Here is a 72,089-nt window from a genome sequence, read left to right as displayed (position 1 = left end):
ATACTCACCATGCTTCTTATCAAATTTCTTGGGGTGTCTACTTTCCAAAAAGGGGTCATTTGGGGGGGGGGGGCTGGTTGGTGCTATCCTGACATTTCAGGGCCTCCGAAACTGTGATAGGTAGTCAGGAAGTGTAATGAGGAAATAAAGCCCTTTAAAAGCCTGAAGGTGCTTTTTGGATTTTGGAGTCCTGTACTTGGCTAGACTGCCAAAACGTCTCTCACATGTGGTACCCCCATACTCAGGAGAAGTAGCAGAATGTGTTTTGGGGAGTAATTCCACATATACCCATGGCATCTGTGAACAATAAATCATTTAAGTGACAATTTTGTGTAAAAAAAAAAATTTTTTTGGTTTGTTTTTTTCCAAAAACTTGTGGTAAAAAAATACATTCTTCTATTGATTCAACATTCCTCTCAGCAAATTTCTTGGGGTGTCTACTTTTCAAAATAGGGGTCGTTTTGGGGGGTGGGGCTGTTTTATGCCCAGCATTAGAAGTTTATGCCACACATCATTCACTCTTCTAACCACCTGAAGACCAAGCCTGTTCTGACACTTTTTGTTCACATGAAAAAAAGTATTTTTTGCTAGTAAATTAATTTAAACCCCAAACATTATATATTTTTTAAAGCAAACACCCTAGTGAATAAAATGGTGGGTACTACAATTTTGTATGGCACATAGTACTCGCGCAGCAGTTTTTCAAACTTATTTTTTTTAAAAATACACTTTTTTACTTTTAATGCACAAAAACACAATATATTGGCCAATTATTTGGTAAAATATAAAAGATGGTATGCCGAGTAAATAGATACCAAACATGACATGTTTTAAAACTGCGCATGCCCTGTGCAATGGCGACAAACTGCATATGTTTTTAATATCCATAGGCAATGTTTAAAAGCCTTTACAAACTACAATTTTAGATTTACAGAGGAGGTCTAATGTTAGAATTACTGCCCTTGATCTGACATTTGTGGCGATACCTCACATACATGGTGCAACTGCTGTTTCCATACGGGCACAGGGTCAACGCTCATGAACTCAGGTGTGTGCATGCGCGGGGAGCGAGGGTACTTTTTATTTTTAAAGTTATTTTGGTTTTTTAAATTATTTTTACGCTGTCCTTTTAATTTTTTTTTAATCCCTTTTAATGCTATCACAGGGAATGCAAATATCCCCTATAACTTCAATGGGCATTGTCATATATTCTTTTTTGAGAAATCTGGGGTCTATCAGACTCTACATCTCTCCTCTGCTGTTTATATCCTGCAAAACTGAAGTGATGAAATGCTTGTAGCTTCAAAATTCTTAGGCTATAGAGATGATTGGCAACACTCTGGTCTCTAATCAGCTCTTTGGTCAGCTGGTAGAAACACCGGCTGCATTCTCAGGTTCCCCCTATGGCTCGGGACTGCCCGAGAAGGCCGTGGAAGGCAGCGGGGGAGGGGGGGCATAGTCGCCTGCTGCTTGTAAAAGAAATCCTGCAGTTAATTAGCACTAGGATTGCTTTTACATGAAAGCTGATCGCCAGCTGAAAAAAATGATACCAGGATGATGTGTGCAGCTGTAGGCATCATCCTGGTATAACCACTCAAAGTCCAGTGATGTATCAGTACGTCGCTGGTCCTTGTTGGGTATATATGCTATGTTCTTTTGGGGTTTTTTTTATGCAGCCTGTGGACTGAATGAAAAAAAGAAGAAGAAATCTCTGCCAGAAAGTGTGTTGTATGCCCACCATTAGAACATACCACCCTGTATCCACCCACTTCTAATGGTGGGCACACATTAGGTCACACGGTGCCACAAGTGCCAGTTCCAAGATTGTACAAATGTCTAAATAGTGGCACGCTTGAATAAAAATTGTCCACGTATAAGTGGTACCCCATATGAAAAAAGGATGACACCAAGTCCCAAACTATCTTGACACTGCTACCCATGTAGTCTGGGCATCCGGGGGGCTCCACATGACTATCTTTTCCCTCGTAAAACCGAAACGTATAAGTATAGCCTGTTGCCCTCTCACAGGTCTTCTACATCTTGACCCCATTTGGCACGCTTGCAGGGGAGAAATTGTTTGAATGCAAGGCGGCCAGAAAAATTAATGAGGGACTCATCAATGCAGATGTTTTTCTGGGGAGTATAGACATCTTCAAATTTTTGATTAAGGTGATTTGCGAGGGGCTGAATTTTGTGGAGCCGCTCAAATTCAGGGTCACCCCGAGGATGACAGAGTGTATTGTTTTGAAATGCATTAAACACATTATACTCTCATATCTATGCCTGGCCATGGCAGCAGAGAACACGGCATATGATGAATGGGGTCTGCGGACCAATACAACCGCAATTCATTTCTTTTAGTAATGCCAATGTTGAGGGTTAGGTCCCCCAAAAAAGTCAATTTGGAAACCGTAATGGGTTTCCATGAGAATGGTCTGGCAAGGCTTGAATTTGGGTTGCTGGCGATAAATTGTTGTGTATATATCCACAATCAACGCATACAGATCTTCTGTGAAAAACAGCTCCAAAAATCAAGTGAAATTTTCTATTTCCACCTGAATTCCGGGTTGGGCAGTGAATGGGGGAAGTAAAAGTGCTGCAAAATTTGTGGACTGCCAATCGGGATTTGCAAGCACATCCGGAAGGATATTAAGGGCTCTACGGGCCTATGTGCAAATTCTTAGTGGCTGCGGGACAATACTTGTGCTCACCACAGCACCAGTTTGTACTGCATTTATGGGACTCACCACGTTGCCAAGTCATACTGCAGTGCTGGTATTATTATTATTATACAGGATGTATATGGCACCAACAGTTTGCTCAGCACTTTACAGTATAATGGGAGACAATACAGCAACAATAGAGTTCAATACAAGAGGGTTAGGAGGGCCTGATCCTGGGAGCTTACAATCTAGAGGCAGCATATGAGAGTCATCAAAATTTACCGGCAAGCGCTAACAGAGATCAGGCCTGATTCTGCGAACACTGTGGTTTTGTGTGTAATATATCAAGTGACAGTGACCTACTGACACTACACTTGCTGGCTGAGAAGGGGGGGTAAGCGTAGGGGCTAAACGCAGGTGCTGGCAGGTGCCGGGGCTGGTCCCGTTAATGCTGTGTTTTGGGGGATGCTATACTAATGTGAACGCTGGTATAGTGCTGATCTGATCAAAGATATTGAACCGTTCAGACACTATACTAGCAATGGAGATTTATTGTGTATGAGCGTGTTGCTGGCAATCAAGGGGTTAAATGTGATTACTGGTGTACTGATGGGCAATCTGTCGCCATCTTTGAGGGGCGTGAAAACCACTGGAGCACAAATCATGTATATATTTTGCGCACTTGTGCTGCCCTGTAGCAGTATTTCTGCTATAGGGTGGTCAGGAAGCAGCTACAGAAGTGGTTTGTGTTACGGCACTGCGTTACTTTAACTGACAATTGCGCGTTCATGCAACACTGCACCCAAATTAAATTTATGTCCTTTTTTCCCACAAATTGAGCTTTCTTTCGGTGGTATTTTATCACCTGTGCTATAAAAAAAAAGACTAACAATTTTGAGAAAAAAAACAAAATTTTTTACTTTTTGCTATAAAACATGTCAAGTAAAAAAATTTAAAAATCAAATTTTGACATAAATTTCAGCCAAAATGTATTCTGCGACATGTCTTTGTTAAAAAAAAAATCAAAATACGTGTAAATTAATTGGTTTATGTGAAAGTTATAGCGTTTATAAATGGCGGGAAAGATACTGGGATTTTTTTTGTTATAATAATAATTGCGGCAATCAGCGACTTATGGCAGTGATTTATGACAGTGATTAGCGACTTATGGAGGGACTGCGGGACTGTGGCGGACATTTTTACACTGGGGGGAACTGACTTGGGGTCACTGACATCCCCAGTGGCACCAATACAGTGATCAGTAAAAAAAAAACACTGACACTGTACTAATGGCACTGGGGAGGAAGGGATTAACTTTTTTATTCAATGAAAGGGTTAACTGTGTGAGGGGAGTGTTTTACTAGTGGGTGGGGGGGGGTGTATTTCATGGGAACATGCTGTCCCGGAAAGCTAATCTCTGCTCTCCGTGACAGTGTGTTAGGAGCTGACAGGGAGCAAGGTGCAGTGTAAACACTGCAGCCGTGCTAACTGTCAGTGAGTGCCGCTAATCGCCGAGAGCCAGCGGGTAATGAGCCGCCAGGATCCGGTGATAGACACCTGCTGCAGTGATCGGCCTCGCACCTCGCGCACACCCCCTACTTGTTTTGCTGGATGCCATTTTTTTACGTATATACACTGCAGCAGGTAGGCAAGTGGTTAAACTGGTAACCTGTAAAGGCTTTTCAAGCGTCACCAATGAAGATTTTTAGGTACAGAAGTTTGATACCATTCCACAGACGTATACAATTTTAAAGTGTGACATATTAGGTGTCTATTTAATATTTTACCAAAAACATGTGCATTATATTATCTTTGTGTGCATTAAAATTCATTAAAATGTATTTTTTTCCCCAAAAAATTGCATTTGAAAAACCACTAGTCAAATACCGTGTAGCATAAAAAATTGAAACCCCCACCATTTTATTCTCTAGGACCTCTGCTTAAAAAATATACAATGTTTTGTGGTTCTAAGTAATTATCTAGCAAAATAATGATGATCTTTACATGTATGAGAGAAATGTCAGAATTGGTTTCAGTGACGAGTGGTTATTCAACAATTCAAGCAGTAAAAAGTGGGACTTTTCAGATGACAACAAGAAAACATAACTTTTGTAATAAAATCAATTTTATTATACAAAATAAACTACAAAATAAGGATGCTGGTTTAAAATAGTGAAACATAAGCAGTACAAATAGTACACGTGTCTGTATACACATTCAAGGCGCCTTCAGCATGTTTACCGAGCGTTAACCTGAGTTTCCACGTTTCTCTCATTGCTTCATTAGCACCTCAATCCAGCCAATGGGGGAGGAGCAGAATGTGAAACATAGGAGGAGACAGGGAAGTATACTAATACTGTCAAAATATTCCAAAAATATTAATGGAATATCAGTGCCAAAATGCCCCCATTGGCTGGATTGGGGCGCTTGCTAGGAGTTTCTTTCCTTTGGAGGACGGGGTGGTGCTGGAGATGCCCATGAGTTTAGGCAGAGGGGTATGTGATCCTTGATAGAGAGCACGCCACAATTCTAGTAATAAGGATGGTGAGAACATTGTGTACGGATAATCTCATGTAATGATGTTCTTTCCTGTGCCGTGTTCTTTGGAATATTGTGGTTTCCTGATGAAGGAACGAGTTAAACATGTTGAAACCACCACTCAGAGTAACACTCACTACACATATTGAAGGCACCATGAATCTGTATACAAAGAACTACTTTTTTTTTTCTTTTTAAGAACTGCTTTGGGTGACACGCGTCATGTGATGCGGTTTGCCGAGATTGCAGCACGATTATCATGTGACAATCATGGCAGAACCGCACCACATTTTCAGGTGCTATTAAAATAAGTAGCACCTGAACACGCAGTTCCGTGATTTGTGATTTTTGCAGAGTGTTTTAAAATCATGGGCCGTATTGCAGTAATTCTGCTCGTGATTATGGCAGAATGGCGGCTTTCATGTAAAAGCAATCCTAGTGCAAAAACACTCACCTTTCTGGGTGGACACCCTATGGCGTCCTTTCGGGCATGCGCAGTTTGCCCACCTGCAGAGCCGCGCAGCGGCGTGATCTGTTACCAGCCATGTACCTCGGACACGGCCGATGACAGATCTGAGTACCGGCACCGTTGCCAGTACCATGTGACCTGCTGTCACCAATCACAGCAGGTCACATGACAGTTGTATACAATGGATGGCTTTATTCATGCCATCCATTGTATACTAGTCTGTCTAGCTATGAATGGTCACAGCTAGAGATGAGCGAATCGAACATGACGAAGTGGAATTTGTTTCGAAGATCAGGAAAAATTTGATTCGCGCCGAATCCGAAAATTAGCAAACTTCGGATGCACGAATCGAATTTTCCCAAAAATGGCGGCGACATGTGTGGCGACGGAGCGGGGATCTCTGGGAAGGCGCGCAGACAAGGCGCGCTGATCCATAATGCATTCATTCATGACATGTGATCGCATTAGCCAATCAGCAGCCAGCCAGCCAGCACTGTGTAATGGTGGAGCTATAAATTGTGGCCATCTTAGAATTCTCCATTAGCCTCCAGTCAGTCAAGAGAGACAGACCTCTGTGTATTAGGGAAAGGGTTAGGGCCACAGAGACTTTAGGGCCACAGAATCGTTACTGAGGGACACAGAATCGTTACTGAGGGACACAGAATCGTTACTCAGGGACACAGAATCGTTACTCGGGGACACACAATCATTACTCAGGGACACAGATTCGTTATTGAGGGACACAGAATAGTTACTCAGGGACAGACACAGAATTGTTACTCAGGGACAGACACAGAATTGTTAGTCAGGGACACAGAATTGTTACTCAGGGACACAGAATTGTTACTCGGGGACACAGAATTGTTACTCAGGGAAAGACACATAATTGTTACTCAGTGACACAGAATTGTTACTCAGGGACACAGAATCGTTACTCAGGGACACATAATCGTTACTCAGGGACACAGAATTGTTACTCAGGGACACATAATCGTTACTCAGGGACAGACACAGAATTGTTACTCAGGGACAGACACAGAATTGTTACTCAGGGACACAGAATTGTTACTCAGGGACACAGAATCGTTACTCAGGGACACAGAATCGTTACTCAGGGAGAGACACAGAATTGTTACTCAGGGACACAGAATTGTTACTCAGGGACACATAATCGTTACTCAGGGACACAGAATTGTTACTCAGGGACACATAATCGTTACTCAGGTACAGACACAGAATTGTTACTCAGGGACACAGAATTGTTACTCAGGGACACATAATCGTTACTCAGGTACAGACACAGAATTGTTACTCAGGGACACAGAATTGTTACTCAGGGACACAGAATCGTTACTCAGGGACACAGAATTGTTACTCAGGGACACATAATTGTTACTCAGGGACAGACACATAATTGTTACTCAGGGACAAAGAATTGTTACTCAGGGACACATAATTGTTACTGAGGGACACATAATCGTTACTCAGGGACACAGAATTGTTACTGAGGGACACAGAATCGTTACTCAGGGACACAGAATCGTTACTGAGGGACACAGAATCATTACTCAGGGACACAGAATTGTTACTCAGGGACACAGAATTGTTACTCAGGGACACAGAATTGCTACTGAGGGACACAGAATCGTTACTGAGGGAAACAGAATTGTTACTGAGGGACACAGAATCGTTACTGAGGGACACAGAATTGTTACTCAGGGGCACAGAATTGTTACTCAGGGACACATAATTGTTACTCAGGGACACATAATTGTTACTCAGGGACACATAATCGTTACTCATGGACAGACACAGAATTGTTACTCAGGGACACAGAATTGTTACTCAGGGACACAGAATTGTTACTGAGGGACACAGAATTGTTACTCAGGGACACAGAATCGTTACTCAGGGACACAGAATTGTTACTCAGGGACACATAATTGTTACTCAGGGACACAGAATCGTTACTCAGGGACAGACACAGAATTGTTACTCAGGGATACAGAATTGTTACTCAGGGACACAGAATTGTTACTCAGGGACACATAATTGTTACTGAGGGACACAGAATCGTTACTGGGGGACACAGAATTGTTACTCAGGGACACAGAATTGTTACTCAAGGACACAGAATTGTTACTCAGGGACACAGAATCGTTACTCAGGGACACATAATTGTTACTCAGGGACGCAGAATTGTTACTCAGGGACACAGAATCGTTACTCAGGGACACAGAATCGTTACTCAGGGACACAGAATTGTTACTGAGGGACACAGAATCGTTACTGAGGGACACAGAATTGTTACTGAGGGACACATAATCGTTACTGAGGGACACAGAATTGTTGCTCAGGGACACAGAATTGTTACTCAGGGACACAGAATTGTTACTCAGGGACACATAATTGTTACTCAGGGACACAGCATCGTTACTCAGGGACAGACACAGAAATTGTTACTCAGGGATACATAATTGTTACTCAGGGACACAGAATTGTTACTTAGGGACACAGAATTGTTACTGAGGGACACAGAATCGTTACTGAGGGACACAGAATTGTTACTCAGGGACACAGAATTGTTACTCAGGGACACAGAATCGTTACTCAGGGACACAGAATTGTTACTCAGGGACACAGAATTGTTACTCAGGGACACAGAATCGTTACTAAGGGACACATAATCGTTACTCAGGGACACAGAATTGTTACTGAGGGACACAGAATCGTTACTGAGGGACACAGAATTGTTACTGAGGGACACAGAATCGTTACTGAGGGACACAGAATTGTTGCTCAGGGACACAGAATTGTTGCTCAGGGACACAGAATTGTTACTCAGGGACACAGAATTGTTACTCAGGGACACAAAATCGTTACTCAGGGACAGAAACAGAATTGTTACTCAGGGACACATAATTGTTACTCAGGGACACTGAATTGTTACTCAGGGACACATAATTGTTACTCAGGGACACAGAATCGTTACTGAGGGACACAGAATCGTTACTCAGGGACACAGAATTGTTACTCAGGGACACAGAATTGATACTCAGGGACACAGAATCGTTACTCAGGGACAAAGAATCGTTGAATTAAAGAGTATGTCAGACAACACGCAGAGGAGTGGCAGAGGAGGCAATGTTTCAGGAGCGAGCAGACGTGGCAGCAGAGGAAGGGGTCGAGGCAGCACTAGTCGCAGCCAGAGGCCAGTGCTCCCGGTGTCATCCAGCGGTCGTGTCTCCACCGACAACCCTGCCGTCATCGATTGGTTGGCTCGGTCGTCTTCCTCTTCCCAGGTCACCTCTGACACCTACAGCCAACGGTCGGTGGGTACGTCAGACACAACCGTTAGTTGGCATGGCCCGGGAGCAAGCCCACTGAAATCACGTGTCCTCGACCTGCCCCTGTCCTTTGGTGTTCCCTCACCAAGCGAAGTATCGCATGCTGTGGGCTCAGCCCCACTGTACAGTGAGGAAGAGCTAACAGAGGGCGGTCAGGAACGGGGGGAGACATCCGCCTCTTCAGCAGCCAGGCGAAGAAGTACTGGCGAGGAGAGTGGCTCGGTAGCCGGTCTAGAGACAGGTCTGTCTCCTGACCCACACGCAGCCGAGGGGGCTAGTAGTGACGCGGAGACCCTAATTGATGATGATGAGGCTGATCGCACTTGGCAGCCTCGTCGTCATCAGGCTATTGCTTCCGCATCATCAGGAGAAGAGGGTGCCAGCTTGGCAGCGAGCAAAACAGTCGGTGGGTTGCCCAGGAGGCAGCAGGGTCGCAGCAGTGTCAGTGGAGGCAAACGGCCACGGAGTAGAGCACCAGCTCCACTGCAGCCTACCACCACGGCCAGTAGTGGTGCCGGTGTGCACGGAGGAAGTAGCAGTCAGCCAGTGAGGAGTAGCGGGGGCAAAGTTTCCTACTCGGTGGTGTGGCAATTTTTCGTCAAGCCGCCCGAGGAAGTAAACGTAGCCGTATGTCGACTATGTGGCCAGAAAGTCAAGCGTGGCCAGGGGGCCCATGTTGGGACTACAGCGTTGCGTCAGCATATGCAGCGTCGCCATTCGGTGGCCTGGGAAAACCGTGATAAAGATACGGCAGTTCTGCCTGCCCCAGCCCCCGCTCCATCACCCGCTCCGTTACTTGCTCCATCACCCGACGTCAATCGCCCTCTTTCAGCCAGTCAAGGCTCCAACACCTCTGCTGAGGGGAGTTGTCGCTCGTTGGCATCTTCCGCTCGTTCAGATGCTCCTTCTCCTGCTACTCCTCTTCACGGATTCCGTCAGCAGTCTTTCTTGGAATCCGTTTCCAAGAGACAACAGTTTGCGAGCACGCACCCGACGGTGCAGAAGCTGAACGTCCTCCTGTCCAAGTTGCTGGTGCTGCAGTCCCTCCCTTTCCAAGTGGTGGACTCAGCACCTTTCCAAGAAATGATGGCTTGTGCCGAGCCGCGGTGGAGAGTGCCAAGCCGTCATTTCTTCGCCAAAAAGGCAGTGCCAGCCCTGCATTCACATGTAGAAGAGATGGTGGGCCAGTCTTTGAGCATGTCGGTCTCTGCCAAAGTGCACGGCAGCGCCGACGTGTGGAGCTGTAACTACGGTCAGGGACAGTACATGTCATTTACGGCCCACTGGGTGAACGTGGTGCCGGCACAGCCGCACCAGCAACTTGGACAGGTCACGCCGCTTTTGCCTCCACATTTGCACGTCCTTGGTCCAGCAAAGATGTCCGCCTCTACCACCTCTTCTTCCGCCGTGTCCTCAGCCGCCACCCCCGTGCCAAGTCCCATTACCCGACCGGCATATTACATGTGCAGGGCGCAATGGTGTCACGCTGTGCTGCACCTGGTATGCCTTGGCGAACGTAGTCACACAGGGGAGGAACTTCTGAGTGTAATGAACAGAGAAATCGACAGATGGCTGTCTCAGCGCAAACTGAAAATCGGAACCATGTTGACCGACAACGGAAAGAACATGGTGTCTGTTCTGCGTCAAGGAAGGTTGTGCCATGCGCCATGCATGGCTCACGTGTTCAATCTGGTTGTCAAGCGTTTCCTAAAATCCACCATCCCACTGCAAGACATCCTTAAAATGTCACGTAAACTTTGCATGCATTTCAGCCATTCCTACACCGCAAAGCACACCCTCCTTGAGCTGCAGCGGCAGAACGGAATTCCACAGCATCGCCTGATCTGCGACGTTGCAACAAGGTGAAATTCAACCCTACATATGTTAGACCGCCTTTACGAACAGCGAAAGGCCATCACCGATTTCCTGATGTTACAAGCGGATAAAGGTACTCCCCTGTGTAACTTAGATGTCAGCCATTGGCAGCTCATGCGTGACACCTGCCGCTTGCTCAGGCCCTTTGAGGAGGCCACGCTATTCGTGAGTCGGCAGGACTATGGGATGAACGACGTCATTCCTCTGTTGCACGTCCTGGAACAAATGCTGTTAACAATGGCTGGTCAGGGTGCGGTAGACGTGGCGCACAGATCTCAACGCCACATGACCCCTGTGGGGGCAGGACAGGAAGAAGAGGAGGAGGTAGAGGAGGACATTGGTGCTCAGGAATTATTGAGTGAAATGGGTGGTTTTTCCACTCAGCGGACAGGAGTGGAGGAGCAGGAGCATCTGGTAGAGGAGGAGGAGGAGGAGACAGAGGACCCAGATGCACCGTGGCAGTATGCTGTGGAGATGGAGGCAGGGAGGCCCTCGCATTCCTTGGCACAAATGGCCCATAGCATGCTCGGTTGCTTGCGTAGCGACAGCCAAATAATAACCATCAGACAGAGGGATGACTTTTGGCTGTCCACCTTGTTGGACCCTCGCTACCGTTCAAAAATGATGGCCTTTTTCACACCTGCTGAGAGGGAGGACAAAATAAAGTACTATAAAAACCACCTATGTAGTCAGTTGGTCTCTGTCTTTCTGCGCCAACGTCCATCCTCAGACACTGTGGGCCCTGTGCGCTCGCATTCCGCTGCCATGGCAGCAGGGGAGGGGTGGGGTGGTAGGAGCAGTGGCAGCTCCACCAGCAGCGGCTGCCTCAGTCTGCAGTCGATGATGAGTAGCTTTCTTCACCAGCGCAGTGAGGAAACTACTAACCAGCCGCAGCAGCAGCAGCATCAGATGGACCTGGAGCAGGACCTCAAACAACAGGCTTGGGCCTACTTGGACAGCACCCTGCCAACCGAGGTAGACAATCCCCTTGACTACTGGGCAACGAAACTTGACCTTTGGCCCCAACTAACTGAATTTGCCCTTGAAAGGCTGTCATGCCCGGCCAGTAGCGTGGCATCGGAGCGCGTGTTTAGTGCGGCAGGAGGTATTGTAACTCCGCGGAGGACACTACTGTCCACCCAAAGTGTGGAGAGACTCACATTTGTGAAAATGAATCAGGCGTGGATTAGTCTGGATTTCAAACCACCAGTTCCTGACACAACTGACTAAATCCGCCATGAATCATGCCCCAAACATGTTATTAGGGACAAATAGGCCGCTGTCTTTACAACTTTATAATTCCATGCAGTATATAGCCCTATCGGCCACTTTCTGGCATCCAGTGCCACGGGCCCCTGTACCGCCTTCTCATACTGCTGCCAGATCCATCCTCTGCCATGTGCGTCTTTGTCGTCTGCTCACGCTGCTGGGTTCCAGTTTTGAACCTAGGCCTGTGTATGGCTTCCGAATACTGCTGCCTCCACCGCCACCCTGCGCCATGTGCCTCTGTCGTCTGCTCACGCTGCTGACGGCTTCCGTTTTTTAACCGAGGCCTGTGTTTGGCTTCCGAATACTGCTGCATCCACCGCCACCCTGCGCCATGTGTCTCTGTCATCTGCTCACGCTGCTGACGGCTTCCGCTTTTTAACCGAGGCCTGTGTTTGGCTTCCGAATACTGCTGCCTCCACCGCCACCCTGCGCCATGTGCCACTTTCATGTCTCCTTACACTGTTGGTGGGTTCCATTTTGTGATAGGGTGCTGTATGGCCTTCCATTGCTGCTGCCTCCACCGCCACCCTGCGCCATGTGCCTCTGTCGTCTGCGCACGCTGCTGACGGCTTCCGCTTTTTAACCGAGGCCTGTGTTTGGCTTCCGAATACTGCTGCCTCCACCGCCACCCTGCGCCATGTGCCACTTTCAGGTCTCCTTACACTGTTGGTGGGTTCCATTTTGTGATAGGGTGCTGTATGGCCTTCCATTGCTGCTGCCTCCACCGCCACCCTGCGCCATGTGCCTCTGTCGTCTGCTCACGCTGCTGACGGCTTCCGCTTTTTAACCAAGGCCTGTGTTTGGCTTCCGAATACTGCTGCATCCACCGCCACCCTGCGCCATGTGTCTCTGTCGTCTGCTCACGCTGCTGACGGCTTCCGCTTTTTAACCGAGGCCTGTGTTTGGCTTCCGAATACTGCTGCCTCCACCGCCACCCTGCGCCATGTGCCACTTTCAGGTCTCCTTACACTGTTGGTGGGTTCCATTTTGTGATAGGGTGCTGTATGGCCTTCCATTGCTGCTGCCTCCACCGCCACCCTGCGCCATGTGCCTCTGTCGTCTGCTCACGCTGCTGACGGCTTCCGCTTTTTAACCGAGGCCTGTGTATGTCTTCCGAATACTGCTGCCTCCACCGCCACCCTGCGCCATGTGCCACTTTCAGGTCTCCTTACACTGTTGGTGGGTTCCATTTTGTGATAGGGTGCTGTATGGCCTTCCATTGCTGCTGCCTCCACCGCCACCCTGCGCCATGTGCCTCTGTCGTCTGCTCACGCTGCTGACGGCTTCCGCTTTTTAACCAAGGCCTGTGTTTGGCTTCCGAATACAGCTGCATCCACCGCCACTCTGCGCCATGCGTCTCTGTTGTCTGCTCACGCTGCTGACGGCTTCCGCTTTTTAACCGAGGCCTGTGTTTGGCTTCCGAATACTGCTGCCTCCACCGCCACCCTGCGCCATGTGCCACTTTCAGGTCTCCTTACACTGTTGGTGGGTTCCATTTTGTGATAGGGTGCTGTATGGCCTTCCATTGCTGCTTCCTCCACCGCCACCCTGCGCCATGTGCCTCTGTCGTCTGCTCACGCTGCTGACGGCTTCCGCTTTTTAACCGAGGCCTGTGTTTGGCTTCCGAATACTGCTGCATCCACCGCCACCCTGCGCCATGTGTCTCTGTCGTCTGCTCACGCTGCTGACGGCTTCCGCTTTTTAACCGAGGCCTGTGTTTGGCTTCCGAATACTGCTGCCTCCACCGCCACCCTGCGCCATGTGCCACTTTCAGGTCTCCTTACACTGTTGGTGGGTTCCATTTTGTGATAGGGTGCTGTATGGCCTTCCATTGCTGCTGCCTCCACCGCCACCCTGCGCCATGTGCCTCTGTCATCTGCTCACGCTGCTGGCGGCTTCCGCTTTTTAACCAAGGCCAGTGTTTGGCTTCCGAATACTGCTGCATCCACCGCCACCCTGCGCCATGTGTCTCTGTTGTCTGCTCACGCTGCTGACGGCTTCCGCTTTTTAACATAGGCCTCTGTATGGCCTTCAATTTTAGCTGCTTACGCTCCGCCACTCTGCCATGGGCCCCTGTACTGCCTCCTCATGCTGCTGCCAGGCCCGTAATCTGCCATGGGCCCCCGTACCGACTCCTCATGCTGCTGCCAGGCCCGTAATCTGTCATGGGCCCCTGTACCGCCTCCTCATGCTGCTGCCAGGTCCAGAGTGTGTCATGGGTCCCTGTACGGCCTCCCATTGCTGCTGTCTCCATCGCCACACTCTGCCATGTGCCACTTTCAGGTCTCCTCACACTGCTGCTGGGTTCCATTTTGTCATAGGGTGCTGTATGGCCTTCCATTGCTGCTGCCTCCACCGCCACACTGTGGCTCCACACTCTGGTTTTGGCCCCGTTACTGCCCAAATGAGTGAAGTGTGCGGTGATTCTAAGATCGACGGCACTCATCTGCATGTCATACTGACTGACAGTATTATTTCTCTTCCCCAGCAGACTCCAAGGGCATTTAAATTAAAGGTACAGTGTTCTGCACTAATATAAAGGCTCTCTGAAGCCTAGAAACACCCTTTTTATAAGTTAAATTTGCAGCGAATATATTTGACTCAAATCAAATTTATTCCGCGAATTCGGCGAATTAGCCGAATCAAATTTTTGAATAATTCGCTCATCTCTAATTATAGCCAAGCTTCACTTTTTCCGTACCAAGGAGCAACTTGTACAAGCTGCCCGTAATGCAGAATCTCTACAGTTCCAAGGTCATACCTACCAACTATTCCAGGATCAATGTTCCACAACCATCGCCAAGCGCAGGGCTATGAAACCTCACCTACAAGTACTTCAACAACACGCAATACAATATAGGTGGAGTTTCCCTTTTGCGGTGCGATTCCGACACCAGTCCCGAGATTACACCTGCAAGACGCCTGAGGACCTTATAGACACTCTGCGGACCCTGCAACTACATCCCCCAGCGACGCCTTCAGAGAGCGCAAAGCGGAGGTCCACATCCAGCTCGCCACGGAAGTCCTTCCCCACGTGTGCAACTGAAGATCAATCCAACTTCCACAAGAGAGGGCGTTTTTCGTCTCCGGGCCTACCCTCACAAGACACCATGGACTGAACTATGTCCCATGTTTATCCCCTTTTTTTTCCCCCCTTATTTTTATCGCACACACCACGCGATATACTCTTTTGGTTGTCACTACGGTTAGCACCGTTAGTATTCTCTCTCCCTCTACATGTTAAATCTTGGTTGCCCCACAACATGGGGACTGTTCTGCAACCCCCCCTCCTGGGTTTCATAATAGTTTACATCTGGGAGCCAAGGCTTTGACAGCATGTGATGCCATACCCCTACACCCATGAGGTTTCACTAGCACTGCTAGTGCCGTCTGAGTCTGGGATTCCCTGATTTTATTGGATGTTTTTCTTTTTAATATACCTGTTTTTTCTGCCTTGCCACCATTTGGTAATCACATTGCTGTCATCCTTACGGTCCGCGTACCTGCACACTCCACCTTAGCCCCTGTGTTATTGGTTATTTAATAACACTTGGGCTACTATTGCTCCTTAGCCCACCCTGACTCAGGGTGTCCTTGGGAGCCCACCTTTTAGGCCTTAAATGGCCTCTTACACCCTTTCTTTCCTGTTACCTCTCTCCTACCTCTCTCCTACCGTACCCCTCTTCCCCCCCTCCAACATGACTCCATGACCTTGCTTAACATACTCCGCAACAATCTTATCCTCCGCAGTGATCGTCAGGCTCCACCCTGGGCGGTGGTGCCATGCTATCCAATCCACTATGCGCTTTATCCATGGGCTCGTTAAATGTCCTTACCCTGAATGTCCAGGGCCTCAATATCCCGCAGAAACGTAATAAGGCTTTCCGAACCTTTGCTACACTTAAAGCCCACGTGGTCTGTCTTCAGGAAACACACTTCACTTCCAACTCCACTCCAAAGTTTTTTGGTCCTCGATATCCTCAGGTCTACACAGCCTCTGCCACTGCCAAATGAAGGGGAGTACTGATCGCCTTCCAACGAACAACACCTTTCATACCATGCACCGAAATCAAAGACCCAGAAGGTCGTTACCTCCTGTTAGTAGGGCAACTCCTTGATGTAGATGTCACCATTGTTGCATACTACGCCCCACACCAAGACCCTTTACCATTCCTTTCACACATACTCTCGGTTATAGACCATCATAAACGCGGAACTTTAATTGTTAGCGGAGACTCTAATAATGTAATATATCCCTTTCTCGACAAATCTCCTCAACTATCTCCTATCCCTGCTTCTAAACAAACCTTCCAATCCATACTACAACGTTATTCTTTGATAGACTCATGGCGAGAACTTAACCCGACCAAACGCCAATACACCTTCTATTCTCACCCCCACGGTCATTCTCTAGGATAGATCATATTTTTGTCACCACTGCCTCTTCCCCTCGGTTTTTGACCTCTGAAATAATTCCCATTCCCTGGTCTGACCATTGCGCCGTGTTCACATCAATGGCCTCATTGGCCCCATCCCCCACTGAATCCTCTTGGATCATTAATGATAACCTACTTGTAAACCCAGCTCACTGTCTAGAAATAGAAGCAGCCCTTAAAGACTACTTCTCTCTCAATCAATCACCTGATATTTCCCCTCTCCTGCTATGGGAAGCGCACAAACCGGTATTGCAAGGGTTTTGCATTAGCAAAGCATCCTTCTTAAATAAAACCAAAAGGCAGCAACGTCTTCTACTGGAGCAAACTTATGATTGTTCTCACCAAGCCTTCCAGGCGGCTCCTACGCCTGCCAATCGTGAAACCCTGGAGCGATCTAGATTAGCCCTAGATCTCTTTCTCACAGACCAAGCGTAACTCTCACTCCGTAGATCTAGGCACAAATACTATACTAGGGCAAATAAACCCAACACATTCCTGGCTCTTTCACTTCGCAGGCTCGACCAGCTCACTAAACCTATCAGGATACGTACCTCCTCTGGCAACCTCACTAGTAACCTGGAACACATCGTACGGACGTTCCATAAACACTTGTCACAACTTTACTCCTCTTCCACACCTTTCGACCCCACACAAGCTGATACCCTTTTAACTTCCATTTCTTTCCCGAAACTCTCAGAGTGCCAGTTAGCGGCACTTGAAAGACCCATCTCCCAAGCCGAAACCTTAGACGCTATTAAAAGTCTAAAGCTACGTAAGCGCTCAGGGCCAGATGGCTTCTCAGCCACTTACTATAAAACATTTGCTCATCTCCTTACACCTATGCTCACTAATGCTTTTAACGCTTTACTATCTGGCCAAACCTTCAACCATGAAACAGTGCAAGCGAACATTTCAATGATCCCAAAGCCAAATTCTGATGACACGCAGTGGTCCAACTATAGGCCAATCTCTCTCCTTAACATTGACATCAAACTGCTAGCAAAAGTCCTTTCTTCACGTCTTAACCTGTATATTGGCTCTCTAATTCATAATGACCAAGTGGGCTTTATCCCAACTAGACAAGCGGGAAATAACATCAGACGTGCATCTCTTTTGGCAAACTTAGCAAGATCCCGTAATATTCCTGCATATTTCCTGTCCCTAGATATCCGGAAAGCATTTGATACAGTCTCATGGCCATACCTCAATTATATTTTGCATCGGTGGGGTTTTGGCCCACATTTCTTAACCTGGATCTTCTCGCTGTATCGAGAGCCTTCGGCCAGAATTAGGTATCTGGGGCACAGGTCAGCTCAGTTCCCGATCTCCAGAGGCACGAGACAGGGCTTCCCTCTGTCCCCCTTGCCCTTTGCTCTGGCTAGAGAGCCCCTAGCCCTCTTAATTAGAGCTAATCCGGATGTCAGGGGACTCAAAATAGGGGGCACACACCATAAGCTATGTCTCTTTGTGGATGACGTCTTGCTCTTTCTCACGTCACCGTTGACTTCTTCACCCTCCCTACTCCGGCTTCTCGAGGCGTTTGGCGCGCTTTCTGGTCTAATAATAAACCCAAATAAATCTACAGCACTCAACATTTCCCTCCCCCCTAAAGAGTTGACGCATCTGAAACAGATTTTACCATTCCCTTGGTCACAATGTCATATCCCTTTCTTGGGAATCAAACTGACCCCTAAGTTATCAGACCTTTACGCAGCTAATTATCTTCCGATGCTAAACCATCTCTCTGCCCTTATGTCCAAATGGTCGTCCCTCCCCCTCGCATGGCTAGGCAGAATAGCAGTTATCAAGATGTCAATCCTCCCAAAAATTCTATATCTGTTGTGGGAACTCGCTTCAACGTGGTAGAGCTTTGAAACGCAAACAGCTACTCGCTTTCTTTTTCAAGGGCCTTTTTAGCCCACTTTTATTTAAATTGACAGTTCAATAACATAAGAGGTTCCCACGCAGGGGTATCCACCATCACACAAAACAAAATTCAGCCTCCTGGCTTATACTCAGCTTAATGTCTGCCTCCTGCAGACTTCTTCAAGACACGGCTCTTGCACACCGCTGGCCACTAGCATACAGCTAGTCTCTAGCAGCCCCTTACTGCTTTTGGCCTCCACCTCTCCTAGGTGAAGCCCACCTGACTTCCAGGCAGTGACCTCCTGTCTTCCCAGTGGAGCCCTGCTGACTCCTATCTGCCGGGGTGGAGCCCTGCTGACTCCTATCTGCCGGGGTGGAGCTCAGAACCCTGGTCCTGACTCTCTCTAAAGTCCTGCACACACCTGTGCAATCAGTCTCCTGGCCTATCCCAAAACCTGGTCCCAGGATTGGAGATTTCATCCCTCCCAGATCTCTTTGAAATCTCCAGGCTCCAGATCCCAAAACAGACCTTACAAACACAGGAGGAAAGTGAAAAGCCACTTTCCTCCATATCAAACACTTACCCTGGAGCCCCTCAACCTGCCTTGTTGAGAATCCAGGGTTACAGATCGCCACACTGTCACACTGTGTAGAGTCCTTCCAGTCCCAGTCCTCCCTCATTACCTCCGCACACTGCATCATCGCATCTTTTCCTATGTATGGGGCAATACCCTCCCTCGTATACCCCGCTCCACCCTATACCGCCCTAAGCTCGCTGGAGGTCTAGGCCTACCCGACATCAGCAAATATTATCAAGCAGCGCATTTAGCCCAATTACCTAAGTATCATGCAACCTTTGAAATCCCTCAATGGGTTGCGCTTGAATTAATAGAATGCAATCCCCTATCCACCGCTAACCTACTCTGGTTGAGGCCGATAGACCGCCGCTCTATAACCAACCCCATCACTTCTCATTTTTTATCCTTATGGGATAAATTGAAAACCCGTTACCTCCTCCAATCACTACATAATCCTATGCTCTCGTTTCTACGAAACCCAGCTCTCGTTTCTACGAAACCCTTTTCCCCCGGCGTGGCAGACACCCCTATTATTCAAAGCCTGGTCCTCCGCTAATTTGCTCCGTACGCATCACTTCCTACAGAGGAATAAGTTTAAATCCTTTGCCTCGCTGCGGGAAACGCATAGCCTCCCGGCCTCTGAGATATTCAGATACTTGCAGCTACAACACTTTTACGCCCCATACGCTACAATAACCAATCGGCCAGACACCATGTCTCTCTTTGAACGAGCGTGCTGCAAAGACCCTCATAGACGTGGGCTTATCTCCTGCTTATACTCACTCTTCGCAGCTTTGACCACCACGTCCCCCCCTCTTTATACCCATAAATGGGAAGTGGATCTAGGTAAGAAACTCGACCCGTCTGATTGGGACCATATTTGGGCCAACACAAAATTGTCTTCGCAGAACGTTGTAGCATTAGAAATGAATTATAAAGTTTTAACCCGCTGGTACTTGGTCCCAGCAAAAATCGCAAAATTTACCCCTGATTACTCGCCAAACTGTTTCAGAGGCTGTGCAGATCTGGGAACACATTACCATATATGGTGGGACTGTCCTGTAGCCCGAACCTTTTGGGATGAAATTTTTACCATGATATCTACATTTAGCACTATCACTATACAGCCAGACCCAACAACAGCCCTACTCAACCAATGCCCTTCTGGCATCTCCAACTCGCAATTTAAGCTCCTTATGCAAGTCACGACAGCGGCTAAACAGGTTATAGCAAAGTCTTGGAAATCCCCTACTCTTAGTGTCGCGGCTGTCAAAACCAGAATAACACAAGCCATGATACACGCAAAGGTGGAAGCCACAGTTCTTGACACGATCCCTAAATTCCTGCGCATATGGAGCCCTTGGGTAGAGCATTTCCTTCCGTCTAACTTTGATGAATCACTGCTTCTCCCTTGAGTTCAGTACTGTACGCCAAGGATATGGTCCATAACCCCTCGTGCGTAGCGCGTAGAGGCTGTTGTGAACTTGATGAATGTTCATGGAGTCATGGTTGTTGTTCTTCCTCCCCTATCCCCCCCTTCCACCCCTGTCTGACCCCCTCCAAATTTCCCCCCTATTTCTTTAATGCACTTGGGAGACATTACCATGATTGACTGATACCATCTTGTAATCTGTCTTTGATTTCTATTTACCTGTTTCCGTTAGAAATGTATAGGCGTTAATGCCTTGACCCTCATTCATTTTATTGTATCCTACTGTCACATTAATGCCTAGTATATATTAACAATGTCTCCTTGTTTGTGTCATCCCGGTTTATTGTTAATAAAATTGTTTGAACAAGAAAAAGTAATCAGGAAATCAAATGTGCAAGTTATGCCCTTTGAAAGACGGAAGGTAGTCATTGGATTTTGGGCCCCTGTACGTGGCTAGGTTGCCAAAAGTCTCACACATGTGGAATCCCCATACTCAGGAGAAGTAGCAAAAAGTGTTTTGAGATGTAATTCCATGTATACCCATGGAATGTTTGAGGAATATCTTATTAAAGTGACGCCTTTTTGTAAAAGAAAAAAAATCTTGCTTATGAACCTAGAAATTATTCAGAACTGTTTTTTTTCCCTTCTCATTCAGCACCTGAACTTTAGTCATGTTTGGTGAACCTTGCTGAAACCAAACCCAGGTGTGTGTTCTGCTCATAACTACTAGATAGTAGTAGGATTCTGCTGTTACATGATGTAATGTTACCTTTAGGTACTGAAGAGTAACCTCACTGCCTGACTGTTTGGGCCTAGTGACACCTATCCTTTGTTATTTAGTGGTATGTAACTACAGTCACCTGCAACTATTTCATGCAAGATTTCACATGTGAGGTTATAACAGCCAATATGTTTGTTTTTCCCCTCAGTTACCCTTTTCCTACACATTTTAAAGCAGGATATCCAATTCTCAGGACTGTGAGTATATTTTGGCTTGGCCTATGAGGACAAAGCACATTTTAAGTAGGGGGTGGGGAGTGTAGGGACCCTGCCCTAAGCTGGAGTGCCTGTAATTACATTCTGTGTTTCCTTTTCCAGTAAGGCTGTAGCAAGCCTGAGCTTTGTTTTCCTTTTCTGTGCTCTGTAGGTTTTTCCTCAGCTCATTCCATGTGCCTGCTGCTGTAAAGTTGTCTCCATTTGTTAGTGTGGAATGGAACAATATCCAAATCATGATATTTATCCACCCCAGCCGATCAATGAGGAGTTTGTTCAGTGGGTGAGCTGAGCGAAGGTGATAAATGTTTGGAGCAAACCTTCCAGATTGTTCTTTCTCCTCTAGGCCTTGCCTCATTGGAATGCAGCTCACTGCAATAGTTTTTCACTTAAGTATGTAACTTTTTTCTCCCATGAAAGATTGGTCACTATTTTGTCTTGACATAGTTACAGTACGAAGTCAGGATGAAAAGACACACAAGTCCAACCAAGCAATGTTTGAGCTTTGTTTGGATTAGGAGATTGTAGGTGTGCAGCTGAGATATATCGATGACACACTGTGTTACTTTTATTCTGGAAGAATCACGGGGTGATATTGGGTCATATCTAATCTTAGCAATTTAACCCTGATAGGGCAATCCTCAAGCACCTGCTGTCACACAGGAAATGAGGTGAAATCTCTCCAATGGGACAGCAATGAGAACTGAGCAGAAGTGTTTATTCTTTTAGAGTTGGATTTTCCCCATGAATATCCTAACACACAGCCCGCTGTAAGTTTTCCAGGTGGACTAAAACAAGTTTTTGGTCACTGTGTTCTTTTATATTTTCAGCCGTACAATTCATCACAGAGACAGGACACAAATCTGACACTTAACAATCGTCTTTATTATAAGCAGAGTAATAACAAATAATATCGAATACATGAATATATAATTATTGTACAAGAGAGCTGAGCCATTCAAAGAGGACCTGTAATAATGCATACAGGAGGATGAAAAGCCTTCCCATACCTCAATTATTATCTTCTAGAGTTCCCAGAATCCCCAAAGCATGAAGTCATGGACATCCATGGAGGGTGGGGGCTCTGGTGGGGCACTTTTTTTGGACAATGAAATTATATTTAATCTTAGATGTTCTTCAATAGCATGTTATCTTCCTGCTGTGTTTATGTATAATAATTCACCAGTCATAACTCCAGGCAGTGGTGGTCATGTATCAATCCCTGCTGGACCTTCCTATGAGGAATCCGTGTTCTCTGTGTTGCCAGTTTATGACTGGCCAGTTTGGCTTCCTATCATAAGCCAGAATTTCTGAGAATACACCCATGAAGAGAAAAGTCCATAACTTCAACAAGATGGGACAGAGGAATTATGTCAAGAAAGTACCAAGGGGCTTCCGTGTACAGGGTAGTCCTAGGAGAAGGTTACTGGACATCAGGTCTAGAGCACACTAACATTGCTCCGCCCCCCATGTACAATGTCCTATGGGTGCCCTGAGTGCTCTGTTATGCAAATGCAGAATCAAATAATTAAATCATTCAATCAATCATTCATTTAAAAAACTCTAATAGAATAAACAAAATGTCTCCCCACAATCTGATTGTACAATCTTCTTTAAATCTACAATCTGACTATCTGGCCTGGATACATATCCCATAATATACAGATTGTTTAACTAGGCCCTCATATTACATGGATTTGGAAAGTCTAAAGGAGATTGTACAGAATTCATACAATCTGATTGTCATGTCATATCATAAAGCCATCACTGTTATTCCCTCTAACTGTCCCTTAGTTCTGCACATCCTGAAAAGGTTTCATCATAGCAGTAATTAGGCCGCCTCTGCAGTTGTCCACCATGGAAGAGAATAAGTGGCTGCCAGACCAAGCTGGCTGACTATTCATGAATGTCTTCTGCCACTGACCACTGATGTGGGGGATTTTTTCTCCTCAAAACGACCACTAATACTGTGGAATTTGTCCTACCATTAACCTTTAGGAATCTTTTCTCCAAACAACATCAGAGTATTTTTTCCTCACCAAGGTATTTTCCCAATAACACCTACGATGTGTTCCACCTCCCACTGACCAGTAATGTAAGGTTCACTATATTACATAGTTCTGACCCCTACACAATGTGTTGTACATTACATAATCCTGACCTCTGCACCCTACACAATGTGTTGTACATTACACAGTCCTGACCCCTGCACCCTACACAATGTGTTGCACATTACACAGTCCTGACCCCTGCAGCCTACACAATGTGTTGTACATTACACAGTCCTGACCCCTGCAGCCTACACAATGTGTTGTACATTACATAATCCTGACCTCTGCACCCTACACAATGGGTTGTACATTACACAGTCCTGACCCCTGCACCCTACATAATGTGTTGTACATTACACAGTCCTGACCCCTGCAGCCTACACAATGTGTTGTACATTACACAGTCCTGACCCCTGCAGCCTACACAATGTGTTGTACATTACATAGTCCTGACCCCTGCAGCCTACACAATGTATAATACATTACATAGTCATAACCCCTGCACCCTACACAATGGGTTGTACATTACACAGTCCTGACCCCTGCACCTTACACAATGTGTTGTACATTACACAGTCCTGACCCCTGCAGCCTACACAATGTGTTGTACATTACATGGCCCTGACTTCTGCACCCTACACAATGTGTTGTACATTACATAATCCTGACCTCTGCATCCTACACAATGTGTTGTATATTACATAGTCCTGACCCCTGCACCCTACACAATGTGTTGTACATTACATAGACCTGACCCCTGCATCCTACACAATGTGTTGTACATTACATAGTCCTGATTAGAGATGAGCGAAGTATTGAAAAATTTGATTCGACTGATTCGGCGAATTCGTGGACAATATTCGATTCGAGTCGAATATATTCGCTGTGAATTTAACTTAAAAAAGGGTGTTTCTAGGCTTCAGAGAGACTTAATATTAGTGCAGAACACTGTACCTTTAATTTAAATGCCTTTGGAGTCTGCTGGGGAAGAGAAATAATACTGTCACTCAGTATGACATGCAGATGAGTGCCGTCAATCTTAGAATCACCGCACACTTCACTCATTTGGCCAGTCACGGGGCCAAAACCAGTGTTTGGAGCCACAGTGTGGCGGTGGAGGCAGCAGCAATGGGAGGCCATACAGCAACCTATGACAAAATGGAAAGCAGCAGGAGTGTGAGGAGACCTCAAAGTGGCACATGGCAGAGTGGGAGCAATGGGAGGCGGTACAGGGACCCAGGTCACACTGTGGACCCAGCAGCAGCGTGACCAGGCGGTACGGGGGCCCATGGCACATTTGGGGCCTGGCAGCACCTATGGGAGGCCTGTAATCTGCCAGCAACCTATGACAAAATGGAAAACCGCAGGTGTGTGAGGAGACCTCAAAGTGGCACATGGCAGAGTGGGAGCAATGGGAGGCGGTACAGGGACCCAGGTCACACTGTGGGACCAGCAGCAGCGTGACCAGGCGGTACGGGGGCCCATGGCAGATTTGACCTCGTTCATCCCATAGTCCTGCCGACTCACAAATAGCGTGGCCTCCTCAAAGGGCCTGAGCAAGCGCAGGTGTCACGCATGAGCTGCCAATGGCTGACATCTAAGTTACACAGGGAGTACCTTTATCCGCTTTTAACATCAGGAAATCTGTGATGGCCTTTCGCTGTTCGTAAAGGCGGTCTAACATATGTAGGGTTGAATTCCACCTTGTTGCAACGTCACAGCATGAGGAGTCGGTACGGGGGCCCATGGCAGATTACGTGCCTGGCAGCAGCAATGGGAGGCCCGTAATCTGCCAGCACCCTATGTCAAAAAATTGAACACACCAGCAGTGTGAGGAGACCTCAAAGTGGCACATGGCAGAGTGGGAGCAATGGGAGGCGGTACAGGGACCCAGGTCACACTGTGGGCTCATCAGCAGCGTGACCAGGCGGTACGGGGGCCCATGGCCGATTTGGGGCCTGGCGGCACCTATGGAAGGCTTGTAATCTGCCAGCAACCTATGACAAAATGGAAAACCGCAGGAGTGTGAGGAGACCTCAAAGTGGCACATGGCAGAGTGGGAGCAATGGGAGGCCGTACAGGGACCCAGGTCACACTGTGGGACCAGCAGCAGCATGACCAGGCGGTACGGGGGCCCATGGCCGATTTGGGGCCTGGCGGCACCTATGGGAGGCCTTTAATCTGCCAGCAACCTATGACAAAATGGAAAACCGCAGGAGTGTGAGGAGACCTCAAAGTGGCACATGGCAGAGTGGAAGCAATGGGAGGCCGTACAGGGACCCAGGTCACACTGTGGGACCAGCAGCAGCGTGACCAGGCGGTACGGGGGCCCATGGCCGATGTGGGGCCTGGCGGCACCTATGGAAGGCCTGTAATCTGCCAGCAACCTATGACAAAATGGAAAACCGCAGGAGTGTGAGGAGACCTCAAAGTGGCACATGGCAGAGTGGAAGCAATGGGAGGCCGTACAGGGACCCAGGTCACACTGTGGGACCAGCAGCAGCGTGACCAGGCGGTACGGGGGCCCATGGCCGATGTGGGGCCTGGCGGCACCTATGGAAGGCCTGTAATCTGCCAGCAACCTATGACAAAATGGAAAACCGCAGGAGTGTGAGGAGACCTCAAAGTGGCACATGGCAGAGTGGGAGCAATGGGAGGCCGTACAGGGACCCAGGTCACACTGTGGGACCAGCAGCAGCGTGACCAGGCGGTACGGGGGCCCATGGCCGATTTGGGGCCTGGCGGCACCTATGGGAGGCCTTTAATCTGCCAGCAACCTATGACAAAATGGAAAACCGCAGGAGTGTGAGGAGACCTCAAAGTGGCACATGGCAGAGTGGAAGCAATGGGAGGCCGTATAGGGACCCAGGTCAAACTGTGGGACCAGCAGCAGCGTGACCAGGCGGTACGGGGGCCCATGGCCGATTTGGGGCCTGGCGGCACCTATGGGAGGCCTGTAATCTGCCAGCAACCTATGACAAAATGGAAAACCGCAGGAGTGTGAGGAGACCTCAAAGTGGCACATGGTAGAGTGGGAGCAATGGGAGGCCGTACAGGGACCCAGGTCACACTGTGGGACCAGCAGCAGCGTGACCAGGCGGTACGGGGGCCCATGGCCGATTTGGGGCCTGGCGGCACCTATGGGAGGCCTTTAATCTGCCAGCAACCTATGACAAAATGGAAAACCGCAGGAGTGTGAGGAGACCTCAAAGTGGCACATGGCAGAGTGGAAGCAATGGGAGGCCGTACAGGGACCCAGGTCACACTGTGGGAACAGCAGCAGCGTGACCAGGCGGTACGGGGGCCCATGGCCGATGTGGGGCCTGGCGGCACCTATGGGAGGCCTGTAATCTGCCAGCAACCTATGACAAAATGGAAAACCGCAGGAGTGTGAGGAGACCTCAAAGTGGCACATGGCAGAGTGGAAGCAATGGGAGGCCGTACAGGGACCCAGGTCACACTGTGGGACAAGCAGCAGTGTGACCAGGCGGTACGGGGGCCCATGGCCGATTTGGGGCCTGGCGGCACCTATGGGAGGCCTTTAATCTGCCAGCAACCTATGACAAAATGGAAAACCGCAGGAGTGTGAGGAGACCTCAAAGTGGCACATGGCAGAGTGGAAGCAATGGGAGGCCGTACAGGGACCCAGGTCACACTGTGGGACCAGCAGCAGCGTGACCAGGCGGTACGGGGGCCCATGGCCGATTTGGGGCCTGGCGGCACCTATGGGAAGCCTGTAATCTGCCAGCAACCTATGACAAAATGGAAAACCGTAGGAGTGTGAGGAGACCTCAAAGTGGCACATGGTAGAGTGGGAGCAATGGGAGGCCGTACAGGGACCCAGGTCACACTGTGGGACCAGCAGCAGCGTGACCAGGCGGTACGGGGGCCCATGGCCGATTTGGGGCCTGGCGGCACCTATGGAAGGCCTGTAATCTGCCAGCAACCTATGACAAAATGGAAAACCGCAGGAGTGTGAGGAGACCTCAAAGTGGCACATGGCAGAGTGGAAGCAATGGGAGGCCGTACAGGGACCCAGGTCACACTGTGGGACCAGCAGCAGCGTGACCAGGCGGTACGGGGGCCCATGGCCGATTTGGGGCCTGGCGGCACCTATGGGAGGCCTGTAATCTGCCAGCAACCTATGACAAAATGGAACCCTGGGCTGGGGCAGGCAGAACCGCCGTATCTTTATCACGGTTTTCCCAGGCCACCGAATGGCGATGCTGCATATGCTGACGCAACGCTGTAGTCCCAACATGGGCCCCCTGGCCACGCTTGACTTTCTGGCCACATAGTCGACATACGGCTACGTTTACTTCCTCGTGCAGCTTGACTAAAAATTGCCACACCGCCGAGTAGGAAACTTTGCCCACGCTACTCCTCACTGGCTGACTGCTACTTCCTCCGTGCACACCGGCACCAATACTGGCCGTGGTGGTAGGCTGCAGTGGAGCTGGTGCTCTACTCCGTGGCCGGTTTCCTCCACTGACACTGCTGCGACCCTGCTGCCTCCTGGCAGCAGCAATGGGAGGCCGTACAGGGACCCATGAGAGACTCTGGACTTGGCAGCAGCATGAGGAGGCGGTATATAGGGGCCCATGGCAGATTAGGGGCCTGGCAGCAGCTATGGGAGGCCCGTAATCTGCCAGCACCCTATGTCAAAAAATTCAACACAACAGCAGTGTGTGAGGAGACCTGAAAGTGGCACATGGCAGAGTGTGGCGATGGAGACAGCAGCAATGGGAGGCCGTACAGGGACCCATGAGAGACTCTGGACTTGGCAGCAGCATGAGGAGGCGGTATATAGGGGCCCATGGCAGATTAGGGGCCTGGCAGCAGCTATGGGAGGCCCGTAATCTGCCAGCACCCTATGTCAAAAAATTCAACACAACAGCAGTGTGTGAGGAGACCTGAAAGTGGCACATGGCAGAGTGTGGCGATGGAGACAGCAGCAATGGGAGGCCGTACAGGGACCCATGAGAGACTCTGGACTTGGCAGCAGCATGAGGAGGCGGTATATAGGGGCCCATGGCAGATTAGGGGCCTGGCAGCAGCTATGGGAGGCCCGTAATCTGCCAGCACCCTATGTCAAAAAATTCAACACAACAGCAGTGTGTGAGGAGACCTGAAAGTGGCACATGGCATGAGAGACTGTGGACCTGGCAGCAGCATGAGGAGGCGGTACAGGGGCCCATGGCAGATTAGGGGCCTGGCAGCAGCTATGGGAGGCCCGTAATCTGCCAGCACCCTATGTCAAAAAATTAAACACACCAGCAGTGTGTGAGGAGACCTGAAAGTGGCACATGGCAGAGTGTGGCGATGGAGACAGCAGCAATGGGAGGCCGTACAGGGACCCATGAGAGACTCTGGACTTGGCAGCAGCATGAGGAGGCGGTATATAGGGGCCCATGGCAGATTAGGGGCCTGGCAGCAGCTATGGGAGGCCCGTAATCTGCCAGCACCCTATGTCAAAAAATTCAACACAACAGCAGTGTGTGAGGAGACCTGAAAGTGGCACATGGCAGAGTGTGGCGATGGAGACAGCAGCAATGGGAGGCCGTGCAGGGACCCTTGAGAGACTCTGGACTTGGCAGCAGCATGAGGAGGCGGTATATAGGGGCCCATGGCAGATTAGGGGCCTGGCAGCAGCTATGGGAGGCCCGTAATCTGCCAGCACCCTATGTCAAAAAATTCAACACACCTGCAGTGTGAGGAGACCTGAAAGTGGCACATGGCATGAAAGACTGTGGACCTGGCAGCAGCATGAGGAGGCGGTACAGGGGCCCATGGCAGATTAGGGGCCTGGCAGCAGCTATGGGAGGCCCGTAATCTGCCAGCACCCTATGTCAAAAAATTCAACACACCAGCAGTGTGAAGAGACCTGAATGTGGCACATGGCAGAGTGTGGCGATGGAGACAGCAGCAATGGGAGGCCCGTAATCTGCCAGCACCCTATGACAAAAAATGGAACACACCAGCAGTGTGTGAGGAGACCTGAAAGTGGCACATGTTTGTGGCATGATTCATGGCGGATTTAGTCAGTTGTGTCAGGAACTGGTGGTTTGAAATGCAGACTAATCCACGCCTGATTCATTTTCACAAACGTGAGTCTCTCCACACTTTGGGTGGACAGTCGTGTCCTCCGCGGAGTTACAATACCTCCTGCCGCACTAAACACGCGCTCCGATGCCACGCTACTGGCCGGGCATGACAGCCTTTCAAGGGCAAATTCAGCTAGTTGGGGCCAAAGGTCAAGTTTCGTTGCCCAGTAGTCAAGGGGATTGTCTACCTCGGTTGGCAGGGTGCTGTCCAAGTAGGCCCAAGCCTGTTGTTTGAGCTCCTGCTCCAGGTCCACCTGATGCTGCTGCTGCTGCTGCTGCTGCTGCTGCTGCTGCTGCGGCTGGTTAGTAGTTTCCTCACTGCGCTGGTGAAGAAAGCTACTCATCATCGACTGCAGACTGAGGCAGCCGCTGCTGGTGGAGCTGCCACTGCTCCTACCACCCCACCCCTCCCCTGCTGCCATGGCAGCGGAACGCGAGCGCACAGGGCCCACAGTGTCTGAGGATGGACGTTGGCGCACAAAGGCAGAGACCAACTGACTACATAGGTGGTTTTTATAGTACGTAATTTTGGCCTCCCTCTCAGCAGGTGTGAAAAAGGCCACCATTTTGGAACGATAGCGAGGGTCCAACAAGGTGGACAGCCAAAAGTCATCCCTCTGTCTGATGGTTATTATTCGGCTGTTGCTACGCAAGCAACCGAGCATGCTATGGGCCATTTGCGCCAAGGAATGCGAGGGACTCCCTGCCTCCATCTCCACAGCATACTGCCACGGTGCGTCTGGGTCCTCTGTCTCCTCCTCCTCCTCCTCCTCTCCCAGATGCTCCTGCTCCTCCACTCCTGTCCGCTGAGTGGAAAAACCACCCATTTCACTCAATAATTCCTGAGCACAAATGTCCTCCTCTACCTCCTCCTCTTCTTCCTGTCCTGGCCCCACAGGGGTCATGTGGCGTTGAGATCTGTGCGCCACGTCTACCGCACCCTGACCAGCCATTGTTAACAGCATTTGTTCAAGGACGTGCAACAGAGGAATGACGTCGTTCATCCCATAGTCCTGCCGTCTCACGAATAGCGTGGCCTCCTCAAAGGGCCTGAGCAAGCGGCAGGTGTCACGCATGAGCTGCCAATGGCTGACATCGAAGTTACACAGGGGAGTACCTTTATCCGCTTGTATCATCAGGAAATCGGTGATGGCCTTTCGCTGCTCGTAAAGGCGGTCTAACATGTGTAGGGTTGAATTCCACCTTGTTGCAACGTTGCAGATCAGGCGATGATGTGGAATTCCGTTCTGCCGCTGCTGCTCAATGAGGGTGTGCTTTGCGGTGTAGGAATGGCTGAAATGCATGCAAAGTTTACGTGACATTTTAAGGATGTCTTGCAGTGGGATGGTGGATTTTAGGAACCGCTTGACAACCAGATTGAACACGTGAGCCATGCATGGCGCATGGCACAACCTTCCTTGACGCAGAGCAGACACCATGTTCTTTCCGTTGTCGGTCAACATGGTTCCGATTTTCAGTTTGCGCGGAGACAGCCATCTGTCGATTTCTCTGTTCATTACACTCAGAAGTTCCTCCCCTGTGTGACTACGTTCGCCAAGGCATACCAGGTGCAGCACAGCGTGACACCGTTGCGCCCTGCACATGTGATATGCCGGTAATGGGACTTGGCACGGGGGTGGTGGCTGAGGACACGGCGGAAGAAGAGGTGGTAGAGGCGGACATGTTTGCTGGACCAAGGACGTGCAAACGTGGAGGCAAAAGCGTCGTGACCTGTCCAAGTTGCTGGTGCGGCTGTGCCGGCACCACGTTCACCCAGTGGGCCGTAAATGACATGTACTGTCCCTGACCGTAGTTACAGCTCCACACGTCGGCGCTGCCGTGCACTTTGGCAGAGACCGACATGCTCAAAGACTGGCCCACCATCTCTTCTACATGTGAATGCAGGGCTGGCACTGCCTTTTTGGCGAAGAAATGACGGCTTGGCACTCTCCACCGCGGCGCGGCACAAGCCATCATTTCTCGGAAAGGTGCTGAGTCCACCAGTTGGAAAGGGAGGGACTGCAGCACCAGAAACTTGGACAGGAGGACGTTCAGCTTTTGCACCGTCGGGTGCGTGCTCGCAAACTGTTGTCTCTTGGAAACGGATTCCAAGAAAGACTGCTGACGGAATCCGAGAAGAGGAGTAGCAGGAGAAGGAGCATCTGAACGAGCGGAAGATGCCAACGAGCGACAACTCCCCTCAGCAGAGGTGTTGGAGCCTTGACTGGCTGATAGAGGGCGATTGACGACGTCGGGTGACGGAGCAAGTAACGGAGCGGGTGATGGAGCGGGGGCTGGGGCAGGCAGAACCGCCGTATCTTTATCACGGTTTTCCCAGGCCACCGAATGGTGACGCTGCATATGCTGACGCAACGCTGTAGTCCCAACATGGGCCCCCTGGCCACGCTTGACTTTCTGGCCACATAGTCGACATACGGCTACGTTTACTTCCTCGGGCGGCTTGACGAAAAATTGCCACACCACCGAGTAGGAAACTTTGCCCCCGCTACTCCTCACTGGCTGACTGCTACTTCCTCCGTGCGCACCGGCACCACTACTGGCCGTGGTGGTAGGCTGCAGTGGAGCTGGTGCTCTACTCCGTGGCCGTTTGGCTCCACTGACACTGCTGCGACCCTGCTGCCTCCTGGGCAACCCACCCACTGTTTTGCTCGCTGTCAAGCTGGCACCCTCTTCTCCTGATGATGCGGAAGAAATTGCCTGATGACGACGAGGCTGCCAAGTGCGATCAACCTCCTCATCATCAAGTAGGGTCTCCGCCTCACTACTAGCCCCCTCGGCTGCGTCTGGGTCAGAAGACAGACCTGTCTCTAGACCGGCTACCGAGCCACTCTCCTCGCCAGTACTTCTTCGCCTGGCTGCTGAAAAGGCGGATGTCTCCCCCCGTTCCTGACCGCCCTCTGTTAGCTCTTCCTCACTGTACAGTGGGGCTGAGCCCACAGCATGCGATACTTCGCTTGGTGAGGGAACAGCAAAGGACAGGGGCAGGTAGAGGACACGTGATTTCAGTGGGCTTGCTCCCGGGCCATGCCAACTAACGGTTGTGTCTGACGTACCCACCGACTGTTGGCTGTAGGTGACAGAGGTGACCTGGGAAGAGGAAGACGACCGAGCCAACCAATCGATGACGGCAGGGTTGTCGGTGGAGACACGACCGCTGGATGACACCGGGAGCACTGGCCTCTGGCTGCGAATAGTGCTGCCTCGACCCCTTCCTCTGCTGCCATGTCTGCTCGCTCCTAAAACATTGCCTCCTCTGCCACTCCTCTGCGTGTTGTCTGACATACTCTTTAATTCAACGATTCTGTGTCCCTGAGTAACAATTCTGTGTCCCTGAGTAACAATTCTGTGTCTGTCCCTGAGTAACAATTCTGTGGCCCTCAGTAACAATTCTGTGTCTGTCCCTGAGTAACAATTCTGTGGCCCTAAGTTACGGTTCTGTGGCCCTCAGTAACAATTCTGTTTCCCTGAGTAACAATTATGTCGCCCTAAGTAACGGTTCTATGGCCCTCAGTAACAATTCTGTGTCCCTCAGTAACAATTCTGTGTCTGTCCCTGATTAACGTTTATGTGGCCCTAAGTAACGGTTCTGTGGCCCTCAGTAACAATTCTGTGTCCCTAATTAACGTTTCTGTGGCACTAAGTAACGGTTCTGTGGCCCTCAGTAACAATTCTGTGTCCCTCAAGAAACAATTCTGTGTCTGTCCCTGAGTAACAATTCTGTGGCCCTAAGTAACGGTTCTGTGGCCCTCAGTAACAATTCTGTGTCCCTGATTAACGTTTATGTGGCCCTAAGTAACGGTTCTGTGGCCCTCAGTAACAATTCTGTGTCCCTGATTAACAATTCTGTGGCCCTAAGTAACGGTTCTGTGGCCCTCAGTAACAGTTCTGTGGCCCTCAGTAACAATTCTGTGTCCCTGAGTAACAATTCTGTGTCTGTCCGAGTAACAATTCTGTGGCCCTAAGTAACGGTTCTGTGGCCCTCAGTAACAATTCTGTGTCCCTGGTTAACGTTTCTGTGGCCCTAAGTAACGGTTCTGTGGCCCTCAGTAACAATTCTGTGTCTGTCCCTGAGTAACAATTCTGTGGCCCTAACTAACGTTTCTGTGGCCCTAAGTAACAATTCTCTGGCACTCAGTAACAATTCTGTCTGTCCCTGAGTAACAATTCTGTGGACCTAATAACGTTTCTGTGGCCCTAAGTAACAGTTCTGTGGCCCTCAGTAACAATTCTGTGTCTGTCCCTGAGTAACAATTCTGTGGCCCTAGCTAACGTTTCTGTGGCCCTAAGTAACAGTTCTGTGGCCCTCTGTAACAATTCTGTGTCTGTCCCTGAGTAACAATTCTGTGGCCCTAACTAACGTTTCTGTGGCCCTAAGTAACAATTCTCTGGCACTCAGTAACAATTTTGTCTGTCCCTGAGTAACAATTCTGTGGCCCTAATAACGTTTCTGTGGCCCTAAGTAACAGTTCTGTGGCCCTCAGTAACAATTCTGTGTCCCTGAGTAACAATTTTGTGTCTGTCCGAGTAACAATTCTGTGGCCCTAAGTAACGGTTCTGTGGCCCTCAGTAACAATTCTGTGTCCCTGGTTAACGTTTCTGTGGCCCTAAGTAACGGTTCTGTGGCCCTCAGTAACAATTCTGTGTCCCTCAGTAACAATTCTGTGTCTGTCCCTGAGTAACAATTCTGTGGCCCTAAGTAACAATTCTGTGGCCCTCAGTAACAATTCTGTGTCCCTGATTAACGTTTATGTGGCCGTAAGTAACGGTTCTGTGGCCCTCAGTAACAATTCTGTGTCCCTGAGTAACAATTCTGTGTCTGTCCGAGTAACAATTTTGTGGCCCTCAGTAACAGTTATGTGGCCCTCAGTAACAATTCTGTGTCCCTGAGTAACAATTCTGTGGCCCTAAGTAACGGTTCTGTGGCCCTCAGTAACAATTCTGTGTCCCTGATTAATGTTTCTGTGGCCCTAAGTAACGGTTCTGTGGCCCTCAGTAACAATTCTGTGTCCCTGATTAACGTTTATGTGGCCCTAAGTAGTGGTTCTGTGGCCCTCAGTAACAATTCTGTGTCCCTGAGTAACAATTTTGTGGCCCTAAGTAACGATTCTGTGGCCCTCAGTAACAATTCTGTGTCCCTGAGTAACAATTTTGTGTCTGTCCGAGTAACAATTCTGTGGCCCTAAGTAACAGTTCTGTGGCCCTCAGTAACAATTCTGTGTCCCTGAGTAACAATTATGTGTCTGTCCGAGTAACAGTTATGTGGCCCTAAGTAACGGTTCTGTGGCCCTCAGTAACAATTCTGTGTCCCTGATTAACGTTTCTGTGGCCCTAAGTAACGGTTCTGTGGCCCTCAGTAACAATTCTGTGTCCCTCAGTAACAATTCTGTGTCTGTCCGAGTAACAATTATGTGGCCCTCAGTAACGGTTCTGTGGCCCTCAGTAACAATTCTGTGTCCCTGAGTAACAATTCTGTGGCCCTAAGTAACGGTTCTGTGGCCCTCAGTAACAATTCTGTGTCCCTGATTAACGTTTATGTGGCCCTAAGTAGTGGTTCTGTGGCCCTCAGTAACAATTCTGTGTCCCTGAGTAACAATTCTGTGGCCCTAAGTAACGGTTCTGTGGCCCTCAGTAACAATTCTGTGTCCCTGAGTAACAATTATGTGTCTGTCCGAGTAACAATTCTGTGGCCCTAAGTAACGGTTCTGTGGCCCTCAGTAACAATTCTGTGTCCCTGATTAACGTTTCTGTGGCCCTAAGTAACGGTTCTGTGGCCCTCAGTAACAATTATGTGTCCCTCAGTAACAATTCTGTGTCTGTCCGAGTAACAATTATGTGGCCCTCAGTAACAGTTCTGTGGCCCTCAGTAACAATTATTTGTCCCTGAGTAACAATTCTGTGGCCCTAAGTAACGGTTCTGTGGCCCTCAGTAACAATTCTGTGTCCCTGATTAACGTTTCTGTGGCCCTAAGTAACGGTTCTGTTGCCCTCAGTAACAATTCTGTGTCCCTGAGTAACAATTTTGTGTCTGTCCGAGTAACAATTCTGTGGCCCTAAGTAACAGTTATGTGGCCCTCTGTAACAATTCTGTGTCCCTGAGTAACAATTCTGTGGCCCTCAGTAACGGTTCTGTGGCCCTCAGTAACAATTCTGTGTCGCTGAGTAACGTTTATGTGGCCCTAAGTAACGGTTCTGTGGCCCTCAGTAACAATTCTGTGTCCCTGAGTAACTATTCTGTGTCTGTCCCTGAGTAACAATTCTGTGGCCCTAAGTAACGGTTCTGTGGCCCTCAGTAACAATTCTGTGTCCCTGATTACTGTTTCTGTGGCCCTAAGTAACGGTTCTGTGGCCCTCAGTAACAATTCTGTGTCCCTCAAGAAACAATTCTGTGTCTGTCCCTGAGTAACAATTCTGTGGCCCTAAGTAACGGTTCTGTGGCCCTCAGTAACAATTCTGTGTCCCTGATTAACGTTTATGTGGCCCTAAGTAACGGTTATGTGGCCCTCAGTAACAATTCTGTGTCCCTGAGTAACAATTATGTGTCTGTCCGAGTAACAATTCTGTGGCCCTAAGTAACAGTTCTGTGGCCCTCAGTAACAATTCTGTGTCCCTGAGTAACAATTCTGTGGCCCTAAGTAACGGTTCTGTGGCCCTCAGTAACAATTCTGTGTCTGTCCCTGAGTAACAATTCTGTGGCCCTAAATAACGGTTATGTGGCCCTCAGTAACAATTCTGTGTCCCTGAGTAACGTTTCTGTGGCCCTAAGTAACGGTTCTGTGGCCCTCAGTAACAATTCTGTGTCCCTGAGTAACAATTATGTGTCTGTCCCTGAGTAACAATTCTGTGGCCCTAAGTAACGGTTATGTGGCCCTCAGTAACATTTCTGTGTCCCTGAGTAACGTTTCTGTGGCCCTAAGTAACAATTCTGTGGCCCTCAGTAACAATTCTGTGTCTGTCCCTGAGTAACAATTCTGTGGCCCTAACTAACGTTTCTGTGGCCCTAAGTAACAGTTCTGTGGCCCTCAGTAACAATTCTGTGTCCCTAATTAACGTTTCTGTGGCCCTAAGTAACAATTCTGTGGCCCTCAGTAACAATTCTGTGCCTGTCCCTGAGTAACAATTCTGTGGCCCTAACTAACGTTTCTGTGGCCCTAAGTAACAATTCTCTGGCACTCAGTAACAATTCTGTCTGTCCCTGAGTAACAATTCTGTGGCCCTAATAACGTTTCTGTGGCCCTAAGTAACAGTTATGTGGCCCTCAGTAACAATTCTGTGTCTGTCCCTGAGTAACAATTCTGTGGCCCTAACTAACGTTTCTGTGGCCCTAAGTAACAATTCTCTGGCACTCAGTAACAATTCTGTGTCTGTCCCTGAGTAACAATTATGTGGCCCTAACTAACATTTCTGTGGCCCTAAGTAACAGTTCTGTGGCCCTCAGTAACAATTCTGTGTCTGTCCCTGAGTAACAATTCTGTGGCCCTAACTAACGTTTCTGTGGTCCTAAGTAACAATTCTCTGGCACTCAGTAACAATTCTGTCTGTCCCTGAGTAACAATTCTGTGGCCCTAACTAACGTTTCTGTGGCCCTAAGTAACAGTTCTCTGGCACTCAGTAACAATTCTGTCTGTCCCTGAGTAACAATTCTGTGGCCCTAATAACATTTCTGTGGCCCTAAGTAGCAGTTCTGTGGCCCTCAGTAACAATTCTGTGTCTGTCCCTGAGTAACAATTCTGTGGCCCTAACTAACGTTTCTGTGGCCCTAAGTAACAGTTCTGTGGCCCTCAGTAACAATTCTGTGTCTGTCCCTGAGTAACAATTCTGTGGCCCTAACTAACGTTTCTGTGGCCCTAAGTAACAGTTCTGTGGCCCTCAGTAACAATTCTGTGTCTGTCCCTGAGTAACAATTCTGTGGCCCTAACTAACGTTTCTGTGGCCCTAAGTAACAAATTCTCTGGCACTCAGTAACAATTCTGTCTGTCCCTGAGTAACAATTCTGTGGACCTAATAACGTTTCTGTGGCCCTAAGTAACAGTTCTGTGGCCCTCAGTAACAATTCTGTGTCTGTCCCTGAGTAACAATTCTGTGGCCCTAGCTAACGTTTCTGTGGCCCTAAGTCACAGTTCTGTGGCCCTCTGTAACAATTCTGTGTCTGTCCCTGAGTAACAATTCTGTGGCCCTAACTAACGTTTCTGTGGCCCTAAGTAACAATTCTCTGGCACTCAGTAACAATTTTGTCTGTCCCTGAGTAACAATTCTGTGGCCCTAATAACGTTTCTGTGGCCCTAAGTAACAGTTCTGTGGCCCTCAGTAACAATTCTGTGTCCCTGAGTAACAATTTTGTGTCTGTCCGAGTAACAATTCTGTGGCCCTAAGTAACGGTTCTGTGGCCCTCAGTAACAATTCTGTGTCCCTGGTTAACGTTTCTGTGGCCCTAAGTAACGGTTCTGTGGCCCTCAGTAACAATTCTGTGTCCCTCAGTAACAATTCTGTGTCTGTCCCTGAGTAACAATTCTGTGGCCCTAAGTAACAATTCTGTGGCCCTCAGTAACAATTCTGTGTCCCTGATTAACGTTTATGTGGCCGTAAGTAACGGTTTTGTGGCCCTCAGTAACAATTCTGTGTCCCTGAGTAACAATTCTGTGTCTGTCCGAGTAACAATTTTGTGGCCCTCAGTAACAGTTATGTGGCCCTCAGTAACAATTCTGTGTCCCTGAGTAACAATTCTGTGGCCCTAAGTAACGGTTCTGTGGCCCTCAGTAACAATTCTGTGTCCCTGATTAATGTTTCTGTGGCCCTAAGTAACGGTTCTGTGGCCCTCAGTAACAATTCTGTGTCCCTGATTAACGTTTATGTGGCCCTAAGTAGTGGTTCTGTGGCCCTCAGTAACAATTCTGTGTCCCTGAGTAACAATTTTGTGGCCCTAAGTAACGGTTCTGTGGCCCTCAGTAACAATTCTGTGTCCCTGAGTAACAATTTTGTGTCTGTCCGAGTAACAATTCTGTGGCCCTAAGTAACAGTTCTGTGGCCCTCAGTAACAATTCTGTGTCCCTGAGTAACAATTATGTGTCTGTCCGAGTAACAATTATGTGGCCCTAAGTAACGGTTCTGTGGCCCTCAGTAACAATTCTGTGTCCCTGATTAACGTTTCTGTGGCCCTAAGTAACGGTTCTGTGGCCCTCAGTAACAATTCTGTGTCCCTCAGTAACAATTATGTGTCTGTCCGAGTAACAATTCTGTGGCCCTAAGTAACAGTTCTGTGGCCCTCAGTAACAATTCTGTGTCCCTGAGTAACAATTCTGTGGCCCTAAGTAACGGTTCTGTGGCCCTCAGTAACAATTCTGTGTCTGTCCCTGAGTAACAATTCTGTGGCCCTAAATAACGGTTATGTGGCCCTCAGTAACAATTCTGTGTCCCTGAGTAACGTTTCTGTGGCCCTAAGTAACGGTTCTGTGGCCCTCAGTAACAATTCTGTGTCCCTGAGTAACAATTATGTGTCTGTCCCTGAGTAACAATTCTGTGGCCCTAAGTAACGGTTATGTGGCCCTCAGTAACATTTCTGTGTCCCTGAGTAACGTTTCTGTGGCCCTAAGTAACAATTCTGTGGCCCTCAGTAACAATTCTGTGTCTGTCCCTGAGTAACAATTCTGTGGCCCTAACTAACGTTTCTGTGGCCCTAAGTAACAGTTCTGTGGCCCTCAGTAACAATTCTGTGTCCCTAATTAACGTTTCTGTGGCCCTAAGTAACAATTCTGTGGCCCTCAGTAACAATTCTGTGCCTGTCCCTGAGTAACAATTCTGTGGCCCTAACTAACGTTTCTGTGGCCCTAAGTAACAATTCTCTGGCACTCAGTAACAATTCTGTCTGTCCCTGAGTAACAATTCTGTGGCCCTAATAACGTTTCTGTGGCCCTAAGTAACAGTTATGTGGCCCTCAGTAACAATTCTGTGTCTGTCCCTGAGTAACAATTCTGTGGCCCTAACTAACGTTTCTGTGGCCCTAAGTAACAATTCTCTGGCACTCAGTAACAATTCTGTGTCTGTCCCTGAGTAACAATTATGTGGCCCTAACTAACATTTCTGTGGCCCTAAGTAACAGTTCTGTGGCCCTCAGTAACAATTCTGTGTCTGTCCCTGAGTAACAATTCTGTGGCCCTAACTAACGTTTCTGTGGTCCTAAGTAACAATTCTCTGGCACTCAGTAACAATTCTGTCTGTCCCTGAGTAACAATTCTGTGGCCCTAACTAACGTTTCTGTGGCCCTAAGTAACAGTTCTCTGGCACTCAGTAACAATTCTGTCTGTCCCTGAGTAACAATTCTGTGGCCCTAATAACATTTCTGTGGCCCTAAGTAGCAGTTCTGTGGCCCTCAGTAACAATTCTGTGTCTGTCCCTGAGTAACAATTCTGTGGCCCTAACTAACGTTTCTGTGGCCCTAAGTAACAGTTCTGTGGCCCTCAGTAACAATTCTGTGTCTGTCCCTGAGTAACAATTCTGTGGCCCTAACTAACGTTTCTGTGGCCCTAAGTAACAGTTCTGTGGCCCTCAGTAACAATTCTGTGTCTGTCCCTGAGTAACAATTCTGTGGCCCTAACTAACGTTTCTGTGGCCCTAAGTAACAAATTCTCTGGCACTCAGTAACAATTCTGTCTGTCCCTGAGTAACAATTCTGTGGACCTAATAACGTTTCTGTGGCCCTAAGTAACAGTTCTGTGGCCCTCAGTAACAATTCTGTGTCTGTCCCTGAGTAACAATTCTGTGGCCCTAGCTAACGTTTCTGTGGCCCTAAGTCACAGTTCTGTGGCCCTCTGTAACAATTCTGTGTCTGTCCCTGAGTAACAATTCTGTGGCCCTAACTAACGTTTCTGTGGCCCTAAGTAACAATTCTCTGGCACTCAGTAACAATTTTGTCTGTCCCTGAGTAACAATTTTGTGTCTGTCCGAGTAACAATTCTGTGGCCCTAAGTAACGGTTCTGTGGCCCTCAGTAACAATTCTGTGTCCCTGGTTAACGTTTCTGTGGCCCTAAGTAACGGTTCTGTGGCCCTCAGTAACAATTCTGTGTCCCTCAGTAACAATTCTGTGTCTGTCCCTGAGTAACAATTCTGTGGCCCTAAGTAACAATTCTGTGGCCCTCAGTAACAATTCTGTGTCCCTGATTAACGTTTATGTGGCCGTAAGTAACGGTTTTGTGGCCCTCAGTAACAATTCTGTGTCCCTGAGTAACAATTCTGTGTCTGTCCGAGTAACAATTTTGTGGCCCTCAGTAACAGTTATGTGGCCCTCAGTAACAATTCTGTGTCCCTGAGTAACAATTCTGTGGCCCTAAGTAACGGTTCTGTGGCCCTCAGTAACAATTCTGTGTCCCTGATTAATGTTTCTGTGGCCCTAAGTAACGGTTCTGTGGCCCTCAGTAACAATTCTGTGTCCCTGATTAACGTTTATGTGGCCCTAAGTAGTGGTTCTGTGGCCCTCAGTAACAATTCTGTGTCCCTGAGTAACAATTTTGTGGCCCTAAGTAACGGTTCTGTGGCCCTCAGTAACAATTCTGTGTCCCTGAGTAACAATTTTGTGTCTGTCCGAGTAACAATTCTGTGGCCCTAAGTAACAGTTCTGTGGCCCTCAGTAACAATTCTGTGTCCCTGAGTAACAATTATGTGTCTGTCCGAGTAACAATTATGTGGCCCTAAGTAACGGTTCTGTGGCCCTCAGTAACAATTCTGTGTCCCTGATTAACGTTTCTGTGGCCCTAAGTAACGGTTCTGTGGCCCTCAGTAACAATTCTGTGTCCCTCAGTAACAATTCTGTGTCTGTCCGAGTAACAATTATGTGTCCCTCAGTAACAATTATGTGTCTGTCCGAGTAACAATTATGTGGCCCTCAGTAACAGTTCTGTGGCCCTCAGTAACAATTCTTTGTCCCTGAGTAACAATTCTGTGGCCCTAAGTAACGGTTCTGTGGCCCTCAGTAACAATTCTGTGTCCCTGATTAACGTTTCTGTGGCCCTAAGTAACGGTTCTGTTGCCCTCAGTAACAATTCTGTGTCCCTGAGTAACAATTTTGTGTCTGTCCGAGTAACAATTCTGTGGCCCTAAGTAACAGTTATGTGGCCCTCTGTAACAATTCTGTGTCCCTGAGTAACAATTCTGTGGCCCTCAGTAACGGTTCTGTGGCCCTCAGTAACAATTCTGTGTCGCTGAGTAACGTTTATGTGGCCCTAAGTAACGGTTCTGTGGCCCTCAGTAACAATTCTGTGTCCCTGAGTAACTATTCTGTGTCTGTCCCTGAGTAACAATTCTGTGGCCCTAAGTAACGGTTCTGTGGCCCTCAGTAACAATTCTGTGTCCCTGATTAATGTTTCTGTGGCCCTAAGTAACGGTTCTGTGGCCCTCAGTAACAATTCTGTGTCCCTCAAGAAACAATTCTGTGTCTGTCCCTGAGTAACAATTCTGTGGCCCTAAGTAACGGTTCTGTGGCCCTCAGTAACAATTCTGTGTCCCTGATTAACGTTTATGTGGCCCTAAGTAACGGTTATGTGGCCCTCAGTAACAATTCTGTGTCCCTGAGTAACAATTCTGTGGCCCTAAGTAACGGTTCTGTGGCCCTCAGTAACAATTCTGTGTCTGTCCCTGAGTAACAATTCTGTGGCCCTAAATAACGGTTATGTGGCCCTCAGTAACAATTCTGTGTCCCTGAGTAACGTTTCTGTGGCCCTAAGTAACGGTTCTGTGGCCCTCAGTAACAATTCTGTGTCCCTGAGTAACAATTATGTGTCTGTCCCTGAGTAACAATTCTGTGGCCCTAAGTAACGGTTATGTGGCCCTCAGTAACATTTCTGTGTCCCTGAGTAACGTTTCTGTGGCCCTAAGTAACAATTCTGTGGCCCTCAGTAACAATTATGTGTCTGTCCCTGAGTAACAATTCTGTGGCCCTAACTAACGTTTCTGTGGCCCTAAGTAACAGTTCTGTGGCCCTCAGTAACAATTCTGTGTCCCTAATTAACGTTTCTGTGGCCCTAAGTAACAATTCTGTGGCCCTCAGTAACAATTCTGTGTCTGTCCCTGAGTAACAATTCTGTGGCCCTAACTAACGTTTCTGTGGCCCTAAGTAACAATTCTCTGGCACTCAGTAACAATTCTGTCTGTCCCTGAGTAACAATTCTGTGGCCCTAATAACGTTTCTGTGGCCCTAAGTAACAGTTATGTGGCCCTCAGTAACAATTCTGTGTCTGTCCCTGAGTAACAATTCTGTGGCCCTAACTAACGTTTCTGTGGCCCTAAGTAACAATTCTCTGGCACTCAGTAACAATTCTGTGTCTGTCCCTGAGTAACAATTATGTGGCCCTAACTAACGTTTCTGTGGCCCTAAGTAACAGTTCTTTGGCCCTCAGTAACAATTCTGTGTCTGTCCCTGAGTAACAATTCTGTGGCCCTAACTAACGTTTCTGTGGTCCTAAGTAACAATTCTCTGGCACTCAGTAACAATTCTGTCTGTCCCTGAGTAACAATTCTGTGGCCCTAACTAACGTTTCTGTGGCCCTAAGTAACAGTTCTCTGGCACTCAGTAACAATTCTGTCTGTCCCTGAGTAACAATTCTGTGGCCCTAATAACATTTCTGTGGCCCTAAGTAACAGTTCTGTGGCCCTCAGTAACAATTCTGTGTCTGTCCCTGAGTAACAATTCTGTGGCCCTAACTAACGTTTCTGTGGCCCTAAGTAACAGTTCTGTGGCCCTCAGTAACAATTCTGTGTCTGTCCCTGAGTAACAATTCTGTGGCCCTAACTAACGTTTCTGTGGCCCTAAGTAACAGTTCTGTGGCCCTCAGTAACAATTCTGTGTCTGTCCCTGAGTAACAATTCTGTGGCCCTAACTAACGTTTCTGTGGCCCTAAGTAACAATTCTCTGGCACTCAGTAACAATTCTGTCTGTCCCTGAGTAACAATTCTGTGGCCCTAATAACGTTTCTGTGGCCCTAAGTAACAGTTATGTGGCCCTCAGTAACAATTCTGTGTCTGTCCCTGAGTAACAATTCTGTGGCCCTAACTAACGTTTCTGTGGCCCTAAGTAACAATTCTCTGGCACTCAGTAACAATTCTGTGTCTGTCCCTGAGTAACAATTATGTGGCCCTAACTAACGTTTCTGTGGCCCTAAGTAACAGTTCTGTGGCCCTCAGTAACAATTCTGTGTCTGTCCCTGAGTAACAATTCTGTGGCCCTAACTAACGTTTCTGTGGTCCTAAGTAACAATTCTCTGGCACTCAGTAACAATTCTGTCTGTCCCTGAGTAACAATTCTGTGGCCCTAACTAACGTTTCTGTGGCCCTAAGTAACAGTTCTCTGGCACTCAGTAACAATTCTGTCTGTCCCTGAGTAACAATTCTGTGGCCCTAATAACATTTCTGTGGCCCTAAGTAACAGTTCTGTGGCCCTCAGTAACAATTCTGTGTCTGTCCCTGAGTAACAATTCTGTGGCCCTAACTAACGTTTCTGTGGCCCTAAGTAACAGTTCTGTGGCCCTCAGTAACAATTCTGTGTCTGTCCCTGAGTAACAATTCTGTGGCCCTAACTAACGTTTCTGTGGCCCTAAGTAACAGTTCTGTGGCCCTCAGTAACAATTCTGTGTCTGTCCCTGAGTAACAATTCTGTGGCCCTAACTAACGTTTCTGTGGCCCTAAGTAACAATTCTCTGGCACTCAGTAACAATTCTGTCTGTCCCTGAGTAACAATTCTGTGGCCCTAATAACGTTTCTGTGGCCCTAAGTAACAGTTATGTGGCCCTCAGTAACAATTCTGTGTCTGTCCCTGAGTAACAATTCTGTGGCCCTAACTAACGTTTCTGTGGCCCTAAGTAACAATTCTCTGGCACTCAGTAACAATTCTGTGTCTGTCCCTGAGTAACAATTATGTGGCCCTAACGTTTCTGTGGCCCTAAGTAACAGTTCTGTGGCCCTCAGTAACAATTCTGTGTCTGTCCCTGAGTAACAATTCTGTGGCCCTAACTAACGTTTCTGTGGTCCTAAGTAACAATTCTCTGGCACTCAGTAACAATTCTGTCTGTCCCTGAGTAACAATTCTGTGGCCCTAACTAACGTTTCTGTGGCCCTAAGTAACAGTTCTCTGGCACTCAGTAACAATTCTGTCTGTCCCTGAGTAACAATTCTGTGGCCCTAATAACATTTCTGTGGCCCTAAGTAACAGTTCTGTGGCCCTCAGTAACAATTCTGTGTCTGTCCCTGAGTAACAATTCTGTGGCCCTAACTAACGTTTCTGTGGCCCTAAGTAACAGTTCTGTGGCCCTCAGTAACAATTCTGTGTCTGTCCCTGAGTAACAATTCTGTGGCCCTAACTAACGTTTCTGTGGCCCTAAGTAACAGTTCTGTGGCCCTCAGTAACAATTCTGTGTCTGTCCCTGAGTAACAATTCTGTGGCCCTAACTAACGTTTCTGTGGCCCTAAGTAACAGTTCTGTGGCCCTCAGTAACAATTCTGTGTCTGTCCCTGAGTAACAATTCTGTGGCCCTAACTAACGTTTCTGTGGCCCTAAGTAACAGTTCTGTGGCCCTCAGTAACAATTCTGTGTCTGTCCCTGAGTAACAATTCTGTGGCCCTAACTAACGTTTCTGTGGCCCTAAGTAACAATTCTCTGGCACTCAGTAACAATTCTGTCTGTCCCTGAGTAACAATTCTGTGGACCTAATAACGTTTCTGTGGCCCTAAGTAACAGTTCTGTGGACCTCAGTAACAATTCTTTGTCTGTCCCTGAGTAACAATTCTGTGGCCCTAACTAACGTTTCTGTGGCCCTAAGTCACAGTTCTGTGGCCCTCTGTAACAATTCTGTGTCTGTCCCTGAGTAACAATTCTGTGGCCCTAACTAACGTTTCTGTGGCCCTAAGTAACAATTCTCTGGCACTCAGTAACAATTTTGTCTGTCCCTGAGTAACAATTCTGTGGCCCTAATAACGTTTCTGTGGCCCTAAGTAACAGTTCTGTGGCCCTCAGTAACAATTCTGTGTCTGTCCCTGAGTAACAATTCTGTGGCCCTAACGTTTCTGTGGCCCTAAGTAACAATTCTCTGGCACTCAGTAACAATTCTGTCTGTCCCTGAGTAACAATTCTGTGGCCCTAATAACGTTTCTGTGGCCCTAAGTAACAGTTCTGTGGCCCTCAGTAACAATTCTGTGTCTGTCCCTGAGTAACAATTCTGTGGCCCTAACTAACGTTTCTGTGGCCCTAAGTAACAATTCTCTGGCACTCAGTAACAATTCTGTCTGTCCCTGAGTAACAATTCTGTGGCCCTAACTAGCGTTTCTTTGTCCCTAAGTAACGATTCTGTGGCCCTCATTAACAATTCTGTGTCCCTGAGTAATGGTTCTCTGTCCCTAAGTAACGTTTCTCTGTCCCCAAGTAACGTTTCTGTGGCCCTAACTCTGTCCCTAATACAGAGCGTTCTGCCTCTGTTGAATGACTGGAGGCAAATGAAGAATTCTAAAATGGCCGCTATTTATAGCTCGACCATTACACAGTGCTGGCTGGCTGGCTGCTGATTGGCTAATGCGATCACATGTCATTAAGGAATGCATTATGGGTCAGCGCGCCTTGTCTGCGCGCCTTCCCAGACATCCCCGCTCCGTCGCCGCACATGTCCGCCGCCATTTTAGGAAAAATTTTGATTCGCGCATCCGAAGTAGGCTTTTTTTCGGATTTTCCAATATTCGACTCGAATTCCACTTCGCCTACTTCGATTCGCTCATCTCTAGTCCTGACCCCTGCACCCTACACAATGTGTTGTACATTACACAGTCCTAACCTCACTACTCTGTAAGCTTCACTGTACATTACACCAAGAAGTTTATTGTCTGAGCTGTTTCTAATTTGCTAAGAAGTCACCAACTACTTCAATCCAGTTTATCGATCCTTAGATGTGGAGGCTGCTTTGGTTTTCTTTTTTCACAATATTTTTTTTATGTCACCTGGTAATCCTGCCGATAACACGCTTATTTAATATATCACTTCAGTGCGCAGGAAGTTACCAGGCCACTGGAATTTTGGCAGGATCAACAAGCACTTCCAGAAATGGAACTTAGTTATAAAAAAGATAACTAATACAGCCATCACATCCAAGGACTGGTAATCTGCAATATATTACATTTATGTTCTGAGGTTTAAATATCCTGTAAGACGTATTTTGTGGGTACAAGGACTGCAGCTTCTGTGTGCGGTGTATACTGCAAGTAGGCTCACACTCTATGTAACTGAGTCATGGCAAACATTCAGTGCAATGTAGTTACACCCACTACACGGCACTCTGCACATGCTCAGTATCATCAACACGGCAAGGTTTCCCTCTTCCTTAAAGTGATTCTAAAGGTTGTAATAAAAAAAAAATAACAAACATGTTATACATGGCAAAATGTGCAAAATTCCTACTAAATATAAAATCTAAAACTGTATAATGTTAATACATAACAAATATTTGCATTTAATAAATCACGCCTTTTTGTGAAAATGGTGAAGGTGCGCAAAACTGTAAATAGTAAGAATTCACTCTAAAAATCTGATACTTACCATTTTTTGCTTACAGCTTTCAGAGTTTTCAAAAGACCCCCCAAGCCATACATTTTCTGAAAGCACATGGCCTTTAGAATAAAAGGAAGGTGCTACTGATTTTTTAGTCCCCACAATATTAGCGCAAATGTTCATCAAATCACTATTTTCAGTAAAAATACACTAAAATCATTATTAATGGATACATACATGGCAACATTTACAACATTCCCGCTAAATTCCTACTAAATATAAAAGCTAAAACTGTATTGAGTCAGTACATCACAAATAGTTGTAGATCTTAAATTGCGCCTTTTTGTGAAAGGATGAAATATGAAGGTGCGCAAAACTGTAAAACAAACAAGTTACCATTTTTCACTTAGATTTCAGAGTTTGGAAAAGACCCCCCCAAACCATATATTTTCTGAAAGCACATGACCTGTAGAATAAAATAAATGTGCTACTGATTTTTTAGGCCCACAATAGTTGCACAAATGTTCATCAAATCACTATTTTCATTACTAGCGCACACAAACACAACATAACTTACACAATTCCTGCTAAATTAGGCCTCGTTCACATGGGGCATACTAAGGTGTACACCCATGGAAGAGCTGTGTTTACCCTAACGGGGATGCACAGGTGTTCAATTCATCTCCATGCAGGCAGTCCTATTCATGTCAAATGGGATACAAAGTCTGCACGGGAACAGCTACTGCTCCCAATCTGACATCCATGTGGGTGCACGACCCCAAACATAGATGGTGTGAGCTCAGGGGCATGAACCCAAACTCACATAGATGTCAAATTGGGAGCAATGGCTTTTTTTGTGCAGTTGCTACAACCCTAATGACATCAATGGGACTGCATGCCTAGAGGTGCACGCAACATTTTTGGCAGCACCTGCAATGCACTGGAACTGCAAGCACTGATGTGAACTATGACATTGACAACCATATAACTTTCTTTCTGTGCATTTTGGATGCAAAAAAGCAACTGAAACACATGTAATGTGAACTGGCCCTAAAGGTTATTATAGGTCAGGGAACGGAACTGACCAGGAATTGTGAATTCAGTCAGACTAGTGGTGAGATACAATCAGGAATCATATAATAATGTGAGATCTGAGCTGGAGGTGATAGGAAATGAGACACATTAACTAGATCAGTAAATAAATAGTTAAATAAAAAGAGTGGGGCGGGGATACATGGATTGGCAGATGGAACAGGTGATGACGGGGGGGGAGGGGGCAAGATGTATAAGGAGAGAAGTTTAAAGGCTCGTTCACACTTGACTTTATTTCTAACTCTTTCCAAATGCCCCTATAGCATTTGACAGGCAGTTTTAATGCTCCTCAAATGCTCCCCAAATGCCCTATGCATGGTTTTGAGGCATTTGCCAAGCTTTAAAACTGCACCACAAATGCCTGTAATGAAGTTAAATGGTATTGACGTTCCACAAATGCCTCGCAACCGTACCACAAACGTCTGCCAGGCGTTTGAGGAGCGGCACCATAGACTTTAATGGGAGGCTTCAACTCCTCCTGACTCGACATGAGGCACCAGTTTTTCTGCAACATACTGCTAACGCTTCAGTGTGAACAGCACTGTGTTTTGCCATATGCAGAATTTTCATAGGCATTTGAGAAGCGTTAAAAACACTTTGCAAATGCCTGTCTGATGCCTGCTGACAAAGCTAGTGTGAACACAGTCTATGAGAAGAGAAACAAAGTTGTAATGAAATGTCAACAGAAGGAAAATTTAAAGTTTCAAACTTGTCAGAAGAACAGGATGCAGGTAATATTCACTCCCGTTGATTGATTAATATTCCTGGCACTGACAGAACCCTGGAAATTGATCCCGATATTTTGGGCATTCACAAATATCAAGGAGCTTACAATCTAAGGCCAGAAACTCAGACATATACTTGACCCAATTAACCTAACAGCATGTCTTCGGAGTGTTGACAGAAACACACCTGGGCAGAGAAAGCATGCAGATTCCAGACAGGTCAGCCATGACTGGGATTAGAACCCATGACCACTAAGCCACTGTAACAGACAGAGTTTGAGCTGCAATATAGAATAGTTACATGATTAAAGAGAATGAAGATATATCATTATATTGGGAAATTAGAACTAGACATTCAAATTATTTGAGATATAAGTGTGAAAATGTTTGACATTTGAAAATAGAACGTATGACATTCATTAAGAAATGCATTAGTTGGCCGATCATTTTTGGAGAAACAGCAAAAAAAAATATATAATTTAGGTGTGCTTTTTATTTTAAATTATAAGTATTCTCACATGCAAAGAGAAAAATGCCAACAGGACAAAGCCTGTGGTTGTGCGCCACCTAGCGAACATATTCGGCATTACATCTAGAAATGTGCTAGACGTGATTCTGGATTTACTAACAGGAAAGCGTCTACAAAGTAGACTCTTTTCAATAAGCTTGCTAGACACCTTTCTGATAACTGACAGGTCTAGATTGATTGAATTGAGTCTGCCTGAATGTTCAGCGTCTGCTGGTAGACTCAATTCTTAGTAAATCAGGGCCTTGGAGTCATTAGTTAGCGCCAACATAGAGGTCATGTCCACTTCTGATCATGCTCCTGTAACGATAAGACTATAGGTAGGAGGAGGCCAGGATAAAATAACGGTGGAAACTAAACAAAATGCTTATACAGGACCCTGAAGTACAGAAAAGGCTAATGTTGGAAATCAAACAATTTTTTTAGCTCAATGAGACTAATGAGGTTTTGGGGACCACAGTCTGGGGGGCACATAAAGCATATATTAGAGGAATACTGGTTTTTATAGAAGCATAAAAAAGAAAGAACAAGGAAAAAAAATAAAGATGGTGATGGAAGAGCTTAACAAACTTGAACAGTTACATAAAAAAGGTAGGGATAGAATCAGAAGATATTTTTTAAGAGAGATGAGTTAAATGATCTTTTGGAATAAGAGTCAAGGAGGATACTTAATGGGGTCTCAAAGGAAACATACCAGTGGGGGAATAAACTCGGAAAATACTTAACCACTTCATGTCCGGACACTTTCACCCCCTTCCTGTCCAGGCCAATTTTCAGCTTTCAGCGCTCTCACACTTTGAATCACAATTGCACGGTCATGCAACACTGTACTCATATGAATTTTCTGGCATTTTTTTAGACAGATAAAACTTTATTTTAGTGGTATTTATTCATCACTGGGATTTTTATTTTTTTGCTATATATATGAAAATGTCAAAAAAAATTTAAAAAAGGGTTTTTCTTATAAAATTTTTCAAATAAATATTCTTCATAGATCTTGGCCCAAATTTTTTCAGTTATCTTTTTAGTAAAAAAAAAATAACCCAAAATAGTTTATAACCAAAAATTATATATTTTTTTACATTTTTATTTTATTTTTTATATTATTTATGTTTTTTTTTTAACATACTGTCACCCTAGCAGTACAGTGTCACCATAGTGACACTACTACTTGTGGGGGGTGATGAAGATTTTATTTTTATTTTATTTTTACACTGATTGCTTTGACACCCATAAAGGCTGTAAAATCAATCATTACTCCTTCTCTCTGGCTGCATTCCTACAGCCCTTTGAGAAATACTGTGTGAGCTGTGATTTGTCACAGCTTATCACATGGTACAAGGCTGTTGTGAATATCCCTGTACCATGTGACCTCTGTGATCATTCACAGATTTCACACGTAGTAAGCAATGATGTCAGAAATAACATCTTGCTTATACCTATTCATGTGATCACTGATTGGCCAATCAGTGATCATATGATCAGGACCTCACACAGAGGTCCCGTACAGTGATCGGTGTTCCACTGTGTCCTCCAGACATGGATTGTGGTGCTGCGCTCTCCCAGGGAGTGTGCACAATCCAAAATGGCGGGTGCTATTTATGAAGAGTGGGATACTTTAAAACATGTAGAGATCTTCTTCTTACTAAAATGTTTGGCTATATGAACACACTGGGGGAGGGGTTGGAAATAAGGGAGGAGTCTTTACAAGCTCATATAGCAATTATCCTTAAAGAAGGGATGGATTGCACACAGCGTGCCAGTTACAGGCCTATATCTTTATAGACACAAAACTATATTCTAAAGTACTAGCAATTAGACTGAAGGATACAATGCATTACTGTACATTGCATTACAGTGTACAGTGCGTTAGTGTAATCAGTTAGAGTACAAAGTGTTTAAACCATAGAAAATGCACTCACATTCCGGAGGTGCATACTGCACCAGGTATGATGAACATCCAGTAATGACCTTCTTTAGGCACTAGATGGCAGTAATGATATGGGTCCTTGCCTTGCATTACACAGTGTGGAGCCTGGACTGGTCTATGCTGTTGGGGATGATACTGCCATCTAGTGTAGAAGTACATAGTGTACACTGCGTTAGTTTAAAGTGCGTTAGTGTACAGTGCATTAGAGTGTACAGTGTGTTAGAGTGAAAAGTGCATTAGTGTACAATGCATTAGAGTGTACAGTGAGTTAGTGTGTAGTGCGTTAGTTTGCAGTGCGTTAGTGTACAATGCGTTAGTGTACAGTGTGTTAGTGTACAATGCAATAGAGTCTACAGTGCATTAGAGTGTACCTTGCGTTAGTGTACAGTGCATTAGCGTACAGTGCATTAATATACAGTGTGTTAGTGTTCAGTGCGTTGGTGTTCAGTGTGTTGGTGTTCAGTGCCTTGGTGTACAGTGCGTTGGTGTACAGTGTATTGATGTACAGTGCGTTAGTCTACAGTGTGTTAGTGTACAGTGCGTTGGTGTACAGTGCGTTGGTGTACAGTGCATTGATGTACAGTGCGTTAGTCTACAGTGCGTTAATGTACAGTGCGTTGGTGTACAGTGCATTAATGTTCAGTGCGTTAGTCTACAGTGTGTTAGTGTACAGTGCGTTGGTGTACAGTGCGTTGATGTACAGTGCGTTGGTGTACAGTGTGTTTGTGTACAATGCATTAGAGTGTTCAGTGCATTAATGTACAGTGCGTTAGTCTACAGTGTGTTAGTGTACAGTGCGTTGGTGTACAGTGCATTGATGTACAGTGCGTTAGTCTACAGTGTGTTAGTGTACAGTGCGTTGGTGTACAGTGTGTCGGTGTACAGTGCATTGATGTACAGTGCGTTAGTCTACAGTGCGTTAGTGTACAGTGCGTTGGTGTACAGTGCATTAACCCCTTCACGCCTAAGGGTAAAACAAATCTAAATGCCTAAGCACAATTCTGCAACGTTGACGTGTTAGTAAAACCGTACATATCGTCACAACTACTTTGTACATCCAGGTGGATTATACCTTGTTTTTTTCAGGACAAATTGGGCTTTCATTTGGTGGTAAATGGTCATGGATAGCTCCTAATTTTTTTTTATTATTAAAGGAAAACTGGGCCAAAATAGTAAAAAAAATCATTTTTTTAAATTTAACTGTGTGTTTCTTGTTACGACCATAACCTACCACCAAAGAACAACCCAAAATACATTCTCCAGTTCTTGACGATCGCAGCGATACCATATATGTGTATGTTATTTGTTGTTTGTACCCGTAGTACAGTCCAGAAACAACAGTGCGCATTTTGTTTTTGTCTTTTTTTTTAATTTTTTTTTTTTACATAAAACACACTGTCACTGACATTGACATTAACACTAACTGACACTGATACCAATTTTTTTTTTAAATCCTGACCTTTGATCCTGACCTTTGCCCTTGACCCTGACCTTTGACCCTGACCTTGACCCAAACACTAACCCTGGTACTGAACTAGATCAAACCTTGATCTAGGTATTTTTCTTTATTTTTTCTTTTATTTTTTAATATTTATTTATCTTTTTTTTTTTTTTTTTTAACAAACTTTTTTTTTATCTCTCTATGTCAGGAGTTCGAGAGATACAATGTATCTCTCTTCTCCATTCATAGAGAGAGAGAAAACAAGGGGGCCGGCTGCACAGTGATTGATCACTGTGATAGCCAATCAGAGGCTATCACAGCGATCACGTGACCCGGAATCGGGAGTCCCGGGTCCCGATCGTTAGAACGGGACCCGGGGCTCTCAGTGACACCGTGGTCTTGGTGCTGGGAGCGCGCCGAGCGGCGCGCTCCCAGCACAAAGACAGGTACGCAAATATGCGGCCCCACGGAAAAAAGCCCAGGTCCGTGAGGCCGCATATTTGTGTTACGTCGGCGTCAAGGGGTTAATGTACAGTGCGTTAGTCTACAGTGTGTTAGTGTACGGTGCGTTGGTGTACAGTGCGTTGATGTACAGTGCTTTGGTGTACAGTGTGTTTGTGTACAATGCATTAGAGTGTACAGTGCATTGATGTACAGTGCATTAGTCTACAGTGTGTTAGTGTACAGTGCGTTGGTGTACAGTGTGTTGGTGTACAGTGCATTGATGTACAGTGCGTTAGTCTACAGTGCGTTAGTGTACAGTGCGTTGGTGTACAGTGAATGATGTACAGTGCGTTAGTCTACAGTGTGTTAGTGTACAGTGCGTTGGTGTACAGTGCGTTAGTTTCCAATGCGCGAGTGTACAGTGGGTTAGTGTACAGTGCGTTAGAGTACAATGCGTTTAAACCCTAAGTAATGCCCTCACATTCCGGAGGTGCATACCGCACCATGTATGATGAACATCCAGTAATGATCTTCTTTAGGCACTAGATGGCAGTAATGATACGGGTCCTTGCCTCCCATTACACAGTGTGGTGACGTTTTGGAGCCTGGACTGGTCTATGCTGCTGGGGATGATACTGCCATCTAGTGCCCAAAGAAGTACATTACTAGATGTTCATCATACATGGTGAGGTATGCACCTCTGGAATGTGAGGTCATTTCTTATGGTTTATTGTGCAATAAAAGATGTTAACCCCTTGCCCTCTAGAGGTCAATATACAGTGCGTTAGTGTGCAGTGCATTAGTGTGCGGTGCGTTAGTGTGCGGTGTATTAGTGTGCGGTGCGTTAGTGTGCGGTGCGTTATTCTGCTGTGCGTTATTCTGCGGTGCATTAGCGCATTGTGCGCTAGCATACGGTGCGCTAGTGCGCAGTGCGTTAGCATGCGGTGCGTTCGCGTGCATTTGCGTGTGGTGCATTAGCGTGCAGTGCGTTTGCTTACAGTGCATTTGCGCACAGTGCGTTTGCGTACAATGCATTAAAGTGTATGGTGCGTTAGCGTATGGTGCGTTACAATATGGTGTGTTAGTGCACGGTGCGTTAGTGTATGGTGCATTTGTGTATGGTGCGTTGGCGTACGATGCGTTAACATGCTGTGCGTTAGCGTGCGTTTGCATGTGGTGCATTTGCTTACAGTGCATTTGCGTACAGTGCGTTTACGTACACTGCAATAAAAAGTGTATGGTACGTTAGCGTATGGTGCGTTACAGCATGGTGTGTTAGTGTACGGTGCATTTGAGTAATGAGTTAGAGTACAATGCTTTTAAACCATAAGAAATGACCTCACATTCCGGAGGTGCATACCGCACCATGTATGATGAACATCCAGTAATGATCTTCTTTAGGCACAAGATGGCAGTAATGATACGGGTCCTTGCCTTGCATTACACAGTGAGGTGATGTTTGGAGCCTGGACTGGTCTATGCTGCTGGGGATGATACTGCCATCTTGTGCCTAAAGAAGTACATTACTGGATGTTCATCATACATGGTGCGTTATGCTCCTCCGGAATGTGAGGTCATTTCTTAGGCTTTATTGTGCAATAAAAGATTTTAACCACTTACCCTCTAAAAGTCAATATACAGTGCGATAGTATGCAGTGCGTTAGCGTGAGGTGCGTTAGCGTGCGGTGTGTTAGCGTACAGTACGTTAGCATGCCATGTGTTAGCATGCAGTGCGTTAGCGTGCATTTGCTTGTGGTGCGTTAGCATATTGTACGTTAGCGTTCAGTGCATTTGCGTACAATGAGTTACAGTGTACAGTGTGTTAGCGCATGGTGCGTTAGTGTACAGTGTGTTAGTGTACAATGCGTTTGTGTACAGTGCGTTAGTGTAATGAGTTAGAGTACAATGTGTTTAAACCATAAGAAATGCACTCACATTCCGGAGGTGCATACCACACCATGTATGATGAACATCCAGTAATGACCTTCTTTAGGCACTAGATGGCAGTAATGATACGGGCCCTTGCCTTACATTATACAGTGTGGTGATGTTTGGAGCCTGGACTGGTCTATGCTGCTGGGGATGATACTGCCATCTAGTGCCTAAAGAAGTACATTGCTGGATGTTCATCATACATGGTGCGGTATGCACCTCCGGAATGTGACATCATTTCTTATGGTTTATTGTACAATAAAAGCTGTTAAAGGATAAAGCACTATGCTGAGCTTTTCTTTATGAGGAATTACGGCTGACCCTTAGGTGGTTATCTGGAGGGGGCATCCTGGGAGATATTATTCAGCAAGTTGATCTTCAGTGCCCATTACACAGTGTGGTGATGTTTGGAGCCTGGACTGGTCTATGCTGCTGGGGATGATACTGCCATCTAGTGCCCAAAGAAGTACATTACTGGATGTTCATCATACATGGTGCGGTATGCACCTCTGGAATGTGAGGTCATTTCTTATGGTTTATTGTGCAATAAAAGATTTTAACCCCTTGCCCTCTAGAGGTTAGTGTACAGTGCGTTAGTGTACAGTGCAGTAGAGTACAATGTGTTAATTTCCAATGCATTAGATTGTTCAGTGCATTCGAGTACAATGCGTTGGTTAGAAATATGTTAGTGTACAGTGCGTTTGTGTTAAAGGTGTTAATTTCCAATGCATTAGAGTGTTCAGTGTGTTTGTGTACAATGCTTTGGTTAAAAATATGTTAGTGTACAGTGCGTTAGTTTCCAATGCGTGAGAGTACAGTGGGTTAGAGTACAATGCGTTTAAACCATAAGAAATGCTCTCACATTCCGGAGGTGCATACCGCACCATGTATGATGAACATCCAGTAATGACCTTCTTTAGGCACTAGATGGCAGTAATGATACGGGCCCTTGCCTTGCATTACACAGTGGGGTGATGTTTGGAGCCTGGACTGGTCTATGCTGCTGGGGATGATACTGCCATCTAGTGCCTAAAGAAGTACATTACTGGATGTTCATCATACATGGTGCGGTATGCACCTCCGGAATGTGAGGTCATTTCTTATGTTTTATTGTGCAATAAAAGATTTTAACCCCTTGCCCTCTAGAGGTCAATTTACAGTGCGTTAGTGTGCATTGCATTAGTGCGCATTGCATTAGTGTACAGTGCGTTTGTGTACATTGCGTTTGTGTATATTGCGTTAGTTTAAAGTGCATTAGAGTGCACAGTGTGTTAGGGTGAAAAATGCATTAGTGTGCAGTGCATTAGAGTACAATGTGTTAGTTTCCAATGCGTTAGAGTGTACAATGCGTTTGTGTACAATGCATTAGAGTGTTCAGTGCATTCGAGTACAATGCGTTGGTTAAAAATATGTTAGTGTACAGTGGGTTAGTATCCAATGCATTAGAGTGTACAGTGTGTTAGTATACAGTGCGTTAGTGTACAGTGTGTTAGTGTAATCAGTTAGAGTACAATGCGTTTAAACCATAAGAAATGCACTCACATTCCGGAGGTGCATACCGCACCATGTATGATGAACATCCAGTAATGACCTTCTTTAGGCACTAGATGGCAGTAATGATACGGGCCCTTGCCTTGCATTACACAGTGTGGTGATGTTTGGAGCCTGGACTGTTCTATGCTGCTGGGGATGATACTGCCATCTAGTGCCTAAAGAAGTACATTACTGGATGTTCATCATACATGGTGCGGTAATCACCTCCGGAATGTGAGAGCATTTCTTATGTTTTATTGTGCAATAAAAGATTTGAACCCCTTGCCCTCTAGAGGTTAATGTACAGTGCGTTAGTGTACAGTGCGTTAGTGTGCAAGGGTCCTTTTCTTTACTGCCATCTAGTGCCTAAAGTACATTACTGGATGTTCATCATACCTATGCTCCTCCGGAATGTGAGTGCATTTCTTATGGTTTAAACACACTGTACACTAACGCACTGTACTCTAATGCACTGAACACTATGTACTTCTTTAGGCACTAGATGGCAGTATCATCTCCAGCAGCATAGACCAGTCCAGGCTCCAAAACATATCCACACTGTGTAATGCAAGGCAAGGGCCCATATCATTACTGCCATCTAGTGCCTAAAGAAGGTCATTACTGGATGTTCATCATACATGGTGCGGTATGCACCTCCGGAATGTCAGTGCATTTCCTAAGGTTTAAACACTTTGTACTCTAACTCATTACACTAACGCACTGTACACTCTAATGCAATGTACAGTAATGCATTGTATCCTTCAGTCTCATTGCTAGTACTTTAGAATATAGTTTTGTGTCTATAAAGATATAGGCCTGTAACTGGCACACTGTGAGCGATCCATCCCTTCTTTAACCATTTCCTGTCCGGACACTTTTACCCCTTCCTGTCCAGGGCAATTTTTAGCTTTCAGCGCTATCACACTTTGAATGACAATTGCGCGGTCATGCAATACTGTACCCATATGAATTTTTTACTATTTTTTTGAGACAGATAAAGCTTTATGTTGGTGGTATTTATTGGGATTTTTATTTTTTTTACTATGTAAATGAAAAAGTTCAAAAATTTTGAAAAAAAGTGTTTTTTTAAATAAAATTTTGCAAATAAATATTATTTCATCATAAATCTTAGCCAAAATTTATTCCGTTATTTTTTTAGTAAAAAAAAAAAAATCCAAATTAGTTTATAAGCAAAAATTATAATTTTTAAACATTTTTTTTTACATTTTATTTTATTTTTTTTATATTATTATTTTTTATTTTTTTTTTTTTTTTACATACTGTCACCCTAGCAGTACACTGTCACCATGGTGACACTGTACTACTTGTGGAGGGTGATGAAGATTTTGTTTTTTTTTTACACTGATTGCTTTTACACCCAGGATGTAAAAGCAATAATTTCTCTTTCTCTCTGTCTGCATTCTTGCAGTCATTGAGAATTACTGAGTGAGCTGTGAGTGGTCACAGCTTGTCACATGGTACAATGCTGTTGTGAATAGGCTTGTACCATGTGACCTCTGTGATCATTCACAGATTCACAGATTTCACACATAGTAAGCATCTTGCTTACTACTTTGCATGTGATCACTGATTCGCCAATCAGTGATCACATGATCGGGACCTCGTACAGAGGTCCCGTCTGACGATCGGTGTTTCACTGTGTCCGGAGGACACAGCGGGCACCGGATCGCGGTGGTGCGCGCTCCCAGGGAGTGTGCACAGCTAGAAAAGGCGGGTGCCGTTTATGGACGGCAACCCGACCCTGGACTGCCACCACCCTGCTGTTTATAAACAGCAGGCGGATGGCAAGAGGTTAAGGATAATTGCTATATGAGCTTGTAAAGACTCCTCCCTTATTCCCAACCCCTCCCCCAGTGTGTTCATATAGCTACACATTTTAGTAAGAAGAAGATCTCTACATTTTTAAAGTATCCCACTGTGTATCCGTCGGGGCCTGGGCTGTTACCTCCAATTGTGTCCTTTAGGGCAAACTTCCTCTGGAGTGACAGTTCTCTCAAGGGCCTCTAATTTTTCTTACACTAATCTTGGCAACTCCACCTCAGGTAAATATTTCTGCCTGGTTCTTTTCTGTTCCTCCTCCATTTCCTTTTGATTTATACAACTCATGCCATACAGTTTGCTATAATATTTTTGAAACCTATTAGCAATATCAGAAGTAGCATACACTATTTCTCCTTTCCCATCTCTAATTTGTTCTGTAACATTTTTGGATTTCCATCTCTTTAACTTCTTCATTAACCCCTTCCCATCCGGCTGCTGTATATAAACGGCTTGACAGTGGCGGTGCAGGGGTGGGATGCCGCTCATAAATGGCACCCGCCATTTTGGATTGTGCACACTCCCTTGGAGAGTGCGGCACCGCAATCCGGTGTCCGCTGTGTCCGGAGGACACAGTGGAACACCGATCGCTGTACGGGACCTCTGTGTGAGGTCCCGATCATATGATCACTGATTGACCATTCAGTGATCACATGAATAGGTATAAGCAAGATGTTATTTCTGACATCATTGCTTACTACGTGTGAAATCTGTGAATGATCACAAAGGTCACATGGTACAGGGATATTCACAACAGCCTTGTACCATGTGATAAGCTGTGACAAATCACAGCTCACACAGTATTTCTCAATGGCTGAGTATTTCTCAAATTGAGTATTTCTCAATTTCCTAAAAAGATATCTGAATAAATTTGGGCCAAGAGCTATAAAGAAAGATTATTTATTTGCAAAATTTTATAAGAAAAACACTTTTTTTTCAAACATTTTGGACATTTTCATTTATATAGCAAAAAAAATAAAAATCCCAGTGATGAATTACCACTAAAATAAAGTTTTATCTGTCTCAAAAAAATGCCAGAAAATTCATATGGGTACAGTGTTGCATGACCGCGCAATTTTCATTCAAAGTGTGAGAGCACTGAAAGCTGAAAATTGGCCTGGACAGGAAGGGGGGGAAAGTGTTCGGACATGAAGTGGTTAAGTATTTTCCGAGTTTATTCCCCCACTGGTATGTTTCCTTTAAGACCCCATTAAGTATCCTCCTTGACTCTTATTCCAAAAGTTCATTTAACTCATCTCTCTTAAAAATTATCTTCTGATGTACGGCTATTCCTACCTTTTTTATGTAACTGTTCCAGATGTAAAGCTCTTCTGTCACCATCTTTTTTTTTCCTTGTTCTTTCTTTTTTTCTGCTTCTATCAAAACCAGTATTCCTCTAATATATGACTTATGTGCCTCCCAGACTGTGGTCACCAAAACCTCATTAGTCTCATTGAGCTAAAAAAATTGTTTGATTTCCAACCTTAGCCTTTTCTCTACTTCAGGATCCTGTATAAACATTGTGTTTAGTTTCAACATAGTTATTTTATCATGGCCTCCTCCTACCTATAGTCTCATCGTGTCAGGAGCATGATCAGAAGTGGACATGACCTCTATGTTTGCATTAATGACTCTAAGGCCCTGATTTACTAAGAATTGAGTCTAGCAGCAGACGCTGAACATTCAGGCAGACTCAATTCAATCAATCTAGACCTGTCAGTCATCAGAAAGGCGTCTAGCAAGCTTATTGAAAAGAGTCTACTTTGTAGACTCTTTCCTGTCAGTAAATCCGGAATCACGTCCAGCACATTTCTAGATGCAATATATGTTCACTAGGTGGCGCACAACCATGGGCTTTGTCCCGTTGGCATTTTTTCTGTTTGCATATGAGAATACTTATAATTTAAAATAAAAAGCATACCTATATTATATATTTTTTTTGCTGTTTCTCCAAAAATGATCGGCCAACTAATGCATTTCCTAATGAATGTCATACATTCTATTTTCAAATGTCAAACGTTTTTACACTTATATCTCAAATAATTGTGAATGTCTAGTTCTAATTTCCCAATATAATGATATATCTTCATTCTCTTTAATCATGTAACTATTCTACATTCTCACTCACACTCTGTCTGTTACAGTGGCTTAGTGGTTTGTACTCAGGACTTACAGCACTTGGGTCACGGGTTCTAATCTCAGTCATGGTGGACCTGTCTGAAATCTGCATGCTTTCTCTGCCCAGGTGTGTTTCTGCCAACACTCCAAAGACATGATATTAGTTTAATTGTGCCGAGTATATGTCTGAATTTCTGGTCTTAAATTGTAAGACAATTTAACATTTGTGAATGCCCACAATATCAAGATCAGTTTCTAGGGTTCTGTCAGTGCCAGGAATAGTAATCAATCAATGGGAGTGAATCTTACCTGCATCCTGTTCTTCTGCAAAGTTTGAAAATTTAAATTTTCCTTCTGTTTCATTACAACTTTGTTTTTCTTCTCATAGGCTACGTTCACACTAGCTTTGTCAGCAGGCGTCAGACAGGCGTTTGCAAAGTGTTTTTATTGCTTCTCAAATGCCTATGAAAATTCTGCACATGGCAAAACACAGTGCTGTTCACACTGAAGCGTTAGCAGTGTGTTGCAGAAAAACTGGCGCCTCATGTTGAGTCAGAAGGAGTTGAAGCTTCCCATTCAAGTCTATGTTGCCGCTCCTCAAACGCCTGGCAGACGTTTGCAGTGTGGTTGCGAGGCGTTTGCGGAGCGTTAATACCATAAAACTTCATTGCAGGCATTTGTGGTGCAGTTTTAAAGCTTGGAAAACGCCTATCAAATGCCTCAAAACCATGCATAGGGCATTTGGGGAGCATTTGAGGAGCATTAAAACTGCTTCCCAAAGGCCTGTCAAACACTATAGGGGCATTTGGAAAGAGTTAGAAATAATGTCAAGTGTGAACGAGCTCTTAAACCTCTCTCCTTATACAACTTGACCCCTCCCCCACCCCCCCCCCCGTCATCATGTGTTCCATCTGCAAATCTATATATCACCGCCCCACTCTTTATGTAACTATTTATTTCCTGATCAAGTTAATGTGTCTCATTTCCTATCACCTCCAGCACAGATCTTGCACTACATGTGTTTCAGTTGCTTTTTTTGCATCTAAAACGCACAGAAAGAAGGTTATATGGTTGTCAATGTCATAGTTCACATCATCGCTTGCAGTTCCAGTGTGTTGCAGGTGCTGCCGAAAAAGTCAAACAGGCTGCATTGTTTATGCATAGAACTGTATGTGGACATGGTAAAACGCCCTGGAATGCACTAAAATGCCCATGTCCTTAACTAAATTGAAGAAAAAGAGAGGGGAAAAAATGAACTGGAATGAATAAAAAAATGCACTGGAACACGTCAAAAATGCATCCAAAATGCACTGGAACACATGAAAGCATCCAAAATGCACTGGAACATGTCTAAAATGCATTCAAAATGCACTGGGACATGCTAAACATAAAAAAAGTGCATGCAAAAACGCATCTGGAACACATCTAGACTGTTTCTATAGTGTGAACCGGCCCTTAGGACTTGTTCACACCATTTGTGGTCCAGAAAAGCATGCAAGAGCATGCATTGTCCAGCACAGCAAAAAAATGCAATCCCTCTGCAGATGTGTGCAGGCACCATGATGAAAACTTTATTGGACCTCCACACGTCTATTAAAAACAGACGCATTCACAGCCACCAAAATGCATGGCACCACATTACTACTGTGCGGTTAGGTGCAACACACTTACAATAATATGTCTGCAGTATTTTTGCATGTTCCCACATGTCAGGCAGCCCATTGAAATTAATGAGCTGAGGAACAAAAAATAAAAAATGCCCCATTCACACGGGTCCTCTGTCTTGTACAGCATGAATGAGGGGGGTGTTCATGGGGCTAGAGGTTTTAATCTGACAGGTGTGAAGGCGTGGGGAAGTGGCCCTGAATGCTCACTGTCTGTGTTCAGGGCTGTACACCTGCACACATATGCTTTTCAAATTCAGACCTGCAGCATTTCCATAGTGTAACATAGGTTGCCTGCAAACAGCAACAGCCACAGAAACCAACCACTGATTCCCACTCTACAGGCCTCAGCACCCATGAGCCCCAAGACCTCAATTACACACATGGCTTTATTTATAAACTCAATACAGTTTTATCATTTTGATTTCACAGGAATTTGGTTGGGATTGTGAACATTAATAATGTTTTTAGTGTATTTTTACCATAAATATAATTTGGATATTTCCTCTGGCGGTGGGGGGCTGTCAGGTATGCTGTATGGGGCCCCGTGATATCTAACAGTGGCCCTGGGTGTATGCTTGTGTCTGTGCCACCTGTATAGTTAGGAAGAACAATAACTTCTTCTATGGAATACCTTGAACCTCTGCTATGTACCTCAATGGATTTCGGAACTGGACATGTTTTCAACTGAAAATACAACAATTATTAGTAATGTTTCCCCGGCAAATGAGGATCAGCTCCTCGGTGGACAACAGCGATCTTGCCATGTCCAGATGTGGTCTGGAATTCCACAAAAGAACAAAACACACCTTTAGAAGGAAAAAATGCAAAACATTTACAGCCCACATCAAAACACAGAATGAGTGTGGCCTGGGGGCAATTCACCACGATATCTCTTCCTCCCCAAACCACCACAGACAAGGACTTGCAGAAAATAACCTGGCCTCTTCCAAGGAGAAATTCAGCCACTACTGCAACTCTTTATATAAGGTAGGCCACACCCACCACTGTCATTCATTTGATCAGAGAAAGTGTTTGCACCTGATGAATCCTCTTCTCACCCGCGTTAACCCTTGGCATACAGGCCCCACAAATCAGAGTCAGAAAGAAAGCCACAGCGAACTGTACCTGTGCAGCATACAACAAAACATTGAACAGGGATGGGAAAGGGAACCCTATTGGCAATATTTCTTGGCACTATGGGCACAATTCACTCCAGATTATCGCATGAGTTAAGGCAGTCACATGACCACATCTCACATGCAATGCTGAAAATGTCAATACACTTTTGCTAGTATGCGGCATTTCCCATAAATCGGAAAAAACACTCAGGAAATCAAACATAAAAAGGGTTTACACCCCGGTCACATCAAAGCCGATTTAGAAATTGTGCGACGTGCAGTGAAGATGCTGATTTTCTTGCGATTTGCAAGACATCTGTTCTTAGCAAGGCCTCAAAAATGATGGCACGGCGTGAACGCTTGTTTACAATACGTGAAGAGGATATACAAGGGCTGTTGTTTGCCGACCACAGTGATGAAGAGGACCTCACTCTCCATGACGAAGATCAGAGTTTCTTGCTTGAAGCTGTTGACAGTGTTACCCAGGAAGTGATCATAGAGCATCCTGATCCTTCATCATCAACTGAACCCAGCTCTAGCACAAACCTAGCTTGTACAGCTCTACCTGTCAAACCTTTGATGTTCTATGGCTTACTGAAATGTAAATGTACACTCCAGACTTCAGCAGTGATCTCCGAAGGAGAGCAACTGCCTCTGCCAAAAAAGTTGCGATCTAGTTCAAAAACTCAGTCAGTGATCACTGGTTTTGACTTTAGGTGGAAAAGAGGAGCAACTAAAGTCATAACAAACACTACTGAATATGACTACGGACAAGTGAACTTGAAATTAGATGACTCTGCAGATATTGATGCTGTTGAAGTCTTTGAACAAGCATCTGATTTCAGCACTTTAGTCTCACTCGTTGTGGAGCAAAGTGAGCTTTATATGAAACAGAAGGGCATTCCATTCCAGACAAATGCAGATGAGCTTCGAGCCTTCTTTGGAATATGTCTTGTTATGGGGTATCATGTTCTGCCATCCATCAGAGACTATTAGTCTACTAGCCATATCTTCAGTTACCATTAATAGCAAATACAATGAGTCGTGCTCGATTTGAAGCAATTCGCTCTGCTTTGCACTTTGCAAATAATGAGGACATTTTACCTAGAACTCATCCCCAGTGTGATAGAGCTTTTAAAATGTGTACATTGATCGAGCACTTCAATCGATGCTTCCAGGCTGCGAGAAATCCAAGCAAGCAACAGTCGATTGATGAGCACATGATAAAATATAACGGTCAAAACATCATGAAGCAGTACATCAGAAACAAGCCTGTGAATTGGGGATTCAAGCTATGGTGCAGATGTGATGCTATCTCAGGCTACCTTTATCAGTTTGACATCTATACTGGACAAAAAACAGACACAGAACATGGTCTTGGAAAGAGTGGCATTGTTATGCTGACAAAACAACTAGAACAGCTATGCTGTCAGGTTTTCATTGACAATTTTTTTAATTCTCCACTGCTGCAATACGAGATGTTGCAGAAGAAGATCTACCTTTGTGGCACAGTTCAGACAGAAGAAATATGCCCAAAAACTTGAAAGCTGACAAAGAAATGAAACGAGGAGATGTGGATACTATGAGTGCAAATGGCGTCACATGTGTAAAATGGATGGACAATAGATCAGTGACACTGTTGTCAAATTTCCTTACATGCAAAAAGGATGATATGACGCATGTGCTGAGAAGGCAGGCAGGATGTGCAGAAAAGCTGCATATTCCATGTCCAACTATTGTTACTATTTACAACAAGTACATGGGGGGTGTGGACCTGATGGATCAGAATAAAGTGTCCTACGAGACACACCAGAAGTAAAAAATAAAGTTTTATTTGAGGATTTTCTTTGACCTCCTAGATATTGCTGTAAACAACAGTCACTGCATTTATATACAAGCAAATGAAGAGAGGCACCCAGAGTAAAAAGCGATTACACCACTGGAATATCGGCAGATGATAGCAAGGAGTCTGGTGGGTGGATACTCCAACAGACAAAGAAATGCTCCGTCAGAAGTTCACAAAGTGTCCTTCCAGCACCAAAGCCAAAACATTTCATGATTAGAAGCGATAGACACAAACGATGTGCTCAATGTGCCAAACATGGGAATGAAAATCACACTGACAGCCTCTGCGACACATGCAACGTGCACCTTTGTGACACAAAGACACGCAACTGCTTTGCTGACTATCATAGCCTGAACTTTTCGACTATCACATATTGAGATTTTGCATCTTTGCATTTTGAGACAGTGACAATACCTTGATGCATACCTTTTTAGTTTTGGCCTACCATGAGACTGTTAGCATGTGTACATAAATACATGTTATTGTTGAAATTGTTTCGAGCAAGTATCTGAATAAATGTCAAAATAGTTTAAGAGTAGCAGAATTTGACTCAATTTATTATGACCTTCTTTAGAATTCATTGTAAAATAAATTTAAAGTTCCAGAAACATACATTGCTTGCAACCTTGTCTCCCTTGAGGACCATAGGGACACATTCGTCCTGTGTCATAACTCCTCCCCCTAAAATGACACTAGTGTGGAAATGGTTTTATTTATTGTTCAAATACATTATTAAAGGGAAAAAATATAATTATTTTTTATATTGATGACGGTAATCTTATGGTCCTCAAAGGGTTAGGTGCTATTTGGCATGCGATTTGCATGCCAGGTAACTTGCAAATCATAGGCCAAGTCGCACTCTATTGCCCACTATAGGCTCCATTTACATCCAATCTGATTTTGAAATCGTGCGACTTCACTGTAAGTTGCCCAATTTCCAAATCGGATTAGCTGTGACTGTGGTGTTAGCCCCCGTCACATCGGGTGCAATTTGACATGCGATTTGCAAGTCACAGGGCATGCAAATTGCATGCCAAGTTGCATCCAGGGTGCACAATTTCAGGTGTGATTTGGGAATTGAAAATGTACCTGATATCGAATCTAATGAATGTGGATGTGAGTGTCTTAACATAAGAGATTTGCTGCAGCACAATTTCAAAAGTAGTTCTTGTCTAACTTTTTCAGCATTTTGTAGCGATTTCACATATAGACTACAATAGAAATCGCAATGCAAAACACAATTGAAAATGCAATAACTCATTGGTAAATAAACAGAAAACACAGTGAAATTGCCAACAAAAAGCACAATTTTAAATTGCATCTAGTGTGAACCAAACAGGCAATTCAACAAAGGAAATAAATCTTTGAAGGTATGTGCTATCTGCATGCTCAGATAAGGGTCTGGTATGGATTTGGGGGGGGGGGGGGGACTCCATGCCATTATTTTATACATTTTTTTTGTTAATCCTTTTCTCTCTCTCGCTCACTCTTCTCATGGTTTGACAAACTTTCCCAAAAGAGGGTGGGGTGCAAACCAGCATTATCCAATCAATCATTAGTCCAGGCCCTTATCTCATCCCATCATGTGACATTCACATAAGGTGCAGCATTGAAGATGTTTGAACAGACAAGGCCTCATTCTAATTCACATTCTAGGGATCATTTAGACAGAAAGCAAAGATGCTGCCACCAGCACATATATGTTAGGGTAGTCACACATGGAGATCATGCAAATTCATTGTCATGGTTGGGATTCAAACCAACAACCCTAGTGTTGTGAGGTAGCAGTGCTAACCACTAATCCATGGAGCTGTTGAACACTAATCCTGCCTGTATTTCTGTGGTGTGAATCCACCCTAGGTCCCTGGGCAAGGTCAGTGTAACTAGCCAGATATCTCAAATGCGACACAAATGTTGTGCTATGTTGCCAATTCAGATGTATGTTGGTTCTGTGTAGCCCAATACAAAGGATTGCAATACTAGTACAGGCGTACCTCGGTTTACCAATGCCTCGGTTAACGTAATTTTTGGTTTATGAATGAAAATCCATTGAAAATAATGCCTCGGTTTACACAATTGTTAATAATTTTTTTTGCAATACAAAGTGTATGTCGGCACTGATTTTCAAATGCAAATGCCAGCCTTTTTTTTTTCTTCACTATAGTTCACAAGCTTAGAAGTCACTTTCCCCGAAGTTACAGAAAACTTTGTATCTTTTAATAAACTCAAAGTAAACATTGTTTCCTTTAGGGATATAAATTCCAAGAAAACTTTCTCTTTTAGCTGGGGGAAGTGACAGGTGAATTTCTGAGCTATAGATAAGGGAAAAAAGGGAGAATTACATCTAAAAACCAGCACCATAATAAATAAAAAATGGCGTGGGGTCCCCCCTCACATCCACACCAAGCCCTTCGGGTCTGGTATGTATCTTAAGGGGTAACTCCACGCCAAAATGTAAAAAAAAAATGGCGTGGGGTCCCCTTCAAAATCCATACCAGACCCTTATGGGGGTCAGCATGGCAGGTCAGGAAAGGGAGGGATGAGTGAGCACCTCCCCTCCTGAACCATACCAGACCACATGCCCTCAACATGGGGGGAGCTTTGGGGCAGGGGGGGCTTCCCCCCAAAGCACCTTGTCCCCATGTTGATGGGGACAAGGGCCTCTTCCCCATAACCCTGGCCGGAGGTTGTGGGGGTCTGCGGGCGGGGGGCTTATCAGAATCTGGAAGTCCCCTTTAACAAGGGGGCCCCCAGATCCCACCCCCCCATGTGAATGAGTATGGGGTGCATGGTACCGCTACTAATTAACAAAAAAATAAAATTGTAGTGTAAAAAAACACAGGACACGGTCTTTGAAAAGTCCTTTAATAAAAGAAAAATCTCAAAGAATGTCCCCCGAAGTAGATCCAACGTCAATCACAAAGCCTGCCGCCAGCAACCAAAAAAAAAAAATGGTTCCGCGTCTGACACTGGCTGCCAGCCTTCTGCTGCTGCTGCGAGTCTGGGTGACAGCTCTTAAATATGTAAGGGGCGGAGCTACCCCAGGATATCACACATGTGATCCCACCCCATGTGACATCAATGATGATCAGATGATGTCCCCGAGTAGCCCCACCCCTTGCATATTTAAGAGCTGTCACCAAGACTCACGGCAGAAGGCTGGCAGCCACCTTCGGACGCTGAACCTTTTTTTTGTTATTTTTTTTGGTTGCTGGCAATGGGCTTCGTGATTGGCGTTGGATCTACTTTGGGGGAGATTCTTTGAGATTTTTATTTTATTAAAGGACTTGTCAAAGACCTTGTCCTGTGTTTTTTTACACTACACTTTTACTTTTTTGTGAATTAGTAGTGGTTCTATGTAACCTATACTCATTCACATGTGGGAGGGGGTTTGGGGGCCCTCTTGTTAAAGGAGGCTTGCAGATTCTGTTAAGCCCCCCACCTTCAGACCCCCACAACCACTGGTCAGGGTTGTGGGGAAGAGGCCCTTGTCCCCATCAACATGGGGGGCAGCCTCCCTGCCCCAAAGCACCCCCCCATGTTGAGGGCATGTGGCCTGGTATGGTTCAGGAGGGGGGGTGCTTGCTCATCCCCCCCTTTCCTGACCTGCGAGCTGCATGCTCGGATAAGGGTCTGGTATGGATTTTGGGGGGACCCCACACCGTTTTTTTTAAATTTTGGCATGGAGTTAGCCCTTAATATCCATATCAGACCTGAAGGGCTTGCTATGGATGGGAGGGGGGACCCCACGCCGTTTTCTTTTTTCTTTTTTATTGCAGATGTTTATTTTTAGATTCAGCTGTCAAAATATATATTATATAGATCTTCGAAATAAGTAAAATCATTGCAGAAATAATTATAAAGGATAAGAAACAAAAACAGAATCAATAGAACTAAGGAAATCAAATTAGAATACATAAAGATCTGCCTAGCTACAAATCGTGCTGTTTGTTAAACACAGTAGATGCGACAGAGTGCCGTCTGTCAGTGGACTCCACACAGAGATTTACTGTTGAACAGTGTCTAAAAAGAAAGCCCCCAGGGCAGACGGCTAAAATGTGTTCTGCAAATGCCCATTTATATCCGGCCATAGACACTGGAAAAGCATCTAGTTCTTCACTGTCACGACTTGCTTTTATAAACTATTTTTTACACATTTTAAAAATTTTTTAAATGTCAGATATTGTTTAAAGTGAATTCTTGATATTTGGCAAAGCAAATTTCAATGTGAACATGTCTCTGCAGTGATTTTTATGGTGTTAGACGTGCTTCTTAGCAAGTCTGCTTTTTGAGTCTGATTCCTGGACTGTGTCTGGTTAGTAAATTTGATTTGGTGTCTACTTGTTGACGCTTTCTTTAGTAAATGTCTTTGCCGTCTAAAAGTAGACGGACGCTATTAAAAAGTAGACGTTAGCCCACGGAAATGCGCCTAGGCACATTAGTAAATCAGGGTCCCTGAGTCAATACTTTGTAGGATCATGTTTCACGGTGGGAATGGTGTGTTCAGGGTGATGCACAGAGTTAGATTTCCCCCACACACAGCATTTTGCTTTAAGGCCAAAAAGTAAAATTTTGGTCTCATCTGACCAGAGTACCTTCTCACACATGTTTGCTGTGTCCTCCACATGGCTTCTCACAAACTGCAAATGGGACTTCTGATGACTTTCTTTCAACAATGGCTTTCTTCTTGCCACTCTTCCATAAAGGCCAGATTTGTGGAGTGCACAACTAATAGTTGTCCTGTGAACAGATTCTCTCACCTGAGCTGTGGATTTCTGCAGCTCCTCCACAGTTACCATGGGCCTCTTGGCTGATTCTCTGATTAATGCTCTCTTTGCCTGGCCTTGCAGTTGTGCCATTCTCTTTCCATTTTCGGATGATGGATTGAACAGTGCTCCTTGAGATGTTTTTTTTTATAACCTAACCCTGCTTTAATCTTCTCCACAAATTTATCCCTGACCTGTCTGGTGTGTTCCTTGGCCTTCATAATGCTGTTTGTTTGCTAATGTTCTCTAACAAACCTCTGAGGACTTCACAGAACAGCTGTATATATACTGAGATTAAATCACAAACATGTGAATTCTATTTCCTAATTTGGTGACTTCTGAAGGCATTTGGTTCCACTAGATTTCAGTTAGGAGTATCAGAGTAAAGGGGGCTGAATACAAATGCATGTCACATTTTTCAGATATTTATTTGTAAAAAAATTTGAAAACCATTTATCATTTTCCTTCCACTTCACAATGATGTGCCACTTTGTGTTGGTCTATCACATACAATCCATATAAAATAAATTTACATTTTTGGTTGCAACATGACAAAATGTGGAAAATTTCAAGGGATATGAATACTTTTTCAAGACACTGTATACACAGGTGAATCTGTGGAAGTAAATGTGTGAGGATCTTCACAAAGTAAATTTAAAAACTTCAAGATTATTTAGATTAATAAGAGTCAGATAGAAATATTTGAAATACAATGTGGAGACGAATATATGATTTTAGAAAAATCAGGATTTCAGTCATTTATATTCTATGTACTTTATAAACAAAAGATTGTTAGTTTTAAGAAAAGCATTTTTACTGTAAGTACAAAATATATAATTTATTCTGTAATGTGTTCTGTTTAAAATTATACTAAAATAAAGAATTCTGGGATAAAGCATGGCATGGTTAATTTTCAAATCAAAAAAAGGTTTTTTCCTTATTTTTTTCCATTTTGTCATACAATATTGAACAACAAACAAAATGAATGAAAATGAAAAAAAAAAAGAATGGATACAACATAGAAATAATAAATAGCAGATAAATAATAGCTAAGAGGAGAAAGGGGGTAAGGTGTTATTTAGGGCTAATTCAAGTTAACTGAAGGTTTATAAGGAGTTAAATAGGAATATACTTTATTTAATATTTATTAATTTTTTTAAATGTAATATTTCACTAACTGATGCAGATCAATAGTCACACCTTTAGAAAGTAGATTGTGTCACTGAGTACACCATTGGTACAATTTATTACTCAACTCACTCCTTCATTCACCTCTTAGAGGATAGGGGGTGCTGGGTGTATTGGTGAAAGGAAACTGATGGCGGCCCAGGATTTGGGGAAATGTATCCAGATGTTAGGAGAAGCAGAGGGGTGAGAGAGGTAATATGGGAGTAAGGTTTATATGAAGGGACCTGGAGGTTTTATTAGTAGGTGGGTTCAGGATAGGCAGGAGATGATCAGTGCAGTAAAGGTGAAGACAGGAGTGAGGGTGATATAAATAAGCTGTGGGGTGGAGAGGAGGGGTGAAGGAGAGAGAGTTGGAGGAGAGAGGATACAACTGTGAGGTTGAGGAGTAGGGAGTGTGTGTTACAAAGAGGTGAGATTAGGAAGCAGACTAGGTAGGAGATGGAAAAGCTGGATGGGGAAACTGGTCACCTGCAGTCTGTTTAGTGTTTTGCACTTTTCTGCTGTGAATTCTCACTTTGTGCATTCCCTGAAGTTCAGACCCCGAAGTGCAATACTCAATACTTAATTCAAGATTAATACTTTATCCAAGATGACAGTTGCCAGTGCTGTCCCTGCCTGTGCTAACCCCTGCCTGAAGTACAAGTACAGGATCTTTGAGTAATAAATTGTAACAATGAAGTGCTCAGTGAAACAACCTACTTTCTAAAGGTGTGACCATTGATCTGCATCAATTAGGGAAATATTACATTTAAAAGATACATTGAATAAAGTA

The sequence above is a fragment of the Staurois parvus genome, unplaced genomic scaffold, assembly GCF_062004578.1.
Source record: "Staurois parvus isolate SC_StPar_1 unplaced genomic scaffold, SC_StPar_1.0 ptg000302l, whole genome shotgun sequence".
NCBI classification, from domain to species: Eukaryota; Metazoa; Chordata; class Amphibia; order Anura; family Ranidae; genus Staurois; species Staurois parvus.
The sequence above is the reverse complement of the archived record's forward strand: the minus strand, read 5'-3'. Positions refer to the sequence as shown.